The sequence below is a fragment of the Thermobia domestica genome, chromosome 5, assembly GCF_964235325.1.
Source record: "Thermobia domestica chromosome 5, izTheDome1.hap1.1, whole genome shotgun sequence".
NCBI lineage: Eukaryota > Metazoa > Arthropoda > Insecta > Zygentoma > Lepismatidae > Thermobia > Thermobia domestica.
The window spans coordinates 279,365,674-279,437,762 of NC_137458.1; positions in this window are offsets into that span (position 1 = coordinate 279,365,674).

Sequence of the window (72,089 nt, forward strand, 5' to 3'; positions counted from 1 at the left end):
AGATGTATGCTTTGAATTTTGCTTCTGTTACCGACAATTCAGTATAAGCAACATGGGCCCAATTCTGACACACATTACAAGCGAACCACGTTTCACTTTTACCATATTCATTATATACTACACACACTCCTTCCCCCAAAACATCGGAATCGTCGTCTTCGTCTATGTAAGTCACTGATATAGAAGTCAGAGGAGTCGACTGAATACATGTCTCCTTCGTATACTACGGAGATTTGTCTTTTCGTTTCCGTGTTCCTTTTTTTTGGGTACGCATATCTTCTTTTGTCTTCTTTTTGGCTTATTTCCCGGCTTTTCTTTCTTTCAGAGTTCTTTTGACAGGACTGCTCGTGATAAGCAACGAAGGCAGCTTCTTTCGCTGTTTCCTTCCTTCGTTAACTGCTTTAGGAAGAAGGGGTAGACCATTGTATGATTTCGCATTTGAGGGTCCAGGGTCTGCATGAGATGGTCCGGGTTCAAAAATGGAAGAATCGGGTTCTGCAAGTGTTAATGCAGGTTCAGAGTGTATTTGGTTAGATTGCGCAAAGGAAGGAGACAATTTTGGAATAGAAGGTTTAGGTACTGATACAGATGATGCAGATGCTGAGTTAGACATTGTAGTTGTTGAATGTTCCGTGGCATTTATTTCAGTTGCTGTGGTCGCTGTAACTTCAGGAACATATTGGTTTTCGGTTGTCAATGATGGCTCGAAACAGAATCATTGAAAATCTGAAAATTTAATGGCACTAACCCTGTAGTACGGAAACCCTTTACTGCGTGACTGATCGTGGCCACCCTACTATATGCCACATTGAATGGCAGCAACATTCTTTATGCTGATTCTCTCACCTGGATAAGCCATCAAGTAGTCATCACAAGCACGGCTATATGCAGTTTTCAATGGACCATACAGAGCAACATCCAAAGGCTGCATCCGGTGGCTTGTGTGCGGAGGAAATCCTAAGAGGCTAATATGATTTTCTCTGCACACGTTAACTGCCTGTAAGGTAATATGGGATGGGACTCATTCCAAATACCAGCAGAGCCAGGAGGAGCATTGTTCAAAAAGTGTTCCTGCATACGCACCTTGGGGAAAATAAAGAATGGTGAGATGTAGTTGCCAACAGCACTAAAACGACAACCCACACTTACATTCACACCTCTTTCAGCAGAAGAAACTTTAATTACTCTTCGATTTCCTTTTGCACTTAATACGTTTGGAGTTTTCGTGGGTACAGTTGAACAGCCCGTTTCATCCATGTTAAAAAATCTGATGAGATTCAAAGTGTTTCTCATTTAAAACATCTTTATAGACATTAAAGAATGATTCAACATTTGTTTTGTTGAAAGCAGCTAGCCTCCCTGCAGATGTAGTTCCGCTTTTCGCAGAGAGTAGTGAAATTTATTCATAAAGGTCTTGATGAAGTCCTTGCTGGCCTTCTTCTTTTCTTGGTTGAATCGGTGATGAATCTTCATAGTCTTAACATAGTCATAAACCATATTCTTCCAAATTGCTCCCTTGTTAGGCTCACGCAGCTCGGGCAAGATGACGAATTCGCCATCTTGTCCGCCTATTTGATTCGTCATCTTACGCGAAACAGCCATTTTTTATTGCAAAAGAGACAAATCTGTCATCAAGTTATTTCTGAGTTACATTGAGCTATTGATGTAATTAATATACTACATTGTTTCGAAAAAACAGAAATCATGTCCTGGGGACTTACCACAATAGCTTCAGACGTTATTTTCTGACACCGGAATTTTACAACGAACCGACGTGCAAACAGTCAAACCACTCCTGGTCAACTGGAACACGGCCGATTGGAATAGTTTCTATCTCCCAACACGTGTGACACTAGTGCCTTCCGAATCGCATGAAGGCTGTGTTGCCATATCACTTCAGGATTCTGAAATTGACAATTCGTCATCTTAAACACCTCGTCAACTTACCCTCCTTTCCCCTATATGTTGCATGGTTGTGCAACCGGATATTTTTTAATACTAAAACTATTTTTAAGTATTAAAGTAGTGTATCAGTAAAAAATTAACCTCTGCTCTTGAGTGCAAAACAGTATTGATGCATTTCTGAAAAAAGTCAATTAAAAAACGGAAAGAAAGAGAGAGATTTACATTTCCGGTGGCAGCGAACGTTGCCACTGGAAGCAGTAACATTGAGCATATGGCAGCGAGCTCCTATCTCTTAACATGGGGAAGTGGATTTATTCTTGCATCGCTCCTATCTTCCCCTATTGGTCTCATGCGGTTGCCTTTCTTACCGCAACTGGTCAGCTTCTGTAATAGTTACGAATTCCTCCGCTTAGCAGCGCTTGACTCAATTGATAGGGTGAGCGAGATACAGACGCTTGGAAGAAAGAAGTTATTCACAAAACAAACTCGCAAAGAACAAATATAAGTCTGGTGGTAGCAGGGACGGATCCAGGCTGAAAGTTTGGGGGGCGGTCGTTCGAAGTCAATAGATTTTATTTAACATTTATAATACAAAGGTGAAAATTCTTGAGATAAGATTTATTTTTAAAAAAATCCTATTCTGGGGGGTCGATCGAGTCTCGAAGAAGAAAATGTCTTACTACTGGTCTAATTCCTAGCTCTGTGTCTTTCGTGCTCATGATTCTGTGTTCGATTTCCGGCGGAGAGCATAAATTAATATCAAATCATTCACTTCCAATACTCATCTGTCTTCTTTAGCCTTATTTGCTGGAATGTTAGACTACTTTATTATTATTTTTTCCCCATTTTCGAAGGAAAACATCTTAGATTTCATGCTTCTTTACAGACAAAAATACGTGGTTTCTGAAAATGGACTTTTTGTACCGTATATTTATACAAAGAAATGCTAACAAAATGCATATTGTCGGAGGAGAGAGGTGTTTCTGGACCCTAAAGAAAATAAAGCGAAAAATATTTGCGGTAGCGATGCTTTCTATTCAGAGAAACTTGGCGAGCAGCATTTCAGATTTCAATAAAGTCATAGAAAAATGTGAAGCCCAAAAGATGGAAGAAAGACCTTCCATTCTAAAATAATGCATAGTTTATATAATTAAATACTTTTGTTTAACTGCGTGCATGCAATTTTCTTGCTTTTTTTCTTCTTTTCGGATTAACGCCATCATCCATAGTTTACAGCACATACTATATATTCGATTTATCTCGTGTTCAATAACATGAGTGTAGAGGTTTTGTATATAAATAGTGTATAAACGTACATTGATATTGGTTGTTTGAAAAAAAAGGAAATAGCTTATACATTAAATCAATATTAGAGAAATAATTTAATCAATAACATACAAATAGAGCTTAAAAGACTTTCCTCTTCATATTTCCTGAATATTTTTTGGATAAGACTCAAGAATGCTGGGGAAGGGGAACACTTGCGCGTACCTACATACCTTTATATTGCAACATTGCAACCGGTACTTGTACAGACTACGAGCCGCTACTGTTAAAGATTCTCTTTTGGATTTGTCTCTCATTTGTATATGTATTTGATATTTCGTTGCATTTCACTATAATTGCCTTTTCAAAGCTTCGGCTTTCCTTCGTTTACTTTCTGGTAACTGTGACTTTGAAAGTACCACTGGAATTTTTATAATATCCACAAATGCACTTTAATTGAAACTGTCGTTGCTACTTGTCCCTTCCATGGCGTTTAGGATATTACGCCATAAGTTAAAAACAACGAAATGACCGCGCGACGGATGGGAGAAATGAGTAACTACTTCTTTTATTGATACGACTCAGTGCTACGTGCAGAGGAAGCGCGAGTAAACGTTCATAAATCTGGAGCAGACTAGACCTGAGTAGTGGCTTGTTTTATTGATACGAAATTGAGGGAGGAGATTACTCCAGGTGTAGTTACTCCGATTCCCGAGCAGGACTTCTCAGGAGTAGTTACTTATTTTTATTGATATCACCCAATCTCTGGTTGCTGTTTCGCTGGTTTTGGGGACTTCCACGTATTAAGCAGGGTTGACAGTCTTTCCTTGAGGCAGAAATTCTTTGTGTACCACCCCTTTCTTGTGAAAGAAGACAATGAATATTGTCTTGATCCTAGACGTGTTCATCCTTGTCTTTTTGGGGCGCGGGGACTCCTTGGCATGAGACTTCGAACTTTGGCGCTTCGGTTCGTACTAGAACATTCATGTTTCGTCGCCTGTTATAAAGTTCGGTTCACCCTCCACTTGCTCCAACATTTTTGACGGGAAATGTCAACTCACTTTTCTTTTTGTCCGTCATCCAGCACTTTTTGACACCAACTTCGTGCAAATATTGCACATATTAAATTTTCACAACAATTTCGTCCACCACTTTTTTTTTTTTTTAGGTAGAATCAGTTCTTCAGCTGTGATTTTCACACTCGAACGACGGTCTTGGTCCAAGAGTTCCTTAATTTCGACGAAATTTTCGTTCACACGACTCGACGAAGGGCGTTCAGAGCGTTCGTCGGCCTTCATGTTCCCCGTCCATTTTTCAAATCTCCATGTCAAGGAAAACCTGTGCTATTGACAAGACTTGGTCCTGTTAAGTCTCCTTAATCATGATGGACGTCTCTGATACGGTTTTTCCAAACTTGAAGTAAAATTTAATGGCGTATCATTGTTCAAGCGAACTCTACATTTTGAGCTTCCAAAAATCTCGACGTCGTTTTTAAACGTGATTGGCACGATCAGTGATATTCTACCAGTGCTCGGAAGCGACTGATCCAGGTAGCGTTGGTTAGCTAAGAGCCCTTATCACCAATCGACTGGAGCGCCGTGGTGTGGCTAGTCTCATTATTTTTCGGACAAACCTTGTATATATATATATATATATTTAAAAAAAAACTGCTTTTCGCTATTTATTAATCAACGTTGAAACCGGAAATGATTCATTTCTGTTACTTCCAGTTCGAATAGGGAGTTAAGGAACGCTGAATAATAATAATAATTTTATCGCTGTCTGTTATCGTTTTTACTCGGATAGCTTTAAGACATTTCCCATACTAGCATAGCATGTGTCTAGAAGTCAAAACTAAAGGAATTTTATCGCACATTTTCTTTTTTAGTTATGCATGAAACTAAGCTATTCATGCAGCCATCATCTCTTCGTCTATGCTATTCTTTACAGATGTTGATTTAAGTTCTTTTCTTGACTTTCTACTTGATTTAATTTGTGTTGTATTTTTTTCTTCAGTAACCTATTGTAGGGTTCCCACATTCTGAAAAGTCAGGGAAAGTTTGGGAATGTCAGGGAAATGAAAACATGTCAAGGAAATCATGCATTTTGCGTAAAATGTCATGGAAAGTCAGGGAACGTAAATGTGCAAGGTAATTCATGAAATGTAAATTATGTTTCTTCAAAACTGTCACAGCAGACTATGAACCATTTTAAAGGAAATTCCAGAGCCTTGAGCCATTTGTTTGTTTCCTGTACTTAAAACTCCTTTCTCTCTTAAGGGCTCTAATGAGTCATCGTGTCCAGTCTTGGGAAGTAACGTAACGCAAGTAACGCGTTACTTGTAACGCGTTACTTTTTAAGTAACGTTTCCTAGTAACGCGTTACATTTTTTCCAAAGTAACTGTAACGATAACGCGTTACAAATTTTTAAGTAACGTACCTAGTTTGCGTTACTTTTTTCGCGTTACATTTCGGATGACTAACTACAATATATGTATATTTTTTTCGGAAACAAATGTTTCTTTCCTGTAAGTGAATTTCTCAGAATGGAACAATGAAGCATGAACGATGTCAGTGACCGACGATTAGAGCACTGTTCGCCTTTTCCCGTTTCGCCTCATGACTTCTAGCAATGAAATTTGTATGTAAAATCTGTTATCACTTTTCATCTTAATGTAAGGCGGAACGGGAAATCTCGATGTGCATTTTCCCGTTTCACCTTACGAACTTTATGTTGGTAGGGTTGCAAATACATTCATAGATACAATTTGATTTGTTTATTTATATAACAAAATATAATGCCACTTGCTGTTTTTTGGAAGATAAGGACAGCCTCAGGGAAATAACGTCTACTGATTGCAAGCACCTGGAAGATTTTGTCTTATATTTTGACAGCTCCAAATCAATTCATTCAGTGAGTGAACTACAAGTGCAATAGTACTGGTAGTCTATTTTACTTTGATTGGTGTTGTTTTTATAAAGATGGAGAACTAAAATATTTTATCGTTCGAACATTTGAAAGAATACTTCTTAAAAGCTGAAGATGATGGTGAACAGAATTTAAAAGTAAAGTGGTGCCCCGGCGGGAAATATTTATCAACAAGTAGGGTGCCATAATTAACGACATACAGTAAGGGGTTAATATGAATAAACTGTGTTCTGATGAGCAGGCCTACTTTATTGATGTAATGTTGATGGTATGTAATCTCGTTAATTATAGAGTTTGGAACAACTAGCTTTAAAAAGCATGTATCGATTTTAGAGTTATTAGCAAGTTTCGATTCAACCCCAGTTCATGTGTTCTCATTTTGTCAGTTGTGGTGTAATGCTTTTCTATATTTTGTATTTTTAATTTTACATAACAACATTGCTATTATTATATAATTAGTTTAGCAGAATAATAATAATAAGCAACCATTTTTTTCTAACGCATAGGGATGGGCACGAGTCAAACTGAAACTCGACTCGAATCCAAGTCGAGTTTCGAGCAGAGTCAAAAGTAATATTCTCGGGTCGAGTTCCGAGCCGATTCACTGTTTTTGGCGTCGAGTTTCGAGTCGAGTCGAGTTTGATAAATGGCTCGCTCGTTTTAACTCGTTTTCAAATCATGGCCTGATTACACTGGAAAGCGAAAGCCATGAGAAATGTAAGCTAAGCAGGAATATGGAATTCTTTTAGTATTGCTCACGAGAGGAGACACTGCTCGCATCTCGTCTCGTCTCTATAGCGAGACTACAAGGGATTTTTTTATAACAAGCTTAGCTTGGCTCGGCTTAACTGAGCCGATGGCTCGAGCCGGCTCGCTTGGGGTGACCCATCGGCTCGAGCTGGCTTGGTTGGGCCATCTGCTCGGTTCGACTCAACTGACCGAAGGGCTCTAGTCGACTCGGTTGGGTGAGCTGTTGTCTCGGCTCACTTCTCGGTTTGGGTCGATAGTGAATGAGCTGTGAGCCGATCTGCTCAAGTCGTTGACAGTTCTAAACTTGGCTCGGCTCACTTCTCGGTTTGGGTCGATAGTGAATGAGTTGTGATCCGATCTGCTCGAGTCGTTGACAATTCTAAACCCGGGTCGAGCAGTTTTGAAGATATTTGGCCAGTGCCCTATAACTTTTAACAATGTTTGGCTCGAGCCCGAATACTCAACCCAAATTCAAATGCTCGTGAACAATGTCCTTGACTCCTAGACTTCACGACTACCAATTTTGGCAATCAACTACTTTTTTAGTATTCAGATATAAATCGCCTATCTTTCATGTTTATACACAGTGTTGTTCTTATAATAATAATAATAATAATAATAATAATAATAATAAAGTTGTAGTAGTAGTAGTACCATTGATAATAATTATATTGTCTATGTAAGATACTTGAAGAGAATACTCGAAACTATACACCAGATTTGGCTCGACTCGACCCGAATTCAAGTCGAGTTGGAGGAAATTTTTCAAGCCGAGTTCTCGGATCGAGCTCAAAGATGTGTGTTTCTAGTCGAACCGAGTTTAAAAGAAAACTTGCTCGAAAATTGATTCAGAACGTGCAATAATAATAATAATAATAATAATAATAATAATAATAATAATAATAATAATAATAATAATAATAATAGTGGTAGTAATAGTAGTACGGAAAACTGAAGTAATAAGATTTTTTCATATATTCAAAGTTTCGGACCTAAAAGTAACGCGTTAGTAACGCGTTACTTTCGAGGTAAAGTAACAGTTACTCTTTTGAGGCAAGTAACGCGTTTCATTTTAAGAGCAAGTAAAGTAACTTGTAACGCGTTACATTTTTACAAGTAACTTACCCAACACTGTTTGTGTCAAACAAAACATTATGAAACTTGCTGACAGTGCAGTGAAGCTTCTTGCTTTGTATTTGACTGCAAATGAAAATTTACTAGGAATAAGAAAGGTGGATGTTGGTTTTTAGACAGAAAAACAACGGAAAGCATCAAATAAAGGTAAACTAGCTTTCAGGCTTGACTGTCGAAACTTTTTGCTGGGCACAATCCAGAAAATTATGGAAAGGAACCCTCTGAAGTACAAACTAGTACGTGCTCTGTCCGCTTTGGACCCCAGGCTACAAAACAACAATCCATAACTTGCTCAGACTAACAGAAACGCATCCTACAAACTCTGTATGAGCATAACAGAATATCTGATTCTGTACCTGAGAAAGCAAAGTGTCTATTTATGTCTCTGTACTGAAATCCAGGTGTGTCTTGCGGTTGACTTCAGAGAATCCGAAGAGAAGATGGACAGCATCAGGTTAGATGACTTCTTTGCAAAGGTAATGTCCAAGAAACAAGAATATTCCGATTTGTGGCATGTTGTGAAAATATGTTTAATTTTATCCCACGGCAATGCCTTAGTGGAGGACGGGTTCTCAGTCAATAAGACACTTATTGTAGAAAACCAGATCGAAGATTCTATGGTAGTACAGAGGCAGGTGCATGATGCAATTATGTACCGGTACTTTGGAGGTGTGGAATTTGTTCCTATTGATTAAAGAATGCTTCTCTCAGTTCGTTCAGCTCGGAGACGCTATGATGGGATAGGTGCTGATTGCTACGACGGGTGCTGACTGCCACAGCCAATTATTGGTGCTGACTGCCACGACTGTCGCTGATTGCAAATATGAAGGTTCTGACTGCCACGATGGCGTGCTGACTGCCACGAGCCTGGGAGAAGCTGTATTTGGAAAGAGAGGAATTAATCCCTCATATTAAATTTATGATTATTAATTAATTTAGTAATCATCACAGCAAACCTATGTGGCATCCTATAAGTTACAAAGTTGCTCACTAAGTGGAACGACATACACTTGGATGTTTATAAAGGGATTGTCTTTTCTGTTGTATGTACAATTTGCACATTTCATTGTTTATATTAATTGTTTTATTGTATTATTTAATGGATATGATGGTCTGAAGCCAGCTGACAAGGGAAGTTTGGGAGAAGCACTCGCCTGCAGAGAAATAAGCATGTCATTTGAAGGACCAATTCATGCTGATTACAACAGGTAATAAAACTCCTGTACGTTGAGAACTGTTCGAGATATTCAGCTTGGAAATTTATATGAGAAAATGAGTGGATGCACGTTTCAATGGGTTAAGTATTCTCACCCATGGCGAAGCCTGATGGTTTGAACTTGCTATTGCTTGATTACTGGGGTCCATTCACAGACAAATTGTCCATTACAAATTGCATGACGGATAGCAGACCTAATAGTTGAGAAGATACCAAAGAATTACACACAATTTGTGCAACCATTTGATGTGTTTTGATTCCGATCAACCAAAGATTATGGCAGGAAATTTGTACATAGTATGAATCTTCTTCATCTGGACGTTATAATGTACCAACGAAACAATCAAATAAAGTTTGTGTCCATACGAATCACTTCCGATCACCGCGATACATTGGATTGTTTCAGTTTGCGTTCTGCAAGGCAGGTTACGAACAAATTATAGGCCTATAACTTTTGAATCACTTGTCGAATTTGCTTTTTGCTTTGGTTCTGCGAACTGTTCTCTTGACGGATGCAACACAATTGCACATATAAAATGTTCATGGTGCAAGGGAGTCTTTTGCCTGTGTCATTTCTTCATAAAACAGAAGAACAACAGTGATCAATTTTCATCTCTAACCTATGATTATAGTGAACAATGTAATGACTAGTTGTATCTAACAAACCCGTTAGTTATTGCGAAACACTTTTTTTCTGTTACTTCCGATAGCTTTCAATTCATATGTCAATATTCGTTACTAATTATGTTGTACTTAACGCGTATAAATGCGTATATCCTCATTTTCTCATATAAACTTCCAAGTTGAATATCTCGAACCATTCTCAACCGTACAGGAATTTTATTAGCTTGTTATAATCAGCATGAATTGGGACTTCAAATGGCATGCTTAGTTTCTCTGCAGGCGAGTGCTTTCTCCTGAACTTCCCTTGTGAGGTACAGCCAGCAGTGCTTTTTTGATGGAACTTTCAAGAGCTGCTCGAAACAATTTGCACAGCTGTACACAGTTCATGCTGACATAAGGAGTTCAAGTGAGAATACATAAATCGTATCAATTTTGTTCGCACCGCTCCCTGACAAAACTGAAAGTACACTCATGTCCAAAATTATTGTCGCATATCTATAACTGTCTTCTTGTAAGAATATAATTTGATAATTTTGCAGAGTACTTTTAATACTTATATTATGTGTATAATCAGGAAATTTATATTTGTGATAAATTTCATAGGAAAAGATTATGAATACGAAAATCATAATGAGTAAAATAAAATGTAACTAAATGAACAAGAAAATTTTATTTTCGTTTTATTGTTCTTATTTACTGCTCTTTTGACATGAAATTTACTACATACTTGTCTTTGCCGATTATACACATACTGTACTAACATTATAAGAAACACCGGGCGAATTCGTTATCAAATTATATTACTAGAACAACATATTTATAATCATGTGACAATAATTTTGGACATGAGTGTACATACAGAGACCTGTTTACCTTTGATAGGTGTTGGTCTGAACAACACGATCCTAAGGATCATCTAGTTTCTTTCATGCTTCTTGGCGTCCAGTAATGTTACGTCTAGCAACTTTCTCTCAGGCTCGTGGCAGTCAGCACGCCATCGTGGCAGTCAGCACCTTGATATTGGCAATCAGCGCCAGTCGTGGCAATCAGCACCAATAATTGGCTGTGGCAGTCAGCACCCGTGGCAGTCAGCACCCCACCCTATGATGAATACCTTAAACAGAAACGAATCCAAAGTGCAGAGGAAAGTAAAATCAAAGGTGAAAGAAGTGCTGATGTTAAGAAATTGGAAAAAAGGAAGAAACAAATGGAATTATGTTACAAACAAGTACGAGACGCTCTTGTAGAAAAAATTCAAGAACTGAAAGCAAAACAAAATTGTTTAAAAATGTAAATGTGAGAATTAACATGTCTCAAAGTTGGTAATATTAGGACTGATAGCATTAGGCTCAGGGAGAGTTGGTAATGTATTCTTGACTGCTATTTATTTTTTTTCAGCAAAAATGTCTAATTTGCAATGTCAAAGTATGTGTTACTCTATCATACATATATTATTATATACTTACAATGTTAAATTTTGTGTCAATAACAATAACTCATATTGAACATAAGAAATATGTAAATGGTAATTAAAGGTGTGTGTTGGACGGCTATGGGGATGGAAGAGGCCGTTAAAAAAGTGAATGATAGAACTTATCCCATATCTTCCCATTTATATTCAAGAATCTATGTCAGGGAAAACAAGAATTTGTGTCAGGGAAATCGATTTTCACTTTTTAGTGGATTTTTGTATTGGCCTTTTGTGATGTTACTTTCGTCTAGTATTTTTCGGTTACCTTAAATCATACGTATTTTTCATTGACTGTCATAGGTTTTGGAGTAGGCAGGACTTGAGGCCACCAACTTTATTTCTCATAAGAAACTATACGCTTTGCTGTAAAGAATGCTATTATAAATTTTCTTTTCATTGATTGTGTGGTTGATACAGAAATGGAAACAAGAATGGGCACATTTGAAAAACGATAAAGATGGACAATCGGGCTGATCACAGCTGTCGCCGGTATTGAAATTGAAGCAAGAGTCGACAAGTGTCATGAATGCCGCAGGTGCTATTTGCAAATATCCAATTTTTTAGAGAAAGTATCAGATCATAGATTGGAACTTTGGTGCTGTAAACTGGAAGTGGGTGAGTGATTGCAAGTTAATGAAGTTGTCTCATTGCCATATTTTGAAATCAGATGACAAAAATGTTGTATGTTATATATTTTACGAAATTCTTATACGGACGGAAGAAGAACACATCCAGCGGTTGTATCAGTGACATGCAACCATCAGGGATGAGTTGGGTAAGTTCAACATTGTCCAGTTTCTGCGCCAACTCTTCATCTTTATTGGTTCTCCATGAGAACGAGGAGCAGCAGTTTTATCATGAACTCTTTCAGGTTGTCCTTGGTCATATTTGCACTTTTACCAGGATATGAAAGAATATTGGGTGGATCGAGATGTTTACTGGCTGGAAAGTGGCCACTTGACTCGGTGCAGAGGAGATACATGGGACTCCCATAGAAACAACAGGGTATATCATGTATGAATGGATAGTAGCTGATGCAGATCCAACTTCAGCGTATATTGCATGGGACAGATGTCTTTGTGCAAGGTACCACGCCAGCATTCATCCAGTTGAACTACTTCTCATTCCATTACACGTGGCAAACATTCTTAGCAGGATTCCATTCTATCTCTTTATATCCCTCGTGCATACAACGTGCTCATGGAACGTACTACAGGGTCTCTAGTTCCTCATTCACATAATCTTTTCGACAGTATTGCTACATTGCCATAGCGTGGAACGCCTGTTACAGAGGTCTCAAATTGTATTGGCTACTATTGATTTCAATAGACGGTGTGCGTCAAGAGCCATATGCCACATGGCCCCTTTCCCGTATATTTTTCTTGCGCTAATTCCAACATGGCGTCTTTTCAGATCTTTCCCATGATCACATTATCATGGGCGGAGTTAGGAATTGTCTGTTGCGGGGGAGCACAGTAAATACAAATGAGAATTGAAGGATCTTATAGGTGGCATTTTTATTTTTTGTCAAAAAGTTGGGGGTCAATGTCCCCCATAGCTCCGCCTATGCACATTATACCTATTCAGTGCAGCTCCACATGCATGCCTCATACCTAATGTTTGACCTCAATCCCTTTAGAGTCTACTCGTTTCAAAATTAACATGGCATTTCTTGACATTTTCTACGTTCTATCATCGCAATTTGTCCTCATTTATCTTCCATCCTGTATAGGGTCTGCTACTAAATACCCTTTTTTCTCTGTTTGTTTTGGTGCTGAATCTAGTGCTAGCAATCATTTTCAACAATTGAATTCACCAAATCAGAATAGTCCCTTGTCAGGTGCGATCACCAGGTATTGTGCTTACTACCCATTAATATAACATCAATGAATTTCAACAATGACAATCGCTGTAGGTTGTATAATGTTCAAAGGGTCACGCAATCTTTGGGGGAACTATTTAGTTTACAGTTAGGCTAGTTTTAGGCGGAGGCATTTCTCGTAGCAGATGTGCTGCCAAAAATCTCGTATAATATTCTATGGCATCGAAAGTTTATGGTGGTTTTACACGGTAGCATTTTGATAAGCATCTTGTCGTGATGTAGCAAACAAATCACTGGAGAAGAGCGCAATTATGTCTCCGAAACTAAAGCGTGAAGTAACTAAAGTTATAGTGGTTGTAACAACAGTTCTCGCCGGTTATATTAAAAAATGAAAACCACAAAGAAGTATGTGGGCCAGTGGCGTCATTTTGGGAGGCAGAAGGGAGCAATTGTCCCCCAAGAATTTGAGGAATACATATACTTTAATCGATTGTCTACTAATCCTACTAGTAAAAAACGTAAAAAAAAGTTATGTCAGTGGTGCTCTTGCTCCCCTCAAGTGAAGTCTGAAATGACGCCCTGACGTGGTCAAAGAGTTGGTTATTGCGAAGGAATGATAATATTTCAGTACGAGGGAATATTCCAATATCTACATAAATGTTCGAGATATTCTAAGTGTATATAATTGTTTAATAGCAACGTGCAAGCAGTCTACTTTTATATTTTGTGCATGTTACTGTAATTCATAAATATGGGAAATACTTTTTCTTGTTGGTAAACCTGTCGGAATTGCGAAGGTCTAGGTATTTGTTTAAAAAAAGAACTTTGGTCTGGAAGGCTGTCTGGAAGAATTTACATGTAAGGGATATATACAACAGCATTCGCCTATACACAGATAAATAATATGAACTTCATCGTGGCTGTATAGTAAGCGTACGAGTCTTTAGCGTGGGAGACTCGGGATTTCTGGTGGAAGATCATATGGTTCGGATTCCACGTTAAGCTTCAGGTCCACGTCTCCTAGTTTCACTTTTGAAAGACATGCTACGTCCTAAGCAATCAACTAATCAACCAACAGACAAATAATATTACAACATAAAGAAGTCAAATAATATGCCTTTTACTTTATTAAATGCAAGAAAAGTACATCATCAGGAAAATGCAGTGATGTGGAAAAAATCAAGTTACCACCTCCCGTTGTAACAGATGTTAAAAAGCGGAGTTAAATATTTTCCAACACAAATCGAAGTTAGGTCATTTGATGATCAAATCTTGAAATTCGCTCCACCTGGTGTTAAAAAAAAACACCTCACAGTATATGAACAAAACAAGTTACTTTCAGAAAATTAAAAGTAAACTAAGCTAATACTAATCACTAGTCTAAAATTAGACAAACTGTTAGTTTAGTTACAGCTAATTCTTTCAGTATATTTTAACTTCCAATGTGTTGATTTCCGTAGCATAATGAATTATTCTTATAAAAGATTCTAAATTGTGTTCAGTAAAAATAAGGGTTCATTTTATTCTGTAAATCAGGAATGGAACTTATTCTCGGGAAGTATTTTTCTACGTTTATTAGTGAATTTCAAAAAGAGATGAATAAGAATTTCATTAGCGGTGGTCCTTTTAAGTAAAGATTAAAATATGAAGAATTACATTGTTCTCAAACTCATATCGTTTCAGGGGTTTTAGTATACATATTTTAATTTTTAAGTCATAAAATTTTGTTGCATACAAGTGAGTATGGGAAAAGACAAAACCAGTAAGTTTCATTTCATTATGTGAAACTACAGTTAGACTTCCTAACTACCCGAATTCAATTCTCAAACTGGTAGTAGTATATCTATAATTATTGGTTGCAATGGGGTAATATCAAAGATAGAACCTGTTCCTCGGACACTGAATCCGTAAAAGCCATTAGGTCTACTAGCAATATTTTACTGTTTTTCCTTATGGCAACCACTTTCGGTTTGATTAGAGGTGTAATAGAGGATATAGAGGCTAATAATAGAACGCTGAATCAACTGCAAGAAACAGATTCTCGATATGTCTTATAGTTTTGATTCTATTGAAATCAATTTTAAACCAGAAGTAGTCGAGTGTTAATGGTTACAATGTAGCATAATTTTTAGACACTGCATTGATTGAAGAAAACCAATGTCATTCGGTTTGGGAATAAAACCTCGCGGCGACAACCTCGCGGACCAAAACCTCGCCTCCCAAAACCTCGCGGCCCAAAATCTCGCCGGGCCGAAACCTCGCCTGGCCAAAACCTCGCCGCCCAAAACCTCGCGGGACAAAATCTCGCCTAGCCAAAACCCCGCCTGGCCAAAACCTCGCCGCCCAAAACGTCGCGGGCCAAAATCTCGCGGGGCCAAAACCTCGCCACCCAAAACCTCGCGGGCCAAAACCTCGCCTTGGCAAAACCTCGTCTTACAAAACCTCGCTCCCCACATATCACCATACTCAAAATCTCGCCTGACCAAAATGTAAATATTCCAACAGATGATAAGGATGACAGTATAAAAGACGCTGTTTCAGAAGAAGTATCACGGGTATTTGACCAAGTTCCGCGATACCATATGAAAATTCTATTTCTGTATTAGAGGATTTCAATGTAAAGGTAGGTCGACAGGATGTTTTTAAACTTGTTATAGGGAAAGAAAGTCTGCATAAGGAAAGTAATGACAACTAACGGGGTTAGTTTCGTGAACTTTGGAACGTCCAAAAACTTAAAATTTTAACAAATATCTAACAATATTTATGAAAGTATGAAATAATATATGAGTTTTTACGACGTCCCTTGATTATGTCCTGTAGGTTAAAGGAGACGTAGATGACCAGGATGAAGGAAATGATCGAATAAAGAAAGTGGGAGGAAACTGGAATAACCCGAGAAAGCCCACGCACACGATGTTTTCTATCTTCTTCTTCTTCTTCTTCTTATTATTATTATTATTATTATTATTATTATTATTATTATTATTATTATTATTTGTAATGTGGAATTGCATATTAAGAAACTCATTGGGTAAATTTTAAAAGTTTCATTCGCGCGAGGTTTTGGCCACGCGATGTTTTGGGTGGCGAGGTTTTGGCCTGGCGAGATTTTGTCCCGCGAGGTTTTAGCCACGCGAGGTTTTGGCCCGGCGAGATTTTGTCCCGCGAGGTTTTGGGCGGCGAGGTTGTGGCCACGCGAGGTTTTGGCCGGCGAGATTTTGGGCGGCGATGTTTCGGCCGCGAGATTTTGTCCGTATCCTATGTCATTCTCTACCTTCGTTTCGTGTTCTATGGCGATAAATATTCAAACCGGAAATGGTTAATTTCAGTCATTTCCTGATTTTTATAGATTCTGTAAATCAGGAATGGAACTTATTCTCGGGAAGCTGAATTCATTGCAGAAAAAAAAAACTCGACCTCTTCATGTTTCTCCCCTATACAAATAAGTATTGAAACTGGAAGCAATAGTTAAATTCAACAACTTTCGGTTTTGAATGAATGTACGGGTAGTAATGGTATTTTATGATGAGGCGCTGAACCGTTTGCAATAACCAGCTGGCTCTCTCTCTCTTTTGCCATTTTTGTTCTATGGCGATAAATGTTGAAACCGGAAATAATTAATTTGAATCATTTTCGGTTTGTATAGAGGGTTAACAGAGGAGATGGAATGTATTTTGGGGACGCTGAATCGATTGCGAAAAAAAAAAAAAACACACATCTGGATATCTCTGGGTTTTGGCTCTATGGAAATCTGTATTGAAATCGGATGTAGTAGTAAATTACAACCACTCTCGGTTTCCGTACAGATTTGTGCTGGGTTATGCTACCACAATTGATTGCAGAATCGATTGAGATCAGAATCGATTGCAGAAAACTGGTTGAGGCTTTTTATTGCCATTTTCGTTCTATGATGATAAGAGTTGAAACTGAAATTATTTTGAACCACTTCTAGTTCGAATAGAGGACTAACGGAGGAGATGAAACCTATTGTTGGGACGCTGTCCTACAAGATTTCGAACACTTATGCATAACATAGCTTGGAAGAAAGAAAAAAAAAACTGTGGTTCATAATAAAAATTCTCCGGCCTGAAAACACTCACTTAACTTAGGCCTATGTATCAGTTTAATAAGAGTAAGGCGAAATAACAATAATATGTGCTCTTGTATGACGTAACTCTTCAGGAACTTTCAAATGGCCATGAAGAATATCCTAGAAACAATAAATTGTTCTTCATAACCCAGTGTTTTATCTCCTTAAATTTTAATTGTTGCATTGTCGTTTTATTGCCTTAGATTTTGAATTTTGAGAATCCAGGAAATCCTTTCGTAGCTATACTAATCTGTTAGTGATTTGATCACTAGTGGTGATCACGATTGTGAATTTTGTCCAATTCTACGTAGAACGTGTTGATTAGATTTATAATACATCAAGTAAGAGAACCAAAATGTTTGGGGTGCTACAACCCCGATTTCACACAGCTCTGCATTAAATGTTGAGATTGTGTTATAGCTCGAAAGAAGAAATAATTTAAGAAAAAAAAAAAGATCAAAAACATTCCCAGCTAGTTGTAATGATTAACATGCGTGTCATTCGTGAGCGAGGTCTCAGATTCGATTCTTGGTATGAGAGAATTCAATGTATTACGATGATTCGAATAAAACCTTAAATTGTAGGCCCACATTTTTTATATCCTCGGTACTGAAAAGAAGACTAAAACTTTAACAAAGAGACATAATTAAGAGAGTGGCATGGCACTGGAATTAAAAAAAGAAAGTGGGAAGACAGAAAGAAAAGAGGCTGAGGAAGGCGAATTAACAAAAATTGAAATTATTTGTAAGAAGGCTTCCTATCGTTGGGAGCTGGGACCGCGGTGGCTCAATGGTAGAGCGTTCACCTCTAGTGCGTGGGGTCCCTGGTTAGATTCCCGCTCATGGCAATTGAACTGTGTGGTGGACAAACACCGTGTGCGTGAGTTCCCCCGTTTTCTCCCACTTTATTCATTCCACTCATTTCTCAACATCACCGTCTCCTTTAGCCTAGCCGACATAACCGTGGGACGTAAAACTTAAATATTCATTTCATTTCATTTGGAGGTTTTTGTCAGCAACTAAAATGTTCAAAGTATATTGATAAAGAAAATATCATTATTATTAAAAAATACAATTCATTTCCCGATTGTCCTAAATACTGCTTTATTAGTAGCCTGTAATTTGAAAAATGTTGAAATTGCTATTATATTCCCTTGAGATGGCAGGCGAAATATTTTTCGCTTTCAGTTAAATTTCTCTTCTTTCACAATGAATTCAAACGTAAAAATTGCTTCTTTATTTCCAGAGAAAGAACCACATGATATTGTTTCTCTTTCAGAAATGGACAAGTTTTCACTTGTGTCCACTTCTGCAATATTATGAGTTTTCTTGTAGTCTTTTGAGGTTGATTCTCTGACAAAGTAGTAGATGTTGTTAATCGATTGTTTCTTCTATAACGTTCTTAGTGTTTTCTTTTTGCCGAGGTTCTGAGCCGGCCGGAACCTTATTAACTAACTGATCTTTTCAGCAATTCAACTTAATTAGTATCTACCATTTAAGAAACCGGAAAACACATTCGGACAAGCATTTCGAAAAAAAAATAATATTGTGTATAACCTACGAGGGTCATCCAGAAAATTAAAACCGTTTAATTACATATACATAATTAGGCCTGTACATAATGAAAAACACAATATTCATTGGAGGAAACTATTCTGTTACACAACTGAAGTTTCCTTCACTTCTCTACATAATCACCATTTCATTTAACATTTTTCACAACCTTCAGAATTTTAATGTTATACTCTGCCCATGCCAACGAGAACCTCCAACATACATTTCGTACGATAGACACAAGATGCTTTAATGTGTTATTTTTTACGTGCCTTATTATCGAACCTACCGGGTGTCCCATAATATAGTCAGTTTTATCACAACATCACATACTCAGCTTGATCAAGGCATGTATCGATTTGTATGGTGCATTGGTGGACCACACTATGGAGAACAGAGATTGAAATTTGTGTAAGAAAAATAATGAGAGTAATGTGTTTAATTCTATGTTCAAGTTATGTTGGAAGTTTCTTTACCACAGTCTTTGAAACATTATATATAAATATATATATGTAATTATGAGGTACCCTATGCATTGAGTGCTATGGTTCGTAATATGGCAATGCTAAACGAACTGTGACTAGAATATAGACTTCGGCTGGACTAATGTATTGAAATAACATATGTAAAATAGTACACTGTAAAGTTGAATTGTCGAAAAGATACGCAATATAACACTATACTTAATACTACACTATTAAACAAGGTGATATGGTCAGCTCTGGACGCTTTTACCTCTCAGATACCCATGTTACAGAATTTAGTCTAACCTCTGGATCGCATTTGGGCGAGAATGTGATGTCGGAGGAAAATGGACAGAGGGAAACAAACGAACATGTTTTGAAACGGATAGGAGAGAAGAGGATGATTTTAGCCAGCATCCTTTGTAGGAAGGCTAATTGGATTGGACACATCTTGCGAAGTAATTGTCTTCTCCATACCACCATAGATGGAAAGATAGAAGGAAAACGAGGAGTAGGAAGAAGAAGAACACAGGCTATTGGTGATTTGAAAATTAAAATAAAATATTGGGAGTTAAAAGAGAAAACTGAAGATCGAGAAACTTGGAAGAAATATTACTAAGACCAAACTTAAAATAAAAAAAAGACTAATTAATCCGAGGACAACCCAAAGGCAGAATTCTTAATAATAATAATAATAATAATAATAATAATAATAATAATAATAATAATAATAATAATAATAATAATAATAATAATAATAATATTCTCCACCGCGGACTTTAACATGGAATACGAATAGTTATAAGTTACGGATATTGTATTTAGCCGGAAGTGTCCTATAATATTCCAGACTAGGACGATAAAATTGGAACCGTATACGCAATATAACTTTGGTGTATATTATCGAAAATGCATCCCTCGGGGTTCAACACAACGAAAGCGATGCTCGTATAGCTTGTCAAAACAATGTTTACAATAACATCAAACTTGGTCAATTTGAATTTCGTGAAGTGGTAGCACTGAAGAGATTAAAAGATTAGGAAATTATCAAAAAAGTGATGGACAAGCAGATACTGGTGACATGGCGCATTGTCAATTAAAAGGGCCCATATGTACCATGTTGTCTGTATAGTGGATGGAACTGTCGAATTTGTGGCAATAGATGATTCAAGATTTCCACTCGACCGTCTGTATATTTAGAACAAATTCTTTATGATTTATAGGGTACTAATAGAATCAATTTTGTGAGGAGTATCTTCTTGACGTATGACTTCTGCAGACGAACTTTCTCGGGTTTTACAGACTATTATTAGTAGCATGTAATTTGAAAAATGTTAAAATTGCCATTATATTCTCTTGAGATGGCAGGCGAAATATTTTTCGCTTTCAGTGAAATTTCTCTTTTTCACAATGAATTCAAACGTAAAAATATTTCCAGAGAAAGAACCGCATGGTATTCTTTCTCTTTCAGAAATAGACAAGTTTTCACTTGTGTCCACTTCTGCAATTTTATGAGTTTTCTTGTATTTTTTGAGGTTGATTCTCTGAGAAAATAGTGGATGTTGTTCGATTGTTTCTTCTTTAACGTTCTTAGTGTTTTCGTTTTTGGCGAGGTTCTGAGCCGGCCGGGACCTTATTAACTAACTGATCTTTTCAGCAATTCAACTTCATAATTATCTAAAATTTAAGAAACCGGAAAATACATTCGGACCTGCATTTCGAAAAAAAAAATATTGTTTATAATCTACGAGGGTCATCCAGAACATTAAGACCGTTTAATTACATATACATAATTAGGCCTGTACATAATGAAAAAAACACAATATTCATTGGCGGAAACTATTCCGTTACATACCTGAAGCTTCCTTCACTTCTCTACATAATCATCATTTCATTTAAACATTTATCGTATTTGTTCAAGAGCTTCATAATTTCGATATTATACTCTGCCCATGCCCACGAGAACCTCCAACATACATTTCGTACGATAGACACAGATGCTTTAATGTGTTAATTTTTATGTGCCTTATTATCGAACCTATCAGATGTCCCATAATATAGTATATGATATTTGACTGACTATAGTATTTGTAATTCTGAACAAAAAGTTTCGATGTGGTAACAACGTGTACCTGAGAGTGGGGATAAAGCTCACTGGACTTAGAACCGTTAGTGTATGCCAGACAGAATGGCGGAACGGATGAAACATTCTCGAACTGCTGGACCGGTCGACTTGGGACTGTGGAGTGGCCAGTTCGATCTTCCAATTTGGCACCAACTGATTTTTTCTTAACGGGTGCTCTAAAGGACTAAGTATATCAACATCACATGCTCAGTTTGACCGAACTACGGAAAGCTATCACACAAGAGTTCCACAGATACCACTACGGGTCTGTCAGTCTACTTCTGACAATGTTGCTCTTCGTCTCCAGGCATGTATCGATTTGTATGGTGCATTGGTGGACCATTCTATGGAGAACAGAGATTGAAATTCGTGTAAGGAAAATAATGAGAGTAATGTGTTTAATTCTGTGTTCAAGTTATGTTGGAAGTTTCTTTACCACAGTCTTTGAAACATCATAAATATATGTAATTATGAGCTAAACTATGCATTGAGTGCCATGGTTCGTAATATGGCAAATGCTAAACGAACTGTGACTAGAATATAGACTTCGGTTGGACTGATGTATTGAAATAACATGTAAAATGGTACACTGTAAAGTTGAATTGTCGAAGAGATACGCAATATAACACTATACTCAATACCACACTATTAAACAAGGTGATATGGTCAGCTCTGGACGCTTTTACCTCTCAGATACCCATGTTACAGAATTTAGTCTAACCTCTGGATCGCATTTGGGCGAGAATGTGATGTCGGAGGAAAATGGACAGAGGGAAACAAACGAACATGTTTTAAAACGGATAGGAGAGAAGAGGATGATTTTAGCCAGCATCCTTTGTAGGAAGGCTAATTGGATTGGACACATCTTGCGAAGTAATTGTCTTCTCCATACCACCATAGATAGAAAGATAGAAGGAAAACGAGGAGTAGGAAGAAGAAGAACACAGGTTATTGGTGATTTGAAAATTAAAATAAAATATTGGGAGTTAAAAGAGAAAACTGAAGATCGAGAAACTTGGAAGAAATATTACTAAGACCAAACTTAAAATAAAAAAAAAGACTAATTAATCCGAGGACAACCCAAAGGCAGAATTCTTAATAATAATAATAATAATAATAATAATAATAATAATAATAATAATAATAATAATAATAATAATAATAATAATAATAATAATAATAACAATATTCTCCACCGCGGACTTTAACATAGAATACGAATAGTTATAAGTTACGGATATTGTATTTAGCCGGAAGTGTCTTATAATATTCCAGACTAGGACGATAAAATTGGAACCGTATACGCACTATAACTTTGGTGAATATTATCCAAAACGCTTCCCTTGGAGTTCAACACAACGAAAGCCATGCTCGTATAGCTTGTCAAAACAATGTTTACAATAACATCAAACTTGGTCAATTTGAATTTCGTGAAGTGGTAGCACTGAAGAGATTAAAAGATTAGGAAATTATCAAAAAAGTGATGGACAAGCAGATACTGGTGACTTGGCCCATTGTCAATTAAAAGGGCCCATATGTACCATGTTGTCTGTATAGTGGATGGAACTGTCGAATTTGTGGCAATAGATGATTCAAGATTTCCACTCGACCGTCTGTATATTTAGAACAAATTCTTTATGATTTATAGGGTACTAATAGAATCAATTTTGTGAGGAGTATCTTCTTGACGTATGACTTCTGCAGACGAACTTTCTCGGGTTTTACAGACTATTATTAGTAGCATGTAATTTGAAAAATGTTAAAATTGCTATTATATTCTCTTGAGATGGCAGGCGAAATATTTTTCGCTTTCAGTGAAATTTCTCTTTTTCACAATGAATTCAAACGTAAAAATATTTCCAGAGAAAGAACCGCATGGTATTCTTTCTCTTTCAGAAATAGACAAGTTTTCACTTGTGTCCACTTCTGCAATTTTATGAGTTTTCTTGTATTTTTTGAGGTTGATTCTCTGAGAAAATAGTGGATGTTGTTCGATTGTTTCTTCTTTAACGTTCTTAGTGTTTTCGTTTTTGGCGAGGTTCTGAGCCGGCCGGGACCTTATTAACTAACTGATCTTTTCAGCAATTCAACTTCATAATTATCTAAAATTTAAGAAACCGGAAAATACATTCGGACCTGCATTTCGAAAAAAAAAATATTGTTTATAATCTACGAGGGTCATCCAGAACATTAAGACCGTTTAATTACATATACATAATTAGGCCTGTACATAATGAAAAAAACACAATATTCATTGGCGGAAACTATTCTGTTACATACCTGAAGCTTCCTTCACTTCTCTACATAATCATCATTTCATTTAAACATTTATCGTATTTGTTCAAGAGCTTCATAATTTCGATATTATACTCTGCCCATGCCCACGAGAACCTCCAACATACATTTCGTACCATAGACACAGATACTTTAATGTGTTATTTTTTAGGTGCCTTATTATCGGAAGAACGGATGAAACATTCTCGAAACGCTGGACCGGTCGACGTGAGACTGTGGAGTGGCCAGTTCGATCTTCCAATTTGGCACCAACTGATTTTTTCTTAACGGGTGTTTTAAAGGACAAAGTATATCAACATCACATACCCAGTTTGACCAAACTACGGAAAGCTATCACAGAAGAGTTCCACAGATACCAGTACGGGTTTTTCAGTCTACTTATGAGAACGTTGCTCTCCTTCTCGAAGCATGTATCGATTTGTATGGTGCATTAGTGGACCATACTATGGAGAACAGAGATTGAAATTCGTGTAAGGAAAATAATGAGAGTAATGTGTTTAATTCTATGTTCAAGTTATGTTGGAAGTTTCTTTACCACAGTCTTTGAAACATCATATATATATATATATATATATATATATGTAATTATGAGCTACCACATGCATTGAATGCTATGGTTCGTAATATGGCAATGCTAAACGAACTGTGAGTAGAATGTAGACTTCGGTTGGACTGATGTATTGAAATAACATATGTAAAATAGTACACTGTAAAGTTGAATTGTCGAAAAGATACGCAATATAACACTACACTTAATACTACACTATTAAACAAGGTGATATGGTGAGCTCTGGACGCTTTCACCTCTCAGATACCCATGTTACAGAATTTGATCTAACCCCTGGATCGCATTTGGGCGATAATGTTATTTCGGAAGTAATGGACAGCGGGAAACAAACGAACATGTTTTAAAACGGATAGGAGAGAAGATGATGCTTTTAGCCAGCATCCTTCGTAGGAAGGCCAATTGGATTGGACACATCTTGCGAAGGAATTGTCTTCTTCATACCACCATACATGGAAAGATAGAAGGAAAACGAGGAGTAGGAAGAAGAAGAACACAGGTTATTGGTGATTTGAAAAATAAAAGAAAATATTGGGAGTTAAAAGAGAAAACTGAAGATCGAGAAACTTGGAAGAAATATTAGTAAGCACAAATTAAAAAAACAAAAAACAAAATCTAATTAATCCGAGGACAACGCAAAGGCAGAATACTTTAATAATAATAATAATAATAATAATAATAATAATAATAATAATAATAATAATAATAATAATAATAATAATAATAATAATAATAATAATAATAATAATTGAAAAGTATTCTCCACCGTGGAAGTTTATATGGAATAAGAATAGCTATAGATTACGGATATTTTATTTAGGTGGAAGTGTCCTATAATTTTCCAGACTAGGATGATAAAATTGGAACTGTATACGCAATATAACTTTGGTGTATATTATCCAAAATGCATCCCTCGGGATTCAACACGACGAAAGCGATGCTCGTATAGCTTGTCGAAACACCTCTGAACATTTTTGACGCCTTGATGTTGAAACTCTTTCAATGTTTACAACATCAAACTTAGTCAATTCGTGAAGTGGAAGTACTGAAGAGATTAAAAGATTAGGAAATTATCAAAAAAGTGATGGACAAGCAGATACTGGTGACTTGGCGCATTGTCAATTAAAAGGGCCCATATGTACCGTGTTGTCGGTATAGTGGATGGAACCGTCGAATTTGTGGCAATAGATGATTCAAGATTTCCACTCGACCGTCTGTATATTTAGAACAAACTCTTTTATGATTTATAGGCTACTAATAGAATCAAAGATTGTGAGAAGTATCTTCTTGATGTATGACTTCTGCAGACGAACTTTCTCGGGTTTTACAGACTATTATTAGTAGCCTGAAATTTGAAAAATGTTGAAATTGCTATTATATTCCCTTGAGATGGCAGGCGAAATATTTTTCGCTTTCAGTGAAATTTCTCTTTTTCACAATGAATTCAAACGTAAAAATTGCTTCTGTACTTCCAGAGAAAGAATCACATGGTATTGTTTCTCTTTCAGAAATGGACGTTTTCACTTGTGTCCACTTCTGCTTTTTATGAATTTTTTTGTGGTTTTTTGAAGTTGATTCTCTGACAAAGTAGTAGATGTTGTTGTTCGATTGTTTCTTCTTTAACGTTCTTAGTGTTTTCTTTTTGGCGAGGTTCTGAGCCGGCCGGGACCTTATTAACTAACTGATATTTTCAGCAATTCAACTTCATTAGTATGTACTATTTAAGAAACCGGAAAACACGTTCGGACCTCCATTTCGAAAAAAATTAATTTTGTGTATAATCTACGAGGTTCATCTAAAAAATTAAGACCGTTTAAATACATATATGGGTCATAACTAGGCCTGTACATAATGAAAAGCACAATATTCATTGGAGGAAACTATTCTGTTACATACCTGAAGTTTCCTTCACTTCTCTACATAATCACCATTTCATTTAAACATTTATCGTATTTGTTCAAGAGCTTCAGAATTTCGATATTATACTCTGTCCATGCCCACGAGAACCTCCAACATACATTTCGTACGATAGACACAGATACTTTAATGTGTTATCTTTTAGGTGCCTTATTATCGGAAGAACGGATGAAACATTCTCGAAACGCTGGACCGGTCGACGTGGGACTGTGGAATAGCCAGTTCGATCTTCCAATTTGGCACCAACTGATTTTTTCTTAACAGGTGTTTTAAAGGACAAAGTATATCAACATCACATACTCAGTTTGACCAAACTACGGAAAGCTATTACAGAAGAGTTCCTCAGATACCACTACGGGTATGTCAGTCTACTTATGACAATGTTGCTCTCCTTCTCGAGGCATGTATCGATTTGTATGGTGCATTGGTGGACCATACTATGGAGAACAGAGACTGAAATTCGTGTAAGGAAAGATATGAGAGTAATGTGTTTAATTCTATGTTCAAGTTATGTTGGAAGTTTCTTTACCACAGTCTTTGAAACATCATAAATATATGTAATTATGAGGTACCCTATGCATTGAGTGTTATGGTTCGTAATATGGCATTGCTAAACGAACTGTGACTAGAATATAGACTTCGGTTGGACTGATGTATTGAAATAACATGTAAAATCGTACACTGTAAAGTTGAATTGTCGAAGAGATACGCAATATTACGCTATACTTAATACTACACTATTGTACGAGGTGATATGGTCAACTCTGGACGCTTTCACCTCTCAGATACCCATGTTACAGAATTTGGTCTAACCCCTGGATCGTATTTGGGCGAGAATGTGATGTCGGAAGTAATGGACAGTGGGAAGCAAACGAACATGTTTTAAAACGGATAGGAGAGAAGAGGATGATTTTAGCCAGCATCCTTCGTAGGAAGGCTAATTGGATTGGACACATCTTGCGAAGGAATTTTCTTCTACATACCACCATACATGGAAAGATAGAAGGAAAACGAGAAGTAGGAAAAAGAAGAACACAGGTTATTGGTGATTTGAAAAATAAAAGAAAATATTGGGAGTTAAAAGAGAAAACTGAAGATCGAGAAACTTGGAAGAAACATTACTAAGCCCAAACTTAAAATTAAAAAAAAAAAAACTAATTAATCGGAGGACAACCCAAAGGCTACTTAATAATAATAATAATAATAATAATAATAATAATAATAATAATAATAATAATAATAATAATAACAATATTCTCCAACGCGGACATTATTATGGAATACAAATAGTTATAGGTCATGGATATTTTATTTAGACGGAGGTATCCTATAATTTTCCAGAATAGGACGATAAAATTGGCACCATATACGGAATATAACTTTGGTGTATATTATACAAAATGTATCCCTTGGGGTTCAACACAACGAAAGCGATGCTCGTATAGCTTGTCGAAACAATGTTTACAACATCATCAAACTTGGCCAATTTGAATTTCGTGAAGTGTAAGTACTTAAGAGATTAAAAGATTAGGAAATTATCAAAAAAGTGATGGACAAGCAGATACCGATGACTTGGCGCATTGACAATTAAAAGGGCCCATATGTACCGTGTTGTCGGTATAGTGGATGGAACCGTAAAATTTGCGCCAATAGACGCTTCAAGATTTCCACTCGACCGTCTGTATATTTAGAACAAACTCTTTTATGATTTATAGGCTAGTAATAGAATCAAAGATTGTGAGGAGTATCTTCTTGATGTATGACTTCTGCAGACGTACTTTCTCGGATTTTACAGACTATTGTTAGTAGTCTGTAATTTGAAAAGTGTTGAAATTGCTATTATATTCCCTTGAGATGGGAGGCAAAGTATTTTTCGCTTTCAGTGAAATTTCTGTTTTCCACAATGAATTCAAACGTAAAAATTGCTTCTGTGTTTGCAGAGAAAGAACCACATGGTATTGTTTCTCTTTCAGAAATGGACAAGTTTTCACTTGTGTCCACTTCTGCAATTTTATGAGTTTTCTTGTAGTTTTTTGAGGTTGATTCTCTGACAAAATAGTGGATGTTGTTCAATTGTTTATTTTTTAACATTCTTAGTGTTTTCTTTTTGACGAGGTTTTGAGCCGGCCGGGATTTTATTAACTAACTGATATTTTCAGTAATTCAACTTCATTAGTATGTACTATTTAAGAAACCGGAAAACATATTCGGACCTGTATTTCGAAAAAAATAATATTGTGTATAATCTTCGAGGGTCATCCAGAAAAGTAAGACCGTTTAATTACATATACATCATTAGGCCTGTATATAATGAGAAACACAATATTCATTCTGTTACATACCTGAAGATTCCTTCACTTCACTACATAATCACCATTTGATTTAAACATTTATCGTATTTGCTGACGAGCTTCAGAATTCCTATGTTATACTTTGCCCATGCCCACGAGAACCTCCAACATACATTTCGTACGATAGACACAGATGCTTTAATGTGTTATTTTTTACGTGCCGTATTATCGAACCTACCGGGTGTTCCATAATAATGTATATGATATTTGATTGACATTTATAATAATGTATATAGTATTTGTAATTCTGGACAAAAAGTTTTGATGTGGTAACACTGTGTACCTAAGAGTGGGGATAAAGCTCACTGGACATAGAACCGTTAGTGTATGCCAGACAGAATGACGGAACGGATGAAACATTCTCGAACCGCTGGACCGGTCGACGTGGGACTGTGGAGTGGCCAGTTCGATCTTCCAATTTGACACCAACTGATTTTTTCTTAACGGGTCTTTTAAAGGACAAAGTATATCAACATCACATATTCAGTTTGACCGAACTACGGAAAGCTATCACAGAAGAGTTCCACAGATACCAGTACGGGTCTGTCAATCTACTTACAGGTATGACAATGTTGCCAGTGGCGGATTATGCTTCGTCGGTGCCCTAGGCACAAACTTAATGTGCACCCTTCTCAAAAATATTATTTGCAGTATTTTAAGGTTAATATAAAATTAGAGAACATACTGAAATAACTATAAAAATCAATAATAAAAGTAATAGGCCTAGTGCAAGCAATTCAGTTTAAGTAGACCCTATGTGTTATACCTAATAATATGTAATGTATTGAGAAATTAAATACACGAGTCATAAATTAAGGTGCTTCCACCTCATTTTGATTGCTGCAAACTCGAGTATAAGTTGTTCAAAGTTGATGTGTCCATCAGTCAAGATGTCTGATTCGATGTGGAGAATAGATAACTCGTTCAGACTTTTATTACACATAGTTGAACGGAGATAAGCCTTCAGTCTTTTTAGAGCCAAAAACAAACGTTCGGCTCAACAGTTTGTTACAGCAGTACATAAAAATATTCTTAATGCAATCTCCACATTTGGAAACACAGACTGCAACTTTTCTTTCCGTATAAACGCCAAAACTTCTGCTGGTGAGTCACAGATTCCTTTAGTTTTCAGAATTCCCGCAAAGTGCACACATTGTGCAAAGTGTCATTTCTGAACATGCAGCCTGAAGGTTGGGTGCACGTTCAGAAATGACACAAGAACTTTGCAGAAACTTACTAAAACCATGAAGTTGTCAGACATTACATTATAGCTTTCCTTTCTTCTAATTAATTCAACGTGCAATTTATCAAGCATAGGAAGAAACACCTCAACTTTAAAATTTTCCCTCCCTTAAAAAATGTATCCACTGTACCAAGCTTTTCGTTTGCAAGTTTACGATAAGCCGCCCCACTTAATTTTGTTTGCTTCATGCTGTTGAATAAATAAATAAATAAATAAAAACATCAAAACGCAAACTCACTAGCAACCAACTGAATGCACCAGAAAATATAGTAAGACAAAAGCTAGTTGCATTGAATTAGATATCTGCGTAATTATTTATTGCAAAGCACAAATACTCATCTGCATATAACAGAGGTAGCTACGAGTAGATTAATAACACGGTTCAAAAACAACCACTTTTGCGGCCCATGCGAAAGATTCACTGACTCACTTAACAGCAGTCTCAAAAATGACCGACTGTATTTTCTTTCGCTCTGTTTATTATTATTATTATTATTATTATTATTATTATTATTATTATTATTATTATTAAAGACTGACATTGTACAGGCAATGCAACTATGTGAGTTTCAAACAATCAGTCTTCTTTGACGCCTGGCCATTGGAGAGATCGACGGTTTATTTACAAAAACAAACCAGGAAGGCTGGGTGGGCAGCTTGCATTATTATCATTGTAAGCGATAGAAGTCACAGCAAGGTTAAAAAACAAAGTGATTGACGCCTCAATCTAATCTGAAGGAGGCAGAGCAGACGAAACAGTTCTCGATAACACATTAATACGATACACCAAGGTTTGTTTCGTATAAGGCGAAAGTATTGCAAACCATTGATTTGAAACATTAGTTTCAAAGGTCTAAATTATTACTGTGTACGTATGACATTTTTTTTATACATTCTGGAGAAAAGATTTGCCGCCCCTAGGCACCTGACTAGTAGGCCTATTTGGTAATCCGCCATTGAATGTCGCTCTCCGTCTCAAGGTATGTGTCGATTTGTATGGTGCATTGGTGGACCATTCTATTGAGAACAGAGATTGAAATTCGTGTAAGGAAAATAATGAGAGTAATGTGTTTAATTCTATGTTCAAGTTATGTTGGAAGTTTCTTTACCACAGTCTTTGAAACATTATATATAAATATATATATGTAATTATGAGGTACCCTATGCATTGAGTGCTATGGTTCGTAATATGGCAATGCTAAACGAACTGTGACTAGAATATAGACTTCGGCTGGACTGATGTATTGAAATAACATGTAAAATCGTACACTGTAAAGTTGAATTGTCGAAGAGATACGCAATATTACGCTATACTTAATACTACACTATTGTACGAGGTGATATGGTCAGCTCTGGACGCTTTTACCTCTCAGATACCCATGTTACAGAATTTAGTCTAACTTCTGGATCGCATTTGGGCGAGAATGTGATGTTGGAGGAAAATGGACAGAGGGAAACAAACGAGCATGTTTTAAAACGGATAGGAGAGAAGAGGATGATTTTCGCCAGCATCCTTCGTAGGAAGGGTAATTGGATTTGACACATCTTGCGAAGTAATTGTCTTCTTCATACCACCATAGATGGAAAGATAGAAGGAAAACGAGAAGTAGGAAAAAGAAGAACACAGGTTATTGGTGATTTGAAAAATAAAAGAAAATATTGGGAGTTAAAAGAGAAAACTGAAGATCGAGAAACTTGGAAGAAATATTACTAAGACCAAACTTAAAATAAAAAAAAGACTAATTAATCCGATGACAACCCAAACGCAGAATTCTTAATAATAATAATAATAACAATAATAATAATAATAATAATAATAATAATAATAATAATAATAATAATAATTACAACAACAATATTCTTCACCGCGGACATTAACATGGAATACGAATAGTTATAGGTTACGGATATTGTATTTAGCCGGAAGTGTCCTATAATATTCCAGACTAGTACGATAAAATTGGAACCGTATACGCAATATAACTTTGGTGTATATTATCGAAAATGCATCCCTCGGGGTTCAACACAACGAAAGCGATGCTCGTATAGCTTGTCAAAACAATGTTTACAATAACATCAAACTTGGTCAATTTGAATTTCGTGAAGTGGTAGCACTGAAGAGATTAAAAGATTAGGAAATTATCAAAAAAGTGATGGACAAGCAGATACTGGTGACTTGGCGCATTGTCAATTAAAAGGGCCCATATGTACCATGTTGTCTGTATAGTGGATGGAACTGTCGAATTTGTGGCAATAGATGATTCAAGATTTCCACTCGACCGTCTGTATATTTAGAACAAATTCTTTTATGATTTATAGGCTACTAATAGAATCAATTTTGTGAGGAGTATCTTCTTGACGTATGACTTCTGCAGACGAACTTTCTCGGGTTTTACAGACTATTATTAGTAGCATGTAATTTGAAAAATGTTAAAATTGCTATTATATTCTCTTGAGATGGCAGACGAAATATTTTTCGCTTTCAGTGAAATTTCTCTTTTTCACAATGAATTCAAACTTAAAAATATTTCCAGAGAAAGAACCGCATGGTATTCTTTCTCTTTCAGAAATAGACAAGTTTCCACTTGTGTCCACTTCTGCAATTTTACGAGTTTTCTTGTATTTTTTGAGGTTGATTCTCTGAGAAAATAGTGGATGTTGTTCGATTGTTTCTTCTTTAACGTTCTTAGTGTTTTCGTTTTTGGCGAGGTTCTGAGCCGGCCGGGACCTTATTAACTAACTGATCTTTTCAGCAATTCAACTTCATAATTATCTACCATTTAAGAAACAGGAAAACACATTCGGACCTGCATTTCGAAAAAAAAAATATTGTTTATAATCTACGAGGGTCATCCAGAACATTAAGACCGTTTAATTACATATACATAATTAGGCCTGTACATAATGAAAAAACACAATATTCATTGGCGGAAACTAATCTGTTACATACCTGAAGCTTCCTTCACTTCTCTACATAATCATCATTTCATTTAAACATTTATCGTATTTGTTCAAGAGCTTCATAATTTCGATATTATACTCTGCCCATGCCCACGAGAACCTCCAACATACATTTCGTACGATAGACACAGATGCTTTAATGTGTTAATTTTTATGTGCCTTATTATCGAACCTATCAGATGTCCCATAATATAGTATACTAGCAACGTTCACCCCGCTTCGCTGCGGTCACCCCGGAACGCAATAAACTTTGTTACTTAGATAATTTTTACTTTTTCGCTTTCAAGTGATATGATAAAAACCATAGAAGATTGCAGTAAATCTTAACATTATATCGCCTGTCATTTATGTTAACCCGCCCCGCTTCGCTGCGGTCATCCCGGTGCTGGCATATTGTAAAAGTGTCTGTAAAAATAAGCAAATCAATTAAAAAATTTTAAACAGAAGATTCAAGCTATTTTCCGCTGTATATCGCCTGTCATTTATGTTAACCCGCCGAGTGACACGGTCATGCGGGTTGCATATAAATACGTTTATTTTTACCTATGATGAACTAATAACAAAGGATTTGTACGTTATGGACACTTGAATGGTCAATTATCTCAAGACACTGGTAATTAAAAATTAAAGTGATATGATAAAAACCATCTAGGGTCCAAATCCTAATAACCCCCCAAAAATGAAAGAAATTGGTTCAGCCGTATTAGCGTGATGAGCGGACAAAGGATTTTGTACGTTCTCTTTTATATATATAGATGATATTTGACTGACTATAGTATTTGTAATTCTGAACAAAAAGTTTCGATGTGGTAACAACGTGTACCTGAGAGTGGGGATAAAGCTCACTGGACTTAGAACCGTTAGTGTATGCCAGACAGAATGGCGGAACGGATGAAACATTCTCGAACTGCTGGACCGGTCGACTTGGGACTGTGGAGTGGCCAGTTCGATCTTCCAATTTGGCACCAACTGATTTTTTCTTAACGGGTGCTCTAAAGGACAAAGTATATCAACACCACATGCTCAGTTTGACCGAACTACGGAAAGCTATCACACAAGAGTTCCAAAGATACCACTACGGGTCTGTCAGTCTACTTCTGACAATGTTGCTCTTCGTCTCCAGGCATGTATCGATTTGTATGGTGCATTGGTGTACCATACTATGGAGAACAGAGATTGAAATTCGTGTAAGGAAAGATATGAGAGTAATGTGTTTAATTCTATGTTCAAGTTATGTTGGAAGTTTCGTTACCACAGTCTTTGAAACATTATATATAAATATATATATGTAATTATGAGGTACCCTATGCATTGAGTGCTATGGTTCGTAATATGGCAATGCTAAACGAACTGTGAGTAGAATATAGACTTCGGCTGGACTAATGTATTGAAATAACGTATGTAAAATAGTACACTGTAAAGTTGAATTGTCGAAAAGATAAGCAATATTACACTATACTTAATACTACACTATTATACAAGGTGATATGGTCAGCTCTGGACGCTTTTACCTCTCAGATAGTCATGTTACAGAATTTGGTCTAACTCCTGGATCGTATATGGGCGAGAATGTGATGTCGGAGGAAAATGGACAGAGGGAAACAAACAAACATGTTTTAAAACGGAGAGGAGAGAAGAGGATGATTTTCGCCAGCATCCTTCGTAGGAAGGCTAATTGGATTGGACACATCTTGCGAAGGAATTTTCTTCTACATACCACCATACATGGAAAGATAGAAGGAAAACGAGGAGTAGGAAGAAGAAGAACACAGCTTATTGGTGATTTGAAAAATGAAATAAAATATTGGGAGTTAAAAGAGAAAACTGAAGATGGAGAAACTTGGAAGAAATATTACTGAGACCAAACTTAAAATAAAAAAGACTAATTAATCGGAGGACAACTCAAAGGCTACTTAATAATAATAATAATAATAATAATAATAATAATAATAATAATAATAATAATAATAATAATAATAATAATAACAATATTCTCCACCGCGGACATTAACATAGAATAAGAACACAGGTTATTGGTGATTTGAAAAATAAAAGAAAATATTGGGAGTTAAAAGAGAAAACTGAAGATCGAGAAACTTGGAAGAAATATTAGTAAGCACAAATTAAAAAAACAAAAAACAAAATCTAATTAATCCGAGGACAACGCAAAGGCAGAATACTTAATAATAATAATAATAATAATAATAATAATAATAATAATAATAATAATAATAATAATAATAATAATTGAAAAGTATTCTCCACCGTGGAAGTTTATATGGAATAAGAATAGCTATAGCTTACGGATATTTTATTTAGGTGGAAGTGTCCTATAATTTTCCAGACTAGGATGATAAAATTGGAACTGTATACGCAATATAACTTTGGTGTATATTATCCAAAATGCATCCCTCGGGATTCAACACGACGAAAGCGATGCTCGTATAGCTTGTCGAAACACCTCTGAACATTTTTGACGCCTTGATGTTGAAACTCTTTCAATGTTTACAACATCAAACTTAGTCAATTCGTGAAGTGGAAGTACTGAAGAGATTAAAAGATTAGGAAATTATCAAAAAAGTGATGGACAAGCAGATACTGGTGACTTGGCGCATTGTCAATTAAAAGGGCCCATATGTACCGTGTTGTCGGTATAGTGGATGGAACCGTCGAATTTGTGGCAATAGATGATTCAAGATTTCCACTCGACCGTCTGTATATTTAGAACAAACTCTTTTATGATTTATAGGCTACTAATAGAATCAAAGATTGTGAGAAGTATCTTCTTGATGTATGACTTCTGCAGACGAACTTTCTCGGGTTTTATAGACTATTATTAGTAGCCTGAAATTTGAAAAATGTTGAAATTGCTATTATATTCCCTTGAGATGGCAGGCGAAATATTTTTCGCTTTCAGTGAAATTTCTCTTTTTCACAATGAATTCAAACGTAAAAATTGCTTCTGTACTTCCAGAGAAAGAATCACATGGTATTGTTTCTCTTTCAGAAATGGACAAGTTTTCACTTGTGTCCACTTCTGCTTTTTATGAATTTTCTTGTGGTTTTTTGAAGTTGATTCTCTGACAAAGTAGTAGATGTTGTTGTTCGATTGTTTATTCTTTAACGTTCTTAGTGTTTTCTTTTTGGCGAGGTTCTGAGCCGGCCGGGACCTTATTAACTAACTGATCTTTTCAGCAATTCAACTTCATTAGTATGTACTATTTAAGAAACCGGAAAACACGTTCGGACCTCCATTTCGAAAAAAATTAATATTGTGTATAATCTACGAGGTTCATCTAGAAAATTAAGACCGTTTAAATACATATATGGGTCATAACTAGGCCTGTACATAATGAAAAGCACAATATTCATTGGAGGAAACTATTCTGTTACATACCTGAAGTTTCCTTCACTTCTCTACATAATCACCATTTCATTTAAACATTTATCGTATTTGTTCAAGAGCTTCAGAATTTCGATATTATACTCTGTCCATGCCCACGAGAACCTCCAACATACATTTCGTACGATAGACACAGATACTTTAATGTGTTATCTTTTAGGTGCCTTATTATCGGAAGAACGGATGAAACATTCTCGAAACGCTGGACCGGTCGACGTGGGACTGTGGAATGGCCAGTTCGATCTTCCAATTTGGCACCAACTGATTTTTTCTTAACAGGTGTTTTAAAGGACAAAGTATATCAACATCACATACTCAGTTTGACCAAACTACGGAAAGCTATTACAGAAGAGTTCCTCAGATACCACTACGGGTATGTCAGTCTACTTATGACAATGTTGCTCTCCTTCTCGAGGCATGTATCGATTTGTATGGTGCATTGGTGGACCACACTATGGAGAACAGAGATTGAAATTTGTGTAAGAAAAATAATGAGAGTAATGTGTTTAATTCTATGTTCAAGTTATGTTGGAAGTTTCTTTACCACAGTCTTTGAAACATTATATATAAATATATATATGTAATTATGAGGTACCCTATGCATTGAGTGTTATGGTTCGTAATATGGCATTGCTAAACGAACTGTGACTAGAATATAGACTTCGGTTGGACTGATGTATTGAAATAACATGTAAAATCGTACACTGTAAAGTTGAATTGTCGAAGAGATACGCAATATTACGCTATACTTAATACTACACTATTGTACGAGGTGATATGGTCAACTCTGGACGCTTTTACCTCTCAGATACCCATGTTACAGAATTTGGTCTAACCCCTGGATCGCATTTGGGCGAGAATGTGATGTCGGAAGTAATGGACAGTGGGAAGCAAACGAACATGTTTTAAAACGGATAGGAGAGAAGAGGATGATTTTAGCCAGCATCCTTCGTAGGAAGGCTAATTGGATTGGACACATCTTGCGAAGGAATTTTCTTCTACATACCACCATACATGGAAAGATAGAAGGAAAACGAGAAGTAGGAAAAAGAAGAACACAGGTTATTGGTGATTTGAAAAATAAAAGAAAAGAAAATATTGGGAGTTAAAAGAGAAAACTGAAGATCGAGAAACTTGGAAGAAACATTACTAAGCCCAAACTTAAAATTAAAAAAAAACTAATTAATCGGAGGACAACCCAAAGGCTACTTAATATTAATAATAATAATAATAATAATAATAATAATAATAATAATAATAATAATAATAATAATAATAATAATAACAATATTCTCCAACGCGGACATTATTATGGAATACAAATAGTTATAGGTCATGGATATTTTATTTAGACGGAGGTATCCTATAATTTTCCAGAATAGGACGATAAAATTGGCACCATATACGGAATATAACTTTGGTGTATATTATACAAAATGTATCCCTTGGGGTTCAACATAACGAAAGCGATGCTCGTATAGCTTGTCGAAACAATGTTTACAACATCATCAAACTTGGCCAATTTGAATTTCGTGAAGTGTAAGTACTTAAGAGATTAAAAGATTAGGAAATTATCAAAAAAGTGATGGACAAGCAGATACCGATGACTTGGCGCATTGACAATTAAAAGGGCCCATATGTACCGTGTTGTCGGTATAGTGGATGGAACCGTAAAATTTGCGCCAATAGACGCTTCAAGATTTCCACTCGACCGTCTGTATATTTAGAACAAACTCTTTTATGATTTATAGGCTAGTAATAGAATCAAAGATTGTGAGGAGTATCTTCTTGATGTATGACTTCTGCAGACGTACTTTCTCGGATTTTACAGACTATTATTAGTAGTCTGTAATTTGAAAAATGTTGAAATTGCTATTATATTCCCTTGAGATGGGAGGCAAAATATTTTTCGCTTTCAGTGAAATTTCTGTTTTTCACAATGAATTCAAACGTAAAAATTGCTTCTGTGTTTGCAGAGAAAGAACCACATGGTATTGTTTCTCTTTCAGAAATGGACAAGTTTTCACTTGTGTCCACTTCTGCAATTTTATGAGTTTTCTTGTAGTTTTTTGAGGTTGATTCTCTGACAAAATAGTGGATGTTGTTGTTCGATTGTTTATTCTTTAACGTTCTTAGTGTTTTCTTTTTGACGAGGTTTTGAGCCGGCCGGGATTTTATTAACTAACTGATATTTTCATCAATTCAACTTCATTAGTATGTACTATTTAAGAAACCTGAAAACATATTCGGACCTGTATTTCGAAAAAAATAATATTGTGTATAATCTTCGAGGGTCATCCAGAAAAGTAAGACTGTTTAATTACATATACATCATTAGGCCTGTATATAATGAGAAACACAATATTCATTCTGTTACATACCTGAAGATTCCTTCACTTCACTACATAATCACCATTTGATTTAAACATTTGTCGTATTTGCTGACGAACTTCAGAATTCCTATGTTATACTTTGCCCATGCCCACGAGAACCTCCAACATACATTTCGTACGATAGACACAGATGCTTTAATGTGTTATTTTTTACGTGCCGTATTATCGAACCTACCGGGTGTCCCATAATAATGTATATGATATTTGATTGACATTTATAATAATGTATATAGTATTTGTAATTCTGGACAAAAAGTTTTGATGTGGTAACACTGTGTACCTAAGAGTGGGGATAAAGCTCACTGGACATAGAACCGTTAGTGTATGCCAGACAGAATGACGGAACGGATGAAACATTCTCGAACCGCTGGACCGGTCGACGTGGGACTGTGGAGTGGCCAGTTCGATCTTCCAATTTGACACCAACTGATTTTTTCTTAACGGGTCTTTTAAAGGACAAAGTATATCAACACCACATGCTCAGTTTGACCGAACTACGGAAAGTTATCACAGAAGAGTTCCACAGATACCAGTACGGGTCTGTCAGTCTACTTATGACAATGTTGCTCTTCGTCTCCAGGCATGTATCGATTTGTATGGTGCATTGGTGGACCATTCTATGGAGAACAGAGATTGAAATTCGTGTAAGGAAAATAATGAGAGTAATGTGTTTAATTCTATGTTCAAGTTATGTTGGAAGTTTCTTTACCACAGTCTTTGAAACATCATAAATATATGTAATTATGAGCTACCCTATGCATTGAGTGCTATGGTTCGTAATATGGCAAATGCTAAACGAACTGTGACTAGAATATAGACTTCGTTTGGACTGATGTATTGAAATAACATATGTAAAATAGTACACTGTAAAGTTGAATTGTCGAAAAGATACGCAATATAAAACTATACTTAATACTACACTATTATACAAGGTGATATGGTCAGCTCTGGACGCTTTTACCTCTCAGATACCCATGTTACAGATTTTGGTCTAACCCCTGGATCGCATTTGGGTGATAATGTGATGTCGGAGGTAAATGGACAGAGGGAAACAAACGAACATTTTTTAAAACGGATAGGAGAGAAGAGGATGCTTTAAACCAGCATCGTTCGTAGGAAGAGCAATTGGATTGAACACATCTTGGGAGGGTAACTGGAAGAGTATTTTTTGTTTTCAAATCTTGCAGTAAGTACTCCCATGCGCAAAAAAAAATGCGCGTATACTGTAACTCACGATTTTCAGTATTTATTCCTTTTTCCTTATGTTTATGGGTAAAATTGAGTTATTAGTATGTGGAGATAATAGAGAGCAATCCATCTAAGGAGATATTTCCAAAAAATATAATAAAATAATAAAAATATAAACAAAAAACAAAATTATGCTCGGTTTTGTGTATACTGGCAACGATGATTTCTAGGGATTTTTTCAGTAGTACAGCACGATTGCGGAGGGAATTCAGTAGGGAAATCGAGGAGATGGATCAAGGAACTGGATACTGAACTAAAAGGTTGCATTTATTGGTTAAAACCTAGTGTGTAGATTGCCTGCCAAATATAAATTAGCTTCTGTAACTAAGATGTCGTACGAAAATATAGAATTAAACAGAAAAACTCTTATGTTAAGGTTCGAAGCGATACGCACCATGGTTATGAAGATTATTTGTTAAGAAAAAAGAACAAACACAACGTAGCCTCTGTGGTTAGGTGGATAGAGTGGCGGACTCGTAGTTATTGTATTACTTTGACACCACATCGAATCCCATCTATCCTATTTTTTTTTTTTTTTTTTTTATACAAAACATTATAATTTTCATGTTAATAAGAACCGAAGCAATATACTAAGGACAACTTATTGATATCCAGGATTACAGTATTATTGGTAATAGCTATTGTTTTCAGTTCATGTTGTTGTATAGCTTCTCTCACCCTGTTTTCTTGGGAAAATAACAATTTTGTCTCCAACAAAATGTAAAGGATATATACGGACAGAAAAAGACATCTTAATATCAAACGTGATTTATCGTGATGAAATGGACTAGTTTGCCATTATTAAAAAAAAAAAAACTAAAGTAAATTACTGAAGTTGATTTCCCTTTAGCTTTTAGCTAAACAAAAATATTTTTTTCTTTATAATACTATACTTTATGATCATACCCACAAATTTAGCTAGGGAGTGAAAGATAATCGTTTATACAAACATTTTACAGGTTTAGGTGCGTGAAACACCAACACACCATGGTCTCGCTTATCCGACCATCCTTTGTTACACATACCGTATGATCCGATATATCATTGCAGAAAGCACCAATCGGCAAGAAGAACTGCAAGTTGTGGTCTTAATCTATTTTTCATGCTCTGGAGTATATCGCCTAGCGCGCCCGTCTACACGTTGACTCATACATCTATCATTCAGTGCAGACACGTATCCAGGTTTTCTATTCGGAGGGGGCCCAACACGAATCCTCGTAAGCCCGTAATTCTAATGTTTTAAAAATATCAATATCAATAATAATAATAATAATAATAATAATAATAATAATAATAATAATAATAATAATAATAATAATAATAATAATAATAATAATAATAATAATAATAATAATAATGCAACAGTTCTGTATTTCTCTTAAACTTTTTCCTACTTTTCATTTATAAACCGGTTTACTTTGGAAACTGCATTATAGCACAAACAAAATGAAACATATTTTCGAGAGAAATGTAACTAAAGAAAACTGTCTGCTACGTATATCACATAACAAAAAAAGCAAGAAGACATTGAGTGTATCGTTCTAATATATTAAAGTTAAAAACAGAACGGAAACAAAATGTTAATCCTATTTAATTCCTGTTCTTTAATTCCAAATGGTATAATGGCATTAATGTATGTTCTTAGAATTATAACAAGACAACAGCACATTGCCCAAAGTTTGGACACTGACTATTAGTAAACTGATATAAAAGAATCTCAAAATGGTAAAAGCATGTTTATTAAAAAGTGCTTGAGTTTCGGAGGGGGACAGCCCTCAGGCCCTCACGCTGGATACGTCCCTGATTCAGTGCAGTGCAGTTATTTGTTATAAAACATTATTATTAGATGTGTAATATATAAAATTATATCATAAGTTTTACTTTTAACAGGTCTTTTCTTAACACATCCATATTATCCAGCGTTCTGCCTGCCTGTTTATGTCCGGGACGCTACTAAATTACGAGAATCTTTAAAATGCTTAAAATTGAAAGAAGTGTTGAATACTAATTTACTTTTCTCCATTAGATAGAGTTGTTCAAGCATTACGTTATCACATTTTTATTCCTTTCATTAGACCTTCTTCCAAGGGCGCCGATTTCTCTGTAAATTTTTTTTCTAGGAGGGCATTCAAATGCAGACGATATATATTAGGATTTTAAGGCAAATTGCATTCAAATTATGCCAAATATTGTATATTCATAAATACAAAGGGGGCCTACATGAGCTTTGGGGGGCCCGGCCCCCTAGGATCGGCGCCCTTGCCTTCTTCCTAGTTAAGCAAACGTAAGCAGATGATTTATTCCCTTCCCCTGGTAAGTAAAATTGTTTTTGTTTCTCAAGATTTGTTGTGTTTCGTGAAATAACAGCAGGAATTTCCAGATTACTTAACCATCTAAATGAATGTTTTCACTTAGAGCCATCCCGTCGATTCGCTTTGCCTAGGACTAAAATAAATTAAGGGTCAATAATGAAAGAGACATGTGGATCGAAGATCTTTCTTTGTTCGAACTTTGATTTTTTCAAATCCATGATGGGAAATTATATTATGTGTACAATTTTTGAAATTAATAGTATACAATCGTAAAAATATCTTACAAAACGATGGTTTATTGCAAAATACTTTGACTCAAAGAATAAATTACAAGTAATAAACTTGTTACTTTTCCTGAAGAGTCTAAGTCTTGAATGAGACAGAGGCTCTTCAGCGTAGTGCTTGGAAAGATTGCCTCACTTGTTCTACCTTCCTGTGATTCAGCCTTGATTCGACTTGATCCTAAACGGATTATTCAGAAGTCGAAGTAGGAAGATGTTTCCCATTTTTCCAAACACTCTCGGTCGATTACAATCTGCCTCACTTGTGAGGGGACAACCCCATGCCATAAGCGTCGGTGGACTACCAATAGGCAACTAGCGACATGTCTCCAAAAATTGGTGGTCCCGCAGCCAAAAATTGGTCCCACTTCCGCTTTGAAAACTATACCACCACTGGCAGAGAAGCGACGGAACGCCAACGAACCACAAAATTGTTCCCCTAAAATACGTTAAATCGCCTTTGCATTAAGGTGAGTCTACAAACATTTTTTAAAAAAGTAAGAATAAAGTGCCCTGAGCTGGGCGTGAACCACCAACCTTAGGGTTATTAGGTGCGCGTTCTTCCGAATTCGCCAAGGAGGCGATTGTGAAGACACAGCTTGTAGAGTGATAAATCGTTAAAGTATTTTTAATATTTCTAATCAGAGTGCTCCATTAACCGTGTATATTTGACGATAACTGTTTGGAATCAGATCAAATGCACTTGTCATGTAATTTTATAACAAAATGGCAAACGTCTATTTACTTTTTTCATAGTTCTCCCATATTCACTTGCTAGGCATGGATAAGCTAATAAACAAACAAACCAATAAATAAATCTAAAACCTTATAAAAATGTTTTCCCAAAATTTACATCTAGCAAAATCATTTGTTGGTATTCCAGAACTGCATATTCACCTGTTTTCATAATTTATTTCCATCGTAGTTTTGATATGAGAATGATGTGTCTGAAACTGTAACACAGGTCATTAAGACTTTTTTTTTTTTTTTTTTTGCTTTAGTCAGATTTAGCAGTTTTACTTAGCAGTTAGTCAATTTGGATCTGTGATTTTAGAGTTTTAGAGATTTCCTTAAATTTTTCATTTCTACAACAGTTGGCAACTAACACCATTAACGTATCTCTTTCGATATTTCCATAGGCAATGGCTTGGTCACTCCCAGTATATTTCATACAATGAACTACGGTGTCTTACTCCATTAATCCGAATTACATTTAATATCCAACAACTCTGTACATTTTCTCTTAAATCTGCAAACTTTCTACTAGGTTAAGACTGAGTATTTTCTATTTCCTTCCTTTCTTGCTAAAACGAAAGTGTTCTTTAGACAACCTGAAATGATGACTCTATATTACATTATGTTGCATAGGGCATTTTATGTAGCATATCATTTGACAGTTGGACACTTTCTTCGTATATTGAAAGCAACAGGGATTAAGTCCTTCTACACTTACATGAGAAGTAAACAAACTCTTTTTAATTCGTGGAATTGTGCCAATGCACTAGGTCCAGAGAGTTTTTAATTTAAGATTATTATTATTATTATTATTATTATTATTATTATTATTATTATTATTATTATTATTATTATTATTATTATTATTATTATTATTATTACTGGATGCAATTAGCTAAGGATAGAAGTCAGTGGAGAACTTTTCTGAACGCGGCACTGAACCTCCGGGTTCCATAGGCCATAGAGTTAGTTATTATTATTATTATTATTATTATTATTATTATTATTATTATTATTATTTTATTGACTTAGGTTTTCCTGAATATTAAGCAATATTTCACAAAAAGCTGGTATTTTTAAACAAATGTGTTCGATATCAAGTTTTCACAAAGTAGTCACTCTCTCCTATAAATAATTTCAGAGGGACCGCGGTGGCTCAGTGATAAAGCGTTCACCTTTGGTGCATGGGATCCTTGGTTCGACCCCAGCTCGCACCAAGTGAATTTTGTGGTGGAAAAACACCATGTGCATGGGTTTTCTCGGGGTTCTCCCGTTTTCTCCCACTTTCTTCATTCCACCATTTCATTCATTTCTCATCATCACCGTGTCCTTTAGCCTAGTCGGTATAACCATGGGTCGTAAAACTTAAAGATTTGATCTCAAATAATTCCAACCCAAACAGTTGCAGGAAGTATGTCATTTCGAATAAAACAAACTACTCTATAAAATTCTGAGTACTGTATTATTATTTTTTAAATATACAGTTCTAGCGGACCTTATTTCTAAATCGAAGGGTAAGAAGACTAAATTCACTCTTATTATTATAGATTAATTTCAATTGAAGCAGTTAAAATAGTTGGGGAAAAATTAGAAAGCCATACCCTATATTCCAGTGTGCCACAACCGGATAACAGGCACACTGGCGTGCCCAGCAAATTACAAGAATATTTGTCGAGTTTATTTTATTTATTATTATCAACGATTCTCCCATGGATCAGCTGTCTGTATACAGTTAAACAAACAAGTATCACGTTGAGGGAATGAGTGTAATTATTTACTTTAATAGTAATAGAAAGGTATATTTTCTTGTATTTTCTACCGGGAATAACTGCATCCGGTCTAGAAAGCTGGGGCTAACAACGAAGGAACCCGATGTGCCAAACACACACCACTCGATAGTCATGAGTGCCACAAGTCATTTTCTACGTCTTGGCACCCTAAAGGTTGTTGCCTTCAAAGAGAGAGAGAGAGAGAAATAACTTAAGTCTATTGCACTTCCATGCTTAAATAAATACATTATGTAAATAACTGTTTCGTTTTCTGTTTTTATTATTATTATTATTATTATAAATTTCTTAGGAAGTTGACTGCCATATGTATGCACACTGCTCTCCCGATGCGCCTCGTGTATGATTTTCCATACATAAACTATATATTCCAAGTTTGTTGTGTTCGTTCTATAGGTGTGTTTGTAATTAGATGCATATGGCGTAGAAGTCAAAATTTAATGTCCACGCTACGTATATGCAAAACCATAGACAAAGAAATTTATGAACAAAGACATTTATGGCACTAAAACAAAGGGCAAAAATAAAGAATTACTGGCGGATTGTTGCCCGTTGTGCACAGGTATTAACGGTTAACAGTGTTAAATTTAAACACATAGTTTTAATTAAGCACGAATTTAACTTATAGAGTACAGTGCGGAAAGGCTGAGGAGTTTGCTAGGATCGTTACAATATCAAACCCCGTAAAATGTACTGCAAACCTGTCCGCAAGCCCCCCGTAATGTTCAACAGATGTTGTGCATTAATGCTCATTTCAATGCAAACCTATATAGACCTACGCACTTCAATACTAAACGAAGGTACAGAGACTATTCATGAGTTCCAGTATTAAACTCTCTCACCCAATGTATTCTCCTAACATGTCTCCCAGCGATTACAATATTTTTTGGTATCTCAATCACTTCCTAGTAGGATAGCTTTAACTAGAGACCACTGATTAACCTGGTATTGGATGTTTCACTTTCTTACCTTTGGAGTTGACAGTCATGGGTTGGACTTTTACACGCAAATATCTAATATTAACAACGTTTCTTCTAGAATTTCGTAATATTGTATTATTTCTTTGTATTATTCATTAGCTTGGTTAGACTTGTTTAAACACTTTTCTCTTTGCACCTATTCCTTAACGTTGGATAAAAATACACTAGCTCTCACCGGGAATCAAATCCAGAACCAATGCACTTGAACCATTTGGCCACAACAAGGAACATTTAAAAAGAAGTTTCGATTTTGTTAGGAAAATTGTGATTGGGTGTAACATTTAAAAATATATTTAAGAATGGGTATGGATGAAACGCACTGAATTTTTTCGCTCGAATTTCTTAAACTGACTCGTGTTAGGCTGCAGCTATTACTGAAACATTTATTTGGGAAATGCGAATAAAATAATGTGTTTTAGAAAACTTTGTTCGAAGCAACTTACGTCCAAAAGTAAAGTACCCATTCGTCATATTTCTGTTAGAAATAACTTATGCCATACATTAGAATTATTAAGCAGATAATTGTATGTGAACTATGAGCAAAAGCGTCTGAGTACTTTCTGAGAAAATCGTTAAAAAAGTCATCCCCAAGAATAAAATATCCCTTGTATATCTTTTTAGGACAAACGAGTTATGCTATTTATGAAATAAGAACAAAATTGCCAGAGTAATTATCGACAAAATTGTAGGGTAAAACTTGCTCCGAAAAGTAATATACCACTTCTAGCTTTTTAGGATGGAATTATACCATATCGTTACGTTATTTATGTAACATTTATTTATGAAATATGAACAAAATTGGGTCAGGCGTTAATGGGAAAATCGTCGAAGAGTAGGCTAAACTACCTCTTCTGAATGTTTACAGGACGAACGAGTTGTGTCATATTGTCAGGTTATTAATGATACATTTATTTATAAAATGTGATTGAGAAAATTGTTCAAAAAAATGCATCCCATACAGTAAATTACACCTTACGTATTTTTTCAGAGCAATGATTCATACTATATTTGTAAAAATACAAACAAAATCTTTACAGCCGTTTTTGAGAGAATTTAATGATTTTAAATTTTCATCCTTCAGTAAACTACCCTTATTTTTAGGTGTCGGAGGATATAGAATTCGAAACGATAGTGTTATGAACACAAATCTCCGGGTGTAGATGAAATTCCGGCTGAGTTAATTTTAGCTGGGGGCGAAAAATTGTGGAACAAGATACAAAAACTCATTCTCCTTATATGGAACAAGGAAGAATTGCCACAAGAGTGGAAAGAATCAATCATTGTTCCAATTTACTAGAAAGGCGACAAAACTGTAATAATTATCGAGGCATTTCTCTTCTATAAACATCCTATAAAATCCTTTCAAATATTCTGTTAGCAAGACTGACCCCATACGCAGATGAAATTATTGGAGATTATCAGTGCGGATTTAGACGAAATCGATCAACTAACGACCAAATATTTATCATTCGCCAAATACTCGAAAAAAGTGGGAATACAATACCCCGGTACATCGACTATTTATTGATTTTAGAAAGGCGTACGACTCGGTTAGGAGAGAAACATTATACAACGTCCTTACAGAACTTGGAATACCGAGAAAGCTAATTAGATTAATTAAGATATGTTTAAATGTATCCCAAAGTAAAGTCCGGGTAGGAAAATTTTTGTCCACGAGCTTTCACGTCGAAAATGGCCTGAAACAAGGAGATGCGTTGTCGCCATTATTATTTAACTTCGTTCTGGAATACGCTATAAGGAAAATCAAAGATAGCAACCAGGGCCTACAGTTGAACGGTATTGACCAGGTTATGGCATATGCTGATGATGTAAATTTAATAGGGGATGATAGGAGAACAATATAAAGAAATGCAGAGATCTTATTAAACTCTTGCAGGGACATGGGTTTAGAAGTAAATGCAGAGAAAACTAAATACATGGAAGTGCGTCGGGACCGGAATACAGCAAATTATGGATGCGTTAAAATATTAAATAATACTTTTGTTAAAGTGGATAGTTTCAAATATCTAGGATCAATATTGAGAGAGGGAAATCATATTCACGAAGAAATTAAATGTCGACTCAAAGCAGGGAATTCGTGTTACTATTCGGTTCAAAATCTCTTGTTGTCGCGAATTCTGTCGAGGAAAAAAACTTTGAAATGAAATCTTTAAGTTTTACGTCCCACGGTTATGCCGGTTAGGCTAAAGGAGACGGTGATTATGAGAGATGAGTGAAATGAAGAAAGTGGGAGGAAACGGGAGAACCCCGAGAAAACCCACGAGCACGGTGTTTGTCAACCACAAAGTTCACTTGGCGGGGGCTGGGATCGAACCCGGGACCCCAAGCACCAGAGGTGAACGCTCTACCACTGAGCCACCGCGCCCCCCAATTCTGTCGAGGAATTTGAAGCTTAAAATATACAAAACGATTGTTATGCCTGTTGTTCTGTATGGCTGCGAAACATGGGCACTTACTCTGAGGGAAGAACATAGACTGAAAGTATTTGAGAACAATATCCTGAGACGAATATTCGGACCCAAGAGGAACGGGAATGGGGAATGGTGGAAACTTCATAACGAGGAACTACACAATTTATATGATCTACCCAACATTTTTAGGGTCGTCAAGTCTAGGAGGCTTAGGTGGGCGGGTCATGTAGCTAGAATGGAAGAAAGTAGAAATGCTTTCAAAGTCTTGACCAATCGGAAGACCAATCGGAAAACGACCATTAGGAAGACCTAGGCGCAGATGGGAGGACAATATTAAGATGGATCTCGCAGAGATTGGAATACAAAGTTGAAACTGGATGCAGTTAGCTAAGAATAGAAGTCAGTGGAGAGCTTTTGTGAACGCGGCATTGAACCTCCGGGTTCCATAGGCCATATAGTTAGTTAGTTTTTTAAAAGTGTTATAAAAACTTCATGTCTAGAATTCGGTCCAGATACGTCGAACAGTATGGCCTCTATTTGAATACATGAAAAAGCGTGACGAACCGACAGATGGACAGACATCAAAATTACTTTTTCGATATGTGGGGGCGTGAAACTTGAATTCATTGAAATCTCGAATTCGATTTTTATCACTATTACTACAATTTCTTCTTTCGTCGCTCGAACGTGAAAACGAATAGGAATACAACGACACGTAAGGTGATAATTTGTAATTCCCAAAATTTAATAAGTTTAATGTGTTGCCGTGCTAGAAAAAAAAGCTTATGCCTATTTGTTATATCATTTTAATATCAGTTTTTCACGCTACTATATAATGTAGAAATATGGTATGATTATCGTTCATATTCATGCTATCTTTTGGAAATATTCGTGTTCCGCATACATAGATCTGTATAATTTAGCTTCGTTCAACGAAAACATTCCTTACACAGACTTATGATTGTATTTTGAAATCGTGTTTTTGTCGTCGTTAGAATTTAGTAAATATAAGCATAATACTCAAATTAGTTTTTGACTTTTACAGAAAACCAAATTTCTGTAAAAAAAAAAAAAAAAAAAAAGCCCAAAAGAAAAAAACTGCGGCTGACTTATTCCCCACCCTCCTTGTGCAGTGCATAATAAAACGCAAGTGTTATATAAATTATCCCCTACTCTCATTCGTTGCCGCTAGCGCAAATTATAAATAAAATATTTAAAAAAATCATTCCTATAAATCAAAAAGGCCATCTAATCAAAGTAAATAATTTTAAAAAAAATAAAAATTAAAAATAAAGTAATTGTTTTTAAGCACTCAGGTTGTTAAATATATAATTTGCTAGTAGTTTACTTATTGTATATTGTTTGCTTAATCATAATACATAATACTCGTAATTTTAATCTTACGTTAAATTCTTAGCCGTAATCGCTCGTAACTTTACAGTGTATTACAAAGATGTTCACCCTCGCGAGGGTGGCCCTCTCGAGGGCATCCTCACCCTCAAGTTCCCTCGCCCACAGTGACGCGAGGGCGAGGGAGCGCGAGGGCGAGGACAAGTTTTGGCCGCGAGGGCGAGGGTGCGCGAGGGCGAGGACAAGCCTCGATGGCGAGGGTGAGGGTGCGCGAGGGCGAGGACAAGTTTTGGCCGCGAGGGCGAGGGTGCGTGAGGGCGAGGACAAGCTTCGATGTCGAGGGTGAGGGTGCACGAGGGCGAGGAAAAGCATCGACGAAGAGGGTGAGGGTGCGCGAGGGCGAGGACAACTTTCGGCAGCGAGAGCGAGGGTGCGCGAGGGCGAGACTAGCTTCGATGGCGAGGGTGAGGGTGCGCAAGGGCGAGGACAAGTTTCGGCAGCGAGGGCGAGAGTGCGTGAGGGCGAGGACAACCTTCGATGGCGAGGGTGAGGGTGCGCGAGGGCGAGGAAAGCATCGACGAAGAGGGTGAGGGTGCGCGAGGGCGAGGACAACTTTCGGCAGCGAGAGCGAGGGTGCGCGAGGGCGAGGACTAGCTTCGATGGCGAGGGTGAGGGTGCGCAAGGGCGAAGACAAGTTTCGGCAGCGAGGGCGAGGACAAGCTTCGATGGCGAGGGTGAGGATGCGCGAGGGCGAGGAAAAGCTTCGACGAAGAGGGCGATGGTACGCGAGGGCGAGGACAAGTTTCGGCAGCGAGGGTGAGGATGCGCGAGGGCGGGGACAAGCTTCGACGAAGAGGGCGAGGGTTAACAAGGGTGAGGGCCAAGTGTTACTGCGGGAGCGAGGGTGCACGATGGCTAGAGACAACTTCCTTCAGGAGAACGAGGGCACGCGAGGGAGGAGGACAAGCTTCCTTAAAAGCAACTGTTTTGGAGTTTGCTGTTTGACCTCTTTTGGAGAGAGGCAAAATTTAAAATATCATCTGCCATGTCCCCTAGATGAAAAGTTAGTGTCACAGCAAGGTAACACATTAATCGTATTTTGCCTTTCAATTAATTGCAGTAGACAATTTCTCGTGTGTGCGTACATAATTATTAAAAATAATAATGCAAATAAGAATAATATTTGATTTTTCCAATGAAAATTTCCGGGTAGAAATAGCGCTACATTAAGAAGTAAGTGTGCCTCATTGTTGCCCTCCCTGCGTTGGAGAGGTGTCTAGTACACACTTTAGTAGACACTTTAGATAAGAAGTGTCTACTACTCTGTCATGTTTAAAGAGTGTTGGTAGACAGACAGACAGTCACTCACGTCATTCAGCAGTAAATGACAAGAGCGCTGATATCTGAACAAACACAATCAATGAGAGAACCATCAGAATGCAGTAGATCAGATGGAGAAAGACTTGATGGAATGACTTTGGTTCATAGATGGCCATTATGCTTTGGACTCTCTCGGACTCGGGCTCATTTTTTTAAACTGGGCTCTCGCTCATTTATTCCTTTGGGAATCGTGCTCGGGCACACTTCCCTCAGTTGGACTCGCGCTGACTTATTTCATTGGCGCTCGGGGTAGCACTTAATTATTGAACCCGAAAACGGTTGAGCGCGAATACCGAGCTAGCGAGCGTTGGGCTCGTGAGTTTGGATGCCCATGAAATGGGCTGATTAATAGCATACATCCTCCTCCAATGTCCACCACTGATGAAGTTGTTACAATTAATCGGAATTTTTAACTTTTCATAGTTTCGTGACAACCCAAACTATTATCGGAATCGATATTTGTTAAAATAATGTCAGTCACTATTGTATCGATTTTCATTGTTTCTGCTTTTATAATCTACGTGGGTAGAGCTATCATTTAGTTACAAAATAAATAATATGTTTTTTCTTGTCCTTAAATAGAAATATCTGACACGTTAATACTGAAATTTTGTTAAAAGAGCTGCTTTAACAAAATAAATTTAATAAGTTTCACAAGACATAAGTTGTTTATGCAGCCGAAATTTGCAACTGTTGACTGATTGCCGTTTAGCGTCCTCTTTCGTCGGCGAGGCTATATGAGAAGTGGACCTATAGGTTTAACGCGGAATTCGATCCACTGTCGTTCAATGTTCTCCCACTCGGAATTGTCCCGAGGAAACCATGCACCAAAGGTTCGCGTGCGAGCCAGTGAGATAGGGTTTGTATGTTGTGTTGTTCAATGATTTTTATTAGGAATAAAATACGCTACAGGATGATATACTGATTGTAAATATTATAGTGCAAGTATTGAACGATTGTGTGGTAAAAGGAGAAATTATAAATTTGGACAAATTAAAAAACAGGCCTGAAGAAAACTGTAGGATATATGAAACATATAAAACTTAGGAAAAGCCACTTCAGCAAAACGAGCAGGATTTTGTTGTGGGTAGACAGTTTAATCATATTATTATTAATTTCGCACAAATGTGCCACACATCATAGCATGGGCGGCTATTAGGGGGGCAAAGGGGGACAGTTATCCCCCACTCTTTTGAAATGACCCATTAATATCGCTATATAGTTTCATTTGGAAATATAAAGTTTTTGTATGTATTAAGGTTCATAGAATGAAAATGGTGCCATAAAATATTTGCCGTTCCGTGAGTACGTATTAGTTGTCTTCCCGTGCAGTTAAGAAAGCTACAGGAGTGGCGTTTTAATTGCCACGAAAAATGGCTCAAAAATTAACCTATCCAAGTGTACTTTCATATTCATTTCTTCTTACAAGGGCTCGATATGTTAGTCAGCCGCTTTGGAACTAATTGAGATAACATTTCGCAGAAAAAGAAGTCCTTCATAAGCAGTGTTTCTTTCAGAAACAATGATCTGGGGGGGGGGCACACTAATATCCCGGGGCGGCACAGCAGGTACTATTCTATTCATTATTATATTATAGACGTAGAAGTTTCCTCTTCTGGGAGGGAGCGGTCGCCCCGATCGCCCCCCTGGATCCGCCACTGACGATAAGGAAATAATTCAACAAATAGGATGCTCTGATCCTCACGAGGCCTCCTCACCTTCAATGATATGAGGGCGAGGGTGCGCGAGGGCGAGGAAAAGTTTTGAGCACGAAAGCGAGGGCGAGCGAGGATAATGGACAACCCCTATCGCGAGGGCGAGGGTGCGCGAGGGCGAGGACAAGCTTCGATGAGGAGGGTGAGGGTGCGCGAGGGCGAGGAAAAGCTTCGACGAAAAGGGCGAGGGTGTGCGAGGGCGAGGAGAAGCTTCGACAGCGAGGGTGAGGGTGCGTGAGGGCGAGGACAAGGGCGAGGGTGCGCGAGGGCGAGGACAAGCTTCGATGGCGAGGGTGAGGGTGCGCGAGGGCGAGGACAAGTTTTGGCCGCGAGGGCGAGGGTGCGCGAGGGCGAGGACAATCTTCGACGGCGAGGGCGAGGGTGCGCGAGGGCGAGGACAAGTTTCGACAGCGAGGGTGAGGGCGCGCGAGGGCGATGGACAATTCCATTCACGAGGGCGAGGGTGAACGAGGGCGAGGGCCAACTGCTACTGCGAGGGGGAGGGTGAGTGAGGTCAAAGTAAAATGAACATCTATGGTGTATTATCAGGGGTGTAGCCAAGGGGGGGCCCATCGGGGCCCGGCCCCCCCAAATGGTTTCCTGGCCAACCCAAATGACCAACTTTTAAAACATCGTAGTAAAATTATCTCGCTTCATTCATTTAAAAGTAACAAAGTTTCTTGACAATTAATAATTTATGGTAAAATAGCATGGAGAAATATTGTTTTTCTATACCGATCGAAAAAGTATGGTACCTCTTCCTTATACCGATCGAAAAATAGGATACTTTCTTGTCACAGGAGATTACACAATTTACTGCGATTTATATTTGACAGTTTTAAGACAAACGTTTTAACAAGGTACTAGAAATACAGTCATAAAACAAAGGTACTAAACTGATTTGTAAGTACAGTATATTTTATATACTTTAACGTGTTTTAAAAGACATAGAGGATGGAAAATTTGGTGAGAAACAATGCTTTTATTCAATTTGGATTTCATTCGCTCTCTTTTATTTCTACTCAGTGTAATAAAGTAATTCTGTTTTGTTTTAGTCACGAATAATAAATAAATATTTTTGTCAGGAAACCATAAAGAAATTAAGTGAAATTTCAAAGAAAATCAATCTTGTGTAGATAGGTTCTGTATACAAGGTCTTAAATTTAAATATAAAGGTAACCAAGAAAAGTTTTGTTGCTTTTTCACCCACCACCTTCGAACATCGATATGTCACCTATGTCACCTATGGAAGTCAAAAATAGTCCCCATCAGCATCGACGACCTTCTGAAAACGTTCTGGAAAGCCATGCAATCCAACGCGGTAGAACTTGGTGGGCCGTGAAACGAAGAAAGTATGAGGTGCATTTTGGACTTTTACTAGGGATTTGAACTAGTGTCCTCTAAGGTGATTGTCCAAAGAATGGAACAGGTGATAATCGGACGGTGCAATACCCGAAGAATATAGTGGTTGCAATATTGTTTCTCATCCAAGGCGGAAAATGGTGTCCTGAGTCATCCTAGCCACGTGGAACTTAGCGTTGTCCCGTAAACGAGGACCCATTTGCAATTCAGAAGTGATGGCTCCAGAGTTTTGAGTTTTTGTTCAGCACAGCTCAACTGCTGACAGTACACAGTTGAATCGATACTCTGACCAGCTGGTAGCAGTTCCCGATGCACGATGCACCAAACACACAGAAGGACCTTATTCTGGTACAGTGCTGGTTTCGGCTGTTTTGAAATCGGTTCATGGGATGTTAACTAATGTTGTCGGCGCCGTGGAGCTTCGTATAGGACACATTTTTTTTATCACATCTCAACGCCCTGTCCAGAAATGGTTCCGAAACAATAAATAAACACAGGCGACTGCCGCGTTGCCTTCTGGCCCATAGTCAAAATATGAGAGACCCATCGAACCAACTTGTAATGCTTCACAAGTTGATTGATGTGCTGCCGAATGGTTTCACCACATACTGAATTGTAGTCCCAGTTCCTCTTTGTACATGTGTTGGTCTTCTGGCACGTGGTGTTTTCGGGTGTTTCGTCATCGTTCTTAAACTTTTTAAACCATCGCTGCAATGTCCGCGTCGTCACGACACCCTCAGCAAAGGCCTGGCATATCTTCTGTCCCGCTACAGCGGTGTTTAACCTCCATTTGAACTCGTTCAGCATACATGCTCTTATGACGCTCTGTGGATGTCCCATGTTCCCTCTGTCTTTACGCAAGTTCACGGTGTGTCTGAATTGCCACAACCAGGTAGTATGTTGGATATATCCACACCAACAACTGACGTTCGCCTTATCTCCACTTGCATTCAACTCACAGTGTGAGGTCCAATTGAACACAGACCTCCACGAAAAGGGACAGAACTTTCTTGGTTACCTTTATAGTTATGCACAAAAGTATAGCGTTTGGTCCCGGGCAGTAGTTCTTGATTAAGCATAATAAAAACTATGTTGAATATAATTTATGGATAATAATAATAATAATAATAATAATAATAATAATAATAATAATAATAATAATAATAATAATAATAATAATAAGCTAAAATAGTGTTCTTAGTCTTCCAGAAGGAAACCAACATTTTCCCTTCTTTCAGGACTCAAAAACATTAGCAGCAACACATTTTTTTTGGCTTTGTACATTGTAGCTAGCCCCCCTCAAAAACGACGGGCCCCCCCTACACAAACCTGCTGGCTACACCCCTGTGTATTATAAAGATTTATAAATTATTTGTTTTAATTTGTTTTTTTTTTATTCATTATCTTTACGGCAAGTACTTTTCTCTTCCCCAATATCTTTTCAGCGGCCGGTGAAAACGGGAACTGCTTATATAGTTTATAATGACCTTTCGTGGGTGCTAAGAGCCACAAAGCCAAAGTTTAAAGCAAATAGTTAAAAAAATGTCGTCTGTTAGCAATCCAAAATAAATCGTCCTATTCCCAATAAACCCACAAAGGTCGGTCATAATTTCTTGCAATTGTGGATATGAAAAAAAGAGAGAGAGGGAGAAAGTCAATACTCCAAAAAGAAAAAAAAACACAAGCACACACACACACAGACAAACGATAATTTGACATCAGCTTTTTCCTTTCTTCCTTTTTTTCACGACAACAAGCATCATTCGATGTAACGTCATGTCGATATAACAAGAGGTAAACTTGGGAAGACTGTCAAGGTCACGTATGTTATTTTTCCTGTTCTTGACACACAAATCCGAAGTAAGTTGTCTGCTGTTCAAGAACGGGCAGGTAACATAAAAGACCATAAACTGAAAACAATAACTGTTTGCAATAGTACACGTATTCTAATACTGAATAAATACGTCAATTAAAGGATACTATCAATAAGTTATTTCCTTATTATACTGTTTCGGTTCTTATTAACATCAAAGTTATACACTTCCAATAATGTTTTGTTAAAAAAAAAATGGGATGGGATAGGATAGGATGGGATTCGATGTGGTGTCAAAATAATAAAATATCCATGAGTCCGCCACTCTATCCACCTAACCACAGAGGCTACGTTGTGTCTGTTGTCTTTTCTTAAGAAATAATCTTCATAACCATGGTGCGTATCGCTTCGAACCTTAACATAAGAGTTTTTCTATTTAATTCTATATTTTCGTACGACATCTTAGTTACAGAAGCTAATTTATATTTGGCATGCAATCTACACACTAGGTTTTAACCAATAAATGCAACCTTTTAGTTCAGTATCCAGTTCCTTGATCCATCTCCTCGACTTCCCTACTGAATTCCCTCCGCAATCGTGCTGTACTACTGAAAAAAAAATCCCTAGAAATCATCGTTGCCAGTATACACAAAACCGAGCATAATTTTGTTTTTTTGTTTATATTTTTATTATTTTATTATATTTTTTCGAAATATCTCCTTAGATGGATTGCTCTCTATTATCTCCACATACTAATAACTCAATTTTACCCATAAACATAAGGAAAAAGGAATAAATACGGAAAATCGTGAGTTACAGTATACGCGCAATTTTTTTTGCGCATGGGAGTACATGCACTACGACAACAGTTCTTAAAATCATGGGGAACATGGACAAACAAATAATAAATCTATATTTAATGCATGTGAAAAACAGGCTTCACTTTTGATAAGCAAAGAGATTGAACGTCGTGATACAGCTCTTAGACACATCAATTTAAAAAATCATATATTTGGTCACTATAAAGAGAGTGACTGAAAATGTAAGAAGAATTCGAATGTATTTTGAGGTGTTCGAAATTTGCTTATGCGTATTTGTGGGCAAATAAATGATGATGGAATTGACGAATACCTAAAGTCTTCCTACCAATTACGTATATATTTTGTTAACGTTGAATAAATGTGTTGTGTTATCTGAATTAAATATTGTTCCTTGGATCAGTGAAAACTGCTTGACTACTACATTAACCTTCTTCAAAGTGAAAACGAAAGACAAAAGCCAGGGGGGGAAATAAAGAAATGAAAGAAAGGAAATCAAAGAAAGAAGATGAAAGAAGAGAAAGAGAAGATTTAAAAGACAAATAGACGAAGGGGAATGGAAGAAAAGAAAAGAAAGAAGAGAGAACGAAGGGAATGGAATGGAATTATAAAACTAAATTCCACGTTGAGCTTCGGAAACAATTCCTAGTAGTACTTTATACTCAATAACATTTTATGTCAGTTCTACAAATTATTTTGCAAGTAATAAATAAAAGTACTAGAACAGAGTCCGTTTACCAAACATTGTTAGGGCCATCAAGTCTACAATACAAGGCCCAGGTGAGCAGGAAATGCAGCCAGAATGGAAGAAAGAAGGAACGCTTTCAAAGTTTCAACTGGAAATGCAATCGGGAAACAACCATTAGGAAGATCTAGGGGCAGATGGGAGCACAATATTAAGATGGATCTCACAAAAATACGAAAAGTAGAAACTGGATCCAGTTGGCTAAGGATGGAAGTCAATAGAGAGCTTTTGTGAACGCAGTATTGAACTTCCCGAGTTCCATAGCCCATAGAGTTTATTAATTAGTTAGAACATGAGTCGATAAACCGAAAATAATCTTAACGCAGATACTTAAGAGTATGAATCGAACTAACTACATGCTTACGTTCTTACTACGTATAATTGAAAAATAATTAAATGTAATAAATAAATAAAACTGTCCAAATACATTGCACAATCTGAATGTACTAAGCCAACCTTAGTCATTAACAAATTGCAGTTTCTTTTATTAATCATCCGTTTTTCTTAACCTAATAAGCATAATTCTGTTTAACTACAAACTGAAGACTCCATTCAATTTTACGCTATTATATCTAAAATCCTGAAGTAACTTCTAATGTTCTATACCCGTGAGTAAGAAAATATTCTTACCTTGTTTTGCTTGCGTTTCGATTTACCATATCTAATATTTAATGTTACAAGACATTCTGTGTTTGGTGGTTTTCCGTAGCATGAACTCAAGAAGAATATCTTTTATTATCAGTATTATCTCATCCTGAGTAATATTCTGAAAAAGGAAATTTATTTATAAATTACGATTATATATTAATTCATAGAAATTATATCTCAATAAATAAACAAATAAATAAATATTTAGACTGAAATACAAGTGAACGAAGTAGCTGAAAGGTTGTAATGCAATCTGAAAAAGGCAGGGATATTTTCAGGTGACCCAAACGCATCTAGAATCCATCGAAACTCAAAATGTAAATTAAAGTATGCTGAAAAATTGTCATTTGCATGTCTATCTATTAGTTGGCAGATTATTTCTAATATGAAACGAGACTTATAGCGATGGAATGATCCCTTCTCTGGTGTTTAAAATATTTATTTTTAAAGAAAGGTACCACTAATTACTATAAAACTACTTAATAAGGTAATTTTAAACTTTCTCATGTCTGCCTTTAGGTTCTCAGGCTTACATAGATACCTAAAAGGGTATAAAATACTTAGTACAGTAAAACCTGTCAACTTGGCCACCTCTCTAAGTTGGCCACCTGCTTATCTTGGCCTGGTTTGTCTTGAACCTGCATTTTTCCATAAGACATTCGTTACTTATTACTCTGTAAGATGGCCACCTGTCTATCTTGGAAGTTGGCCGCGTTGAAGCAATGTTTACCCTATGATAACAATGATAAATTTACCCGCGTAGCTTGGTCACGCAAAATACCGTTTTGTTATTTTTCTTAACTGTTTCGTATTCTCATATAAGAGGCAGATGTTCTGTATTTGTTACTTTAGACAGAGAAGCAAGGATTCGCACGATTTGTTCTTGTAGGTCATTGGACAGAACACTACCCTGATAAAGGAGTGGTGAAGAAAGATGTGAATAAGAAAAGGCACGTACGGGATTTCAGGAAATAATTGTATGTATTTGTTTACCCTATCTGTTTTTGTAAAACATGGTTATATTGGCTCCTTTCATGGGGAGCTTGAGTAATTCCAGAAAATTCTCAAGGTTAAAGCTAACCCTCTCAATTGTCGCCTGACGGTTGTCGAAAGGTAGCGGAGGTTTTGAGATATGAATTCTCTTAAGATATTCTCAAAACATCTTTTGCTCCGAGGGAAACACTTATAGCTCATTAACATGAGGTATTTAACTACATATATTTTTATGATTACTCTATATACATTATTTAAAAACAGCTGTTGTGCCACTATTTATTAAAATATTACAATCAAGTGATACTAGAATACACCAATCACACTTATTTTATGTAAGTTGGCCACCTGTCTAAGTAGACCACTTTTCAAGGAACGGATGATGGCCAAATAGACAGGTTTCACTGTATTTGGAATAAGCAAAAATAAAATACATAAACAACTATTTGTACCAATCCGCAAGTCTATTATTGTAGGCGATGACTGTGACGATGATTGTGAAAATGAAAGAGTAATTGTATTGATAAGGTTACTTAATGAGCTAATAACTTATTTATTCAATAGAAATATATTTTATCTTCAGAAAGAAAATTGAGTGAAAATGAGGAAGACATTTGAAATCATTATCCCTTAGAATTTGGACGATATACAATAATTTAATAGGCTATCACCGACCGAGTATTTTCATAGACTTAGTGTTTGGCCGTGATTCAAGAGCGAAACATTTACTTTGAAAAGTTATTATTCTTTATATTGTTCCTTAATTTTCCTAACGTGGTTTAGCTCTTCTTTTCATTTAATAACATTCCTAGATTTATTACGACTCATACATCTAGTGCTTCTATTTGTGAACATATTCGTGGTGCCCAATTATAAAATCATATATTTCTAAGCATAGCGAGAGGTGAAGGTAAATAATGTATACCAAAGATGCATTCAACTCTACTGATTAATTGTTGATTACAACATAAAATAAATAAGGATACCATATTTGGAAGACTAACTACAATCTATTCATTTGTACTGCCTGAAGCATAGTAATGTACAATCTCTCTCATTCTTCTTAAACTTGATTATCCTGGTCTCCTTTTATGGTTATTTATAGTGTCCAATAGACATCCTTGATTCTATTCCCATCAGGCCGATAGCCAGCCCAAAAATTCAGGGGGGGGGGGCGGTGAAGTTAAGGGGGCCAGATCCAACCACATTATAGTTCATTTGTACTTCATGACCATATTATAGTTTATTTGCAAGCCTACGGTGAAAATTTTAGGGGGGGCATCCCCCCTAAACCCCCTGGATACGGGCCTGATTCCCATCCCAACAGCGCTAAAATGTGATGACTTTCTTAACAAAACAAATCATCAGCGTTGAAATGTATTCACAGTTTGTGTAAATATCTTTTAACAATTCACTTTGAATAGACGAGATGCAGATTTCAAACTATACTACATTTTAGACTTGATAAGGTTTGAAGTTTTGAGAGATGAAGATAACGTCGGCTTTTAGTTTCTCGTGTCAGACTAATCTGATCTATCCTGACACTGATTTGTACCCTATCGCTAGTCTGTTGTGTACATCATCTTGGACAGTGGCGTAACTAAATGCTTGAGAGCAAACCCGTAGACAGCGTGGAGTGGGGACCCTTCTCTACGTCCCACCTCACGAGTTGGGGGCCCCTGATGGCTTGGGCCCCCCGCAATTCAGGGTCTGCGGGGCCTTTATTTACGCCCCTGATCTTTGAACTCCTGTAATGTTTTATAGACTTAATTTCTGCTGATTTACACGCTATTCGCCACCTTCTCGTGAAGTGTCTTCCTCTTGGTCCTGAGCGAGACTGCCTTGGACTGTGAACTGATCTGCCTACTTTGCTTGAAAACGATGCCCAGATGATCCTCAAAATTTTCATTTTAATTTATTTCCCATTTTATCTACTGCTTATCTGTTCTCATCCTTGATTTATTCTTATCATACCATTTCTTTTCCTCTTATTTCTTATCATGCACAGTCATAACTCTTTCAATCAACCTAAATTCTGCTGATGTTCAAGTAACCATAAAAGTGATGTTGACCCACTCCACAACCTAAATATTCTCCATAATCCCAGGAAACATTTTCAGAAAGAAATTTGTTCGATCTCTTTATGTACAGTATAATGAAATGATTTCATTTCGAAAGTCTGTAGTAGTCAGGACACGGAACAAATTCACAACGTACGTTACATGCATGCTATAAGTACTGTTACAAATTCTTAGGAATACAAGTATTTTTGCACCTTCTTTTAAAAATCTTTAACAAGGGTAAAGAAGAAAAATGTAGATTGAATATAAAATCTGTGCTAAGTGCTAAAATGGGACATATAGGCACGCGCATTCTTCTGGGAATTATTTGAACTACTTTCTCAGTAAGATAGCCAGTTTTTCACTGAGTAGTGTTAGATAGGTATGGCCAGAACCGGTTCCTCGTGGAACCGGTTTTCAGGTCTGAACGGATCCGGTTCTAGACGATCCAGGTCTGGAACCGGTTTTTCGGATCCAGGTCTGGAACCGGTTCTTCGGATCCAAATCTGGAACCGGTTCTCAAGATCCGGTTCTGGAACCGGGTTTTCAGATCCAGATCTGGAACCGGTTCCTTAGATTCGGTTCTGAAAAAGGGTTTTCGGATCCAGATCTGGAACCGGTTCCTAAGATCCGGTTCTGGAACCGGGTCTTCGGATCCAGATCCGGAAACGGTTCCAGAACCGGTTCTGAAAACCGGATCTCCTAAAACCGGTTCCTCGCGGAACCGGTTCCGCCGGAACCGGAACTTTGTGGCCATCCCTAGTGTTAGGCACTTAGGCCATCTATTTACATTAAACCCAACTTTTCCAATTTTGGCACTTAGCATGGATTTTATATTCAGTCTACAAATAATTGTCTATTCAGGGGCAAAAATGAGGGGAAACGCGGGATGACGCCATTCCCACACTTCCAAAACATCTATGGTGTCCGGCCACTTCCTAAAAATTACGATGGGCAAAGATAGGCAGGGGGACGGCGTGGCGTCATCCGTTCCCCTACATTTTTAGATCCACATTTACCCCTGGGTCTACTATACTATAAAATACCCCAAAGAGAAAGTATCAATAGATAGAGAAGGCGTAAGATTTTAAGGTCATCCTTATCTCCTTAAGGCAGGATTTATGCAAATTCTACATTAATTAAGGTTACTAAAGTTGGATCAACTGAAAATTCATAAAGTACAGTATGCGCCAAATGTACAGTACTGAAATGAAAAGATGAACAAAATTACATTATTTTCATCTGTAAGTTTGTTTCTCCTTAAAAGAAATTAACATACAAGTACATAAAAGTAGTTGGTGAGCATTTCAAATAATATGCCCGTCGCCAAACTCCCTCTTTAAAAATTGTTGCGTGAGTACCGCAGGCATCTGAAACTTGGATATTTGGATAGGGCACATATTAGTTCCTGAGTGAAGTCTTGACCCGACTACGATAGGTCCCATAGTTTTGGAGCTATGGACCTTTAAATTTCATTTTTTCATGTTTTCGGCAGCCTATAACTCCGAAAGGAAGCATTTGTACACCCAAGTTGGTCTATACTTTTTGTCTTATCTTGGTGTCAGGAATCACCTCCCGAACGTTGTCGGTGTTGTCCTGAAACACAATGTATACATTCATTGGGGCTCCAAGTAGAACAGAACATGAAACCAGCAAAAACGCGTTGTTCTGTTGTATCCAAAATCTTTACCTTACAGAATTAGACAAAATCATCAATAATAAATGGCAGGCTAACCAGGGATGAATTGAGTGGATACGTTGTGGAATAAGGGCTTAAGGGGTCAGAACTTAACCCAACGAATTTCTTTTTCAAAGACTAATCACTACCATATATATTATTCCATTGACCCATGAAATGCTTCCAATTTGAACGAATTTATTGGGATCAATTCTTCATCAACTACTTGTATCACTAGAATATATTTTTTTTATGCGTACATGTTAGTAGTGTGATATTTTTACATACAGAACATATACAAACATTATATGTATGTGGGATCCCCACTGGGCAATACCCGGGCAATCGTCACTGTAATGTTTGTCTAACTAGCTGCCTAGTGAAAGTAATGAGTCACTGCAATCAGCACACTGCGCCCCCTCCCGGGTTCAACCCCTACCCGGAATAAAAGGAAGTTGGGCCTGTTTGATACTTAGTTGACACTTATAAAAGTATCCTGTACTTCCTACTTATATTAAGAATTATAAGCATTGATATTATTCTACTTTTAAAGTATAAACAGTGGTGCGCATGTCCATGACGCACCCCCCCTCAATTGTCTATCCATAGGTGTTCTTCCATGAAGAAAATCTTTTCGATTAATTTTTTTACACACTTTCAAGCATATTTATATAGATTTTAACCCCCCCCAATATTTCAATGACGCAGTTTGCGTCATAGCCCCCCTTGTGGGTACCCCTGGTATAAAGTAGCATATATATATATATATAATATGTATGTGTGTAATTTTAATATGTTAATTAACAAGTAACCTTAAATTCAGAACATTCATTCATTAAGAAATTAGGTAATTACTATTATTTCAAACGTAAGCAGTAGCCAAATTATATTTCGGATTTTAAATACAAACATTAAACATTATTCTTCACCTCCATCGATCAATATTGAGAAAATCACAAATAAGGCTCCATCTGAATGTACTTTACATTTCACAAAATTTTTACCGTGAATGAATCTAAATTAAAATGGTATTTGTATGGTCACATACAGAAGTTTTCAGTTATTATTGGGAATTAATGCTGTCACCTATTTCGAACATTTTAAAAGCACATAGTTTCTACAGTATTGAAAATTCATTTCTTATCGATAGTATGATATGTTGTAAATAGTTGTAAATTTCCATAACTGTTCTCCATGTGGATTTTTATACAAACAAAGGTAGTTTTATCAAATTTAACAAAAAGTTCAAGATAAGCCTCTTGCAGAGAGCTATTATTTGTATATACAAGAATACATAATGATTGGTTTTAGCTGTTGCGATAATCTGTTCAAGTAGCTTGATAAAAATACATCGTAGCGTAACAACAAAAGCTCCTTCTCTCTTTTTTTCTTTTCTTTTTCTTTTTCTTTTCCTTTTTTTAAGCTTGGTAAGCTGAATGTAAGTGAGCCGAAATCTAGCAACGCAACTGTATCTGACACCAGAGTTGTGCGACTTAACTATATTGCTATTTTTGGTATTTTTCTCTTGATTTATTTCTGAAATAAAATCTACTTATTATCAAATGTAACTAAGATATTTACCTACCAGATTCAAAGTTATTTACGAGCTATTTTTCAAATACGACACAGTGTTTATATAAATAAATTATCCCCTATACAATTATTACTGTATATTGCTTTAGCTTCCCCTTAAATGTGAATATAAGGAGTTGAAAATCTTACCTTATAGAATTAATGACTTTTGCTTTGGTTCGCACGATGTATTTCCTTTTTTAAAGTTTGTTATTCTTTCAAGTAAACAAATTTCGATTATATGAAACTTCTTTTATCTAAGTGCTGTTCTTGGGTTATTTCCAGTTTGTGACTTTCTTATAATAAGGAAGTTATTGAAGTTAAATAAATTTAATAATACTGTGTTGTTTCTAAGACAATCGCTATTTATAAGTAACAATGGAAATAAAACTGGAAATGTATTTATATATAAAACTATAATTGTTATATCGTAATATACGGGGTTATTATAAATGATTGACCCATTTTAAAAAAATCGTAGTAATTAAAGTACAAATCCAAAATGAACAATCTTTATACCAATGGAAAGAGGAAGGTTGAAAGTTTCGGTAGGCAATGATGGTTCCCGAAGCGGCCGGTAGAGTTCGCGCGGTAATAGGCCGCCATTCGTTTCCCTCTCACTTGTGAGTGAGATGGCTATCGTGGTGCACAAGGTTTTCTGCGTTCTTGAGTTTGCAAGAAGTGAGTCACAAATTGTAGTGCAGCGGGTATTTCGTACAAAATTCGATATTGAACCACCAACTAGAAAAAGCATTAAGCGTTGGTTTACGCAAACCGTATCATAGCTGCCGTGCACTCAGTAGCAGTAGATACACTTGCTGGTGTGTGAGACGAGTTCAGCTACCGCATAGATGTTTGCCGTGCAGCAGACGGTGGACACATTGAACATTTATAATGTATTAAAAAAAAAAAAAAAAAAAAAAACCTTTGAAACTTCCACTTCTTATTGGTATAAAGATTGTTCATTTTGGATTTATACTTTAATAAATACACATATTTAAAAATGGGTCCATCATTTATAATAACCCTGTACTGCAGAAGAAGAAATAATAGGTAAGAATCATAGGTGACCTAAATCATAACTATGAAGACTGCATGCATTCCGGTTTGATCATGACCTTTCCAATTTAAGGGTACTTTTAAACAGTTACTATGTTACAAATTAATTATGTCTACATTGACGTCATTCTGAGAGATGTAGCTAATACGGGAGCCTTTGGAGACGCCATCAAGTACTGAAGAACCAATTATCTTCTTTTATAGCCCTCATCCATACTAACTATTAAATCCACAAAACTAAACTCGAAACTCAAAAAGCAAGTCGAGAAAATCGACGTTAATCTTTGTGACATATAAGAACAAAGTGAACCATTCTGAATATAAAATATAAATTAGCAATCAGTGCTTCATCGACTACCAAATTTGAGTTGATTTTCAACAAACCACTTTCGGCAAAATCACCTCCAAACTTTACCATCTTCTGTACCTCATAAAAAGTATGAGTTGTACCGTGTGGGCGAAAAGTCATATTATAGCCTTAACACAGGAAAGAGTTCTAGGTTGGGGTTGGTCATAGGTAATGTTTTTATGAACCTCGCAAGCTCAGAAATACAAGTGACTATTGTGGCCACCATGTTGCAGGCTGCCATCTTAAATATCACATTATTGTTTTAAATACGAAAGTCATCATGCGACGCCGTGTTTTATATGAAATATTTTCGAAACAGGGCAATGTCGCTGACTATTTGGTCTTTGTTCATTCTGTTTCTTATATGGATTCCCCATAACATAAGATTGAAACAACAATTCTTTGCAACTATGGTTTATGCCATACTCCTCTTCCATTCCTCATGCATGGCGGCTAGCAATATATCTGGACTCACGGTAGTACATGCATCTTCCATTCACAGCACCAAATGCTGTAAATTCCGGATTTTGATTGTGTATCCTCATCCGCAAAAAAAAGTTCGCATATACTGTAACTTCCACATTTTCATTAATAACTCGCTTTTCTGACTATATTATCGCTTCTTTGTGCTTTCCTTAACAAAGCAGTGTAATAACGCATAATTATTTATTATTTTAGAGAAAAAATAAAGCAAAATAAGAAAATTATAAGCAAAAAACCTTTAATCTTATGAAACCTTAGTGTGTCAAATAATTACACGAAGAATATCCCGTGGGAAAAAAGAGGGAAAATGACACAGGTATTAGGAAACACTCACTAACATGTGAAGCTATTGAACAGAAACATGAACTGAAGAGTCAACTACGTATTTCTGCGTTTAATATGCAATTCACACTTCATGCACAGTTCCAATATGCAAAATCAGTCAATATCTTCAGTTGAAATTACTGATATAGGGAGAAAATGACTATTTAAAACTTCAGCTGTGAACGTGCGCTTGGAGCGATATATGAGCATTATTACAACAGATTCTTTCATGAATTGTCTCGGTGGTCAAGCGTGTTTAGTAGTGTTCTTGAAAGTCTAGCATCGGAGGGCGGCAGTTCGAATCTGCCTCCCGGCAGTTTTGATTTTTTTTCAACATATGGAAACATTTCTTTAAATATAAAGTTCTGCTTTGAAGTGCTTGAAAAAAAAATCAGATGAACTATCACGTTTCAAAGCCTGTTACATTTGTTCACCCTGTCATCATTTATATACGAAGACGCTAAAATGAGGAACGTTAACATTGTTATAATGGGAACAACTTTCTGATTTGAATACTAACCTTAAATCACACGTCCAAAATGAAAATTATTCATGTTCTGATACCTATTGTAATATACAGGTGTGTATATATAGAGAAAGAAAGAAAGAGAGAGAAAGTATGTGAGAGAGATAGAAAACAATATATGCTGTAATTTTAATTACAACGTAAAAAGTTATTGCAATTCATAATCTGGATTTTTACAAAGCGATTTGAACGCTTGAAGCGACTTAATATTCATAAAGCATCTTTTTCTTGAAGTGTCGCAAATAATCCGATGCTTTGTAATATGTGCCAAAGAAATAAATGCATGTTTTAAACAGGATAGTATCGTCTACCTTTCGCTTCAATTGATGGTATAAAATAATGTTGAGTTGATTTTAACATCCCTTTCAGCATCGAGGCTATATGAGACGTTTACCTACTGATTAGCGTGAAATCCGAACCACATGAGCTCACGCCGGGAATCAAACCGGGTCTCTTACGTCAAAGGTGCGTATGCTAACCGCTTAGCTACGAAGGAACTCGGTATGAAACTAGAATAGCACACATTACCCCATATTATTTCACCGAAAGATTTCTGTTTTATGATCAGTTAAAATAGTATTTCTGGACACCGTAGCGAAAAATGTATTTGCTTTTTCAACACAGTAGAAACGAAACCAAGAAATGAATTCAAAGTAAAGTGCTTTGCCTCTCTCGAATAAATCACTCAATGTATTACAAGTGCATATCTCGTGCATTTCCAGTAGAATTATTAAAACGCACTGGCTTTATAACTTGGCTGTGTGGTCTAGTGGCTAGCATGTGTGTCTGTGGTGTACAGGATACCGGGTTTGATTCCCGGTGGGAGAACTTTTGGAATTTTAAATGTTCTCGACGTGTCCCTATCATTCAAGGTTACTGTAAAACGTGTATAACCGAGTAGGAAATATACAGAAAGTACTGATAAGGGGAAAATAGACTTTGGTAAGTGAACTTCGGGGCCGCCTTTCGCGACGTAAATTAAGAAGAAAATAAGTGGGTTTAGCGAGGCGCTTGAAATTACAGTAATGATTGACGGTTCGGTTCCCAGTCCGGTTTTCTTTCAATATAAGGATATTTTATTTTTTCTAAATGCAACGTTACATTTTTAACATTTGAATTGGTTATAAAAACAAAATCAGATAAACTGTCAGCTTTCAAACCTCTGTCACTTTTATTCACCATCTTGTATACGAAGATGACGCTATGGAAATGCTAGCACTACCAAAGTTCAAATAGATTTCTAAGTTAATATCAAATTGAAAACACACGCCCAAAATGAGAATATATGTTTCTGCTTTATATGTATAGTTCAATTATACCAAACAAAATCCTCTATCCCCATTCCCTTTGGCGGTAGGGGTAACTTTAAAATTTTAAAGTGGGACCCCCATTTCTTATTGGACATTTCGATTCTCCAAAAAAAAGTGACTGATTTCACCCAGAATTGAAAACAATTCCTTCACGGATGGCACTTTAATCGATACGGGAAAAGGAGGGGTAGCAAAACGTTATGAAAATGTTTTTTGTCAGATCCGTGCTCTGTGGTCATACAGTTAGCATACTGGACTGCACAGTCAGAGATCCTGATGTCAATTCCTAGTAACCCTAGGGGAACACCAAATGAGTACATAACAAGTAGTGACTATTTTCATGAATATATGCATCATATAAAAATCGCTTAAAGTTTGATACTAAGATATTATTATTATTATTATTATTATTATTATTATTATTATTATTATTATTATTATTATCTTACATATTACTTGAGGTTATAATTAGGAAGACCTAGGCGCAGATGGGAGGACAATATTAAGATGGATCTCGCAGAAATAGGAATACAAAGTAGAAACTGGATCCAGTTAGCTAAGGATAGAAGTCAGTGGAGAGCTTTTGTGAATGCGACATTGAACCTCCGGATTCCATAGGCCATAGAATTAGTTAATTAGTTAGGAGGGTAAGTGTGCCTAAAGTCAGCCGTCTCCAGTAGTCAGCCATTTTTCAGTAAAAAGCATATTAAATAAACATACAGTAGCTTGTTATCAAACAAATAATCAACTACAACTTAAATCAGAGCTCCAGTATTCAACCTCATTTGTTCTGGCCTGGTGTGACTCCTCGTGGCAGAAAAGAAAAATTATCATTTGAGGTCTGCTGATGCAAGTGAGCAAAGTGCGCATTTTGTTAATAAAAAATAAGGAAGAAGCTTTACTTCAAAGTTAAGTTAAAATTATATTATTGTAAAATAGTACGAGTTATTGCTTTCTTCTATGCATGAATGTATCGTAGCTTATTAAAAATTCGTGGTTTATGATACAAAACAAGATATTGCGTAGAAATAAGGGGGGCTGACTACAAGTAGCATTTTTGATAACGTTTTCCGGTAGTCAGCCATTAGGAAATGACTCTTCACTTCAATTTCCAATGGTCAGCCCTCCATTACTTTCAACGGACGACTACTGGATACATATACTCCAGTAGTCATCCACTTATCATTCATTCAATTTAAATGACACATGACATACAACTAAAACACTTAACTAATACGTAGAAGACTTTTCTAACGATTTAATGAAAAAGTAACTGTTATGATGTCACTAATTGCATCATACAAGTATAATACAGTTATAAAGTACGGGACAAAATTAAACGATCGAAAATGCCATTAAAACTTATGACGATGTTGGTCGTTTATTTTTGTCCCGTACTTTAATATCAGTCTGGTATTGTAACCATTTCAATTCTTGTATTTTTCTAGAACTGAGGGAAAAAAGGTTAAGGATTTATGGCTGGTCTGAATTATTTCTCTAAAATTTAAAAAGGACAGGTAATGAGTATTTATTTTACCCTAAGCATACGCCCTACATAAGCTTTGGGGGCCCGGGCCCCCCGGCCCTAGCAGGATCGACGCCCTTGACCCTGATCATAGCTTAGTCTTTTAATCTAAGGTAGCTATGAGGAAGTAAGGGTTATCCATATCTAATTGATTTATTTTTTTAAATTACTCCGCACAATGTCACGTTTCTGCGCGTTTTTAATTCCAAGGCTGCAATTGCTCTTCAACTATTATTATTATTATTATTATTATTATTATTATTATTATTATTATTATTATTATTATTATTATTATTATTATTATTATTATTATTATTATTATTATCTGTTCTTATCTGCTCTGTTCCTAGAGTTGCCTGATTGCCGAAACAACACAGAATAATCATAAATATTTACATTCTAAGTCACTGTGAGCGTGAGGAAAATATGTCTAACAGTTTAAGAACGCGTGATTTAGCGTTTCTTTCAACCAGTCCAAAGACATCTACTGGAATAGACTCAGTGTCAGATGTTTTTGCAATCAGGTGCGTTGAGGATACTCTATCCAAAGAGTCTTCTTATTCTACACTAATGAACACATATACGGCTATTGTTCTGTCCGAAGAGGATCGATCTGCTGTCAGTAGATACTTGCTAGTGAAATGCTCGATATCTTAGTCCTGGAACATACCAAATTTTAGCAATTGGCCGTGTAGAGCCTACAAATATATCTTCGATATCAGAAATAGACGTTACGTCTGACTCAAACCAGGAAAACAACATATCTGTTATGGCATCTTGTACTGAAGCGACGCAAGGTGAAAGGTCTGCTTCTGTTTCTACAGTCAGTAGAGCCAGAAATAACTCCATATGATCTCAGAAGAAATTCAAAGAAAACTTTCGTAAAATACTTCCATATCATCTGGCTTTGATTAGCATCTTTTCTGGCTAGCTCCAATCAAAAACAAAACTACCAAACATGTGCCCAGAGAAAAAGTTCAAAGTGCAGTATCCTCCCAAGCATGGAGAAATTATCAGATGGTAAAGAATGAAAAGAAAAGAAAACTAGAAGAGGAATGTCTAAAATGAAAAAGGGAGAGAATACAAAAGAAAGGAAAAATTTTAAGTCAAACAAAACGAAAAGGACTGTCAAGCCAAGTAGCACTAGTAGTTAAAAAGACGAGACGCAAGAAGTTGCTGAAATGCCGTCTAAGGCCTCAAGAAGAATTCATAAGTGATATTAAGAACGATACACTTAAAAGGACTGTCAAGCCAAGTAGCACTAGTAGTTAAAAAGACGAGACGCAAGAAGTTGCTGAAATGCCGTCTAAGGCCTCAAGAAGAATTCATAAGTGATATTAAGAACGATACACTTAAATATATTGGGTGTCACTTTGTGATCACTGGTATCACTTAAAATGCACGTGCCTCAGTGAATTATCGTACGAGGAACTTGCTAAACAAGTGCTTATGTGTCCTGAATGTGCTTAATGAACTTCATATTAAAGGGTTAATGTCATAGCTAAATATAAATATCAATGTAAATATAAATAGGCCTATGTATTAGTTTTAAATAGGCTAGTCTAGGCCGAGGCACATTTTTCTTAGTTTATGGTAAATATCATACAAGAAGTCTTTTTTTCCTGTATCGCAATATATTTACCACCAGGCCTGCTTCTAGCCACAGAGGTTTGGGGGGGGCATAGATATGTTAGGGGGGGGCAAGTCATTAAAAATCTCTTACACATATCTAAATTGTGTTTTTTGTGTTGAGGTCTGGAGGGGCCACGAAAAGTTTAGGAGGGCCAGGCCCCCTAGCTCCCTCTAGTTGCGGGCCTGTTTTCCACGTAGTTTTTCTTTGCAATATAGGCCTATTTGTCCCTTAATTTGCTACTGAGGAATTGATCTCTAAAATTCCATTAAAAAAGTCAATTCTATAGTGTGGCTGAGTACTGGTTAAAGTAATGGCTGACCTTTGGTTTTCATAGGCCAACTACTGTTTTTTTCAGGGTTTCTGGTATTTTCTTTTTCCTGTGTAATTATTTATAAAAGATTTCCTATGCGAGCTACACAAACGTAAAGTTTAAACACTGTTCTTTCTAATGACATATGCAGTAAAAGTTATTAGTAAAAAATGATTTTTTTATA